Below are 72,089 nucleotides of genomic sequence, written 5' to 3' on the forward strand. Positions count from 1 at the left end.
TTAAATTCTGAAACAGGAGTAGCTGACACCTTGTCACTTTGATAACGCAAATTACGCTATAATTGGGCCTGACGAGTGCGCGGTTTGACCAGTGGACAGATATGATTGATGTTACCGTGTCTCAATAATTGATCTCGAGAGGCTCCGACTGTCGTCTCATTAACGATATTGTGCGCGTGAGATTGTGTTCCCGATAACTCAGAGGAAGTCGGCGCCGTAAGCTACGAAGGCAGGGCTCATCCAGCAGGACGCCCTAACTCAACTGTTCTGCTTCCCGTCAGTACCGCATCACTGTATGCGCTATATTACACTGCACAATACTAATTTAAATTATGATTTCTAACTGCGTCATAGGGCCCAAGATTTTAACGTTCTACACCATTACCCGTCGCTTTCGGAATGGCATTTCAAAGATTACAAAGATCAGAAAAAGTTTTTTCCGACCCAGCAACGTCGCAGAAATTAGATGATCGCATATAGTTCCAACGAAGGTTTTTTTTTTGGGGGGGTGGGGGTTGTACAGTGCGTGAACAATAACTCGGAAACACTCTCAGGCATTAATACATTGTGAACCAAGTCCGAGGCCATTGACAAGCATACGTACAGGGTGTTTCAAAAATGACCGGTATATTTGAAACGGCAATACAAACTAAACGAGCAGCGATAGAAATACACCGTTTGTTGCAATATGCTTGGGACAACAGTACATTTTCAGGCAGACAAACTTTCGAAATTACAGTAGTTACAATTGTCAACAACAGATGGCGCTGCGGTCTGGGAAACTCTATAGTACGATATTTTCCACATATCCACCATGCGTAGCAATAATATGGCGTAGTCTCTGAATGAAATTACCCGAAACCTTTGACAACATGTCTGGCGGAATGGCTTCAAATGCAGATGAGATGTACTGCTTCAGCTGTTCAATTGTTTCTGGATTCTGGCGGTACACCTGGTCTTTCACGTGTCCCCACAGAAAGAAGTCACAGGGGTTCATGTCTGGCGAATAGGGAGGCCAATCCACGCCGCCTCCTGTATGTTTCGGATAGCCCAAAGCAATCACACGATCATCGAAATATTCATTCAGGAAATTAAAGACGTCGGCCGTGCGATGTGGCCGGGCACCATCTCGCATAAACCACGAGGTGTTCGCAGTGTCGTCTAAGGCAGTTTGTACCGCCACAAATTCACGAAGAATGTCCAGATAGCGAGATGCAGTAATCGTTTCGGATCTGAAAAATGGGCCAATGATTCCTTTGGAAGAAATGGCGGCCCAGACCAGTACTTTTTGAGGATGCAAGGACGATGGGACTGCAACATGGGGCTTTTCGGTTCCCCATATGCGCCAGTTCTGTTTATTGACGAAGCCATCCAGGTAAAAATAAGCTTCGTCAGTAAACCAAATGGTGCCCACATGCATATCGCCGTCATCAATCCTGTGCACTATATCGTTAGCGAATGTCTCTCGTGCAGCAATGGTAGCGGCGCTGAGGGGTTGCCGCGTTTGAATTTTGTACGGATAGAGGTGTAAACTCTGGTGCATGAGACGATACGTGGACGTTGGCGTCATTTGGACCGCAGCTGCAACACGGCAAACGGAAACCCGAGGCCGCTGTCGGATCACCTGCTGCACTAGCTGCGCGTTGCCCTCTGCGGTTGCCGTACGCGGTCGCCCTACCTTTCCAGCACGTTCGTCCGTCACGTTCCCAGTCCGTTGAAATTTTTCAAACAGATCCTTTATTGTATCGCTTTTCGGTCCTTTGGTTACATTAAACCTCCGTTGAAAACTTCGTCTTGTTGCAACAACACTGTGTTCTAGGCGGTGGAATTCCAACACCAGAAAAATCCTCTGTTCTAAGGAATAAACCATGTTGTCCACAGCACACTTGCACGTTGTGAACGGGTACACGCTTACAGCAGAAAGACGACGTACAGAATGGTGCACCCACAGACTGCGTTGTCTTCTATATCTTTCACATCACTTGCAGCGACATCTGTTGTTGAAAATTGTAACTACTGTAATTTCGAAAGTTTGTCCGCCTGAAAATGTAGTGTTGTCCCAAGCATATTGCAACAAACGGTGTATTTCTATCGCTGCTCGTTTAGTTTTTATTGCCGTTTCAAATAAACCGGTCATTTTTGAAACACCTTGTAGGTACCTCAGGTATCCAATGTGGAACTGCCATTGAACAGAACGACCTGCTTCACTGGAACTGCATCGTGACTCAGTACCGTTCTAAGAGTTAGTTTACGTTTCATTATGGCCAGTCGAGTCATTTAACCAGCTGATGCTCTATGTCTGAAGGCTGTCACTGCTCTCACGGTTGGTCAACCACAAGTAAATACGTACTCTGCAAATCACTGTCCAGCGCTTGCCGACGGTAATTAGCGTTGTAGCGTATGTAGTTATAGTGTAACAACGCTTGCCTGTTGCAGACTTGGAATATTTTGCGTTAATGACATGGGCCTTGTGACTAGATTTTTGTGAGTGGACCAAATTCTTATGTTTGTTCTGTTGCAAACATATGGATTGCACATGTCCTTTCCTACCACAAGCGTGACACTAAGCTTGTCAGGAGGGCAGTCTTGGCATTTGTGTTGTGAATAAAACCAAGGGCAAGACTTCATTCTCTTCGCCTGTGTAGCGAACTGCTTACTCGGTGTAGAAGGTTGTTTACTCGGTGTGGCAAGCTGCTGCTACCATCGAATGGGCCAAGCGCAACTAAGGGACTCAACCTGACAAAAACTGGCCACTCAGATTTATGAGCTGACAAGGCACTTGAATTGTACTGATGTAGTATTTGCTCTACCTGCTGAAATGATGGATCGGACTGTTGCAAAATGTGTTCCCTGAGTTTGATATCAGGTACATTTTACATGATCGCATCACGCAACATAAAATTTGAATGTAAAGCACCGCAAACACATTTGAATTTGAATTTCCTTGTTGTACCCTGCAAATCTGTTACCCACACCCACGATAAGTTTGTTCTGACCATTTTTTGCAATTAAAGAATTGACACCTGGCTGCTACCACATTCACTTGTTGGTAATAATAGTTAGTCACCAAAGAGACAACTTTATTATACATAAGTTCACTTGGTGTGACGTTTGGGAAGAGTTTTTGCATGAGGCGGAACACTGCACTTCCTACCACGGATATTACATATGGAAGTTTCACAGTACCTGGTACATTGTGAACGATGACGTGACCTTCAAACTGGGACAACCACTTGAGCCATTCCTCATCTTGTTTACAAAACTGTTGAAAAGGCGGTTTAGCAGGAGGTGTTGCTGTAGGTGGTGCTTGTTCTGTCGGGCATGCAGCGTTGGCCAGTAGCTGCTGCACCATGTTGAGTAACGTAGAAATTTGTTGCTTCTGGAACTGAAACATCTGCATTAGCTGTGTGGCATCTAACACTTGCAGCTGTGGCGCCTGAGCAGGGGGCTGGAGAGATGCGGTGGACATGTTGAAAACACAAATGCAACAAACAGACAAGGCAAGCAAGTAAAGAAATTTTCTGCGACGCCCATCTGTTTTAACATGTTAACAGGGGGCATAGCTCCAAAGCCTGAAAGGGCAGAAAACATTCACAAAGGGCTGATACCACAGACATACAAAGATCTATAGTGCTTCCTTGTGAAGAATAATTATTACAGAAGGCACCTAATGAAAACAGCAGAACTACAGGCACCCCTCAGAGAGTTGTTGAAAAGCAAATATACAGCTGACAGGAGGAAAGTTAAGTGGAGTCAAGAACAACTGATGGAATTCAACTCAATTAAGAAACATGCAGCTCAGCTCGTTGCACACTCACAGTATAACCCACTCATGGGCTTAATGATGGGTGGAGTTCCATAGTGGTTGGAGTTGCCTTTCAGCAACTAATACATGAAGTGTGGCAGGCCCTAGTATTTTTCTTGCACACCATTATGACAGCACTGCAAAAATGGAGCATAACAGACAGCGAGTTGTATGCTATATATGCTGCAAATTTAATAAATTTTTAAATTTATTATTTGGTTTCCAAAAGTTTTATTCTTGCTTATTTATTCACTTTTTCTTTGTATTATATGTAAGTTTTGTTAAACTAAATGTTCTATTTTGCAGTAATTTGATTTAATTATCAAGTGATTTTGGATTTAGCAATTGATTTAGTATCGGCATAATTCGTGCCAGCAGCCGTGGTTATACGATTGATACAAGTGAATATTATTGGTTAAAACAGTTGTTTATATTTTTAGGGTTAAAATATAAATTTGTAAGGTGAAATGTTAAAATTTATTTATAGCTCTTTTTATGAATCTGTGAAATTTAAATAATAAACTAGGATTAGATACCCTATTATTTTAAATGTTAATTATATTTACCAGGGTACTATTAGTTAAGGTCTTTAAACCCAAAGAATTTGGTGGTATCTCATTCCATTCAGAGGAACCTAACCCTTGATTGATAATACACGATTTACTCTACTTAATTTATTTGTTTGTATATCTCCATTATCAGAGAATCTTTTTAGAGTTATAATTCTCAAGATTTATAATTATAAAATATTTCAGGTCAAGGTGCAGCTTATAGTTAAGAGGAGGTGGGTTACAATAGATTTTTGTTTATAATGGATTTGATGGTGAAATACTGTTAATGAAGGTGGATTTGATAGTAATTTAATTTATTTAATTTAACTGATATTGGCTCTGAGGTGTGTACACATTCCCATCGCTCTCATTATTGATTATTCTATTTTATTATTTTAATTTAGCTTCAATTTAGATGAGATAAGTCGTAACATATTAGATGTACTGGAAGGTGTATCTAGGAAGGGTTTCAAGATATATCTTATTAGTAAAGTGTTTCATTTACACTGAAAATTTTTCTGTGCAAATCAGGATATCTTGATTATTTATTTTATTATATTTATTTTTTGTTTATTTAATTATTTAATAAAAATAATTTTGTCGAATTTTGTCTTAGTATATTTTGTAGAATTGATTTTTTAGATTATAGTTTATTGGTAATGTAATTGTTTTATGAAATATTTTATTTTAAATTTTTAAAATTAGATTTTATTTATTGTACCTTTTGTATCAGGGTTTATCAAAATTTTAGTATTTACTTTACTTGTCTCGATTTGGGTTGATTTATAAATAATTTATATTTAATGTATCATAATTCTTATTAAATTATTTATAGAAATGAGATGTTAATCGTTTCCCAAGATATCTAGTTTCTTAAGAAAAAATTTAATTTTTTGAAGTTAATTGTTTTTATTTAATTTTTTAAGTATAAATATTAACTTATTTATTCCTTAAGGGATAAGCTTTGAAGTTAATAACCTATAATTTGTTTTATAAAATATAATAGTAAGCTTTAAACCAGCTATCTCTAAGATTACGTTTTAGTTCATTATTTTTTATTTTGATTTTATAAGTATTTTAGGATTTTTATTAAGATTATTTATTTAATTTTAAAATTTTTGTAATAATGATAGAATTAGTATATTTATTTGTATATAATTTTTACCTTGTTAATTTATTATAAGGAACTAGGCAAAATTGATTTCCGCCTGTTTATCAAAAACATGTCCTCTTGAAAATACTTTGAGGTCTGGCCTGCTCACTGAGCAGATTTTTAAAGAGCCGCGGTATTTTGACCGTGCAAAGGTAGCATAATCATTAGTCTCTTAATTAGTGGCTGGAATGAATGGCTTGACGAGAAATCAACTGTCTCTTAATAAATTTTTGAATTTAACTTTTGAGTCAAAAGGCTTAAATTTTTCTTTAGGACGAGAAGATCCTATAGAGCTTAACATTTTATTTTTATATAGTTTTTTGTTTATCTTTCTATATTTAATGATGATGTTTTGTTGGGGTGACATGAAGAATAAATAAACTCTTCATTATTATATCATTTATTTATGTTTGTTGTTTTGATCCATAATTTATGATCATAAGATTAAGTTACCTTAGGGATAACAGCGTAATTGTTTTTGAGAGCTCATATCGAAAAAGCAGATTGCGACCTCGATGTTGGATTAAGAAAAATTTTGGGTGCAGAAGCCCAGTAATTAGGTCTGTTCGACCTTTAAATTCTTACATGATCTGAGTTCAGACCGGCGTGAGCCAGGTCGGTTTCTATCCTAAGATTATTAATTCATATTAGTACGAAAGGACCATATGGTTGAAATATTTTTTATTTTATTGATTAATACTAATTAAATTACTATTTTGACAGATTAATGTGTTGAATTTAGAGTTCATTTATGTAGATTTTTTCTACAAATAGTATTGATACTTTATGATTTATTTATGTTTATTTTGAATTTTCTTTTATTAGTTATTTGTGTTTTAATTAGTGTTGCTTTTTTAACTTTATTAGAGTGTAAGGTTTTAGGTTACATCCAAATTCGAAAGGGTCCAAATAAAGTAGTTTTTGTAGGAATTCCTCAACCCTTTAGTGATGCTATTAAGTTAATTTGTAAGGAAAAGCCAATTCCTATTATATCTAATTATTTACTTTATTATTTTTCTCCTGTTTTTAATTTAATAATTTCCTTGGCTGTTTGAGTGATTTTTCCCTTACTTAACTTATATATGTTCTTTTTCTTATGGATTTTTGTTTTTTTTATGTTGTACTAGATTAGGTGTTTATACTGTTATAATTGCTGGCTGGTCTTCTAATTCAAATTATTCTTTACTAGGTTCTCTTCGTTCTGTTGCTCAAACAATTTCATATGAAGTTAGTTTGGCTTTAATTTTATTATCTTTAATTATTTTAATTGGTCGTTTTAACATGTTTGATTTTATAAATTATCAGCTTTATTGTTGATTTATTATTATTTCTTTTCCTTTAGCTTTAGCTTGTTTTGCTTCTTGTTTAGCTGAAACTAACCGTACTCCTTTTGACTTTGCCAAAGGTGAATCTGAGTTAGTTTCAGGTTTTAATATTGAATATGGTGCAGGCAGGTTTCCTTTAATTTTTTTAGCTGAGTATACTAGAATTGTTTTTATAAGAATATTATTAGCTTTAATTTTTTTAGGTGATGATTTTTATTCTTTTATATTTTTTATTAAGCTTGCTGTTATGTCCTTTGATTTTATTTGAGTTCGGGGGACATTACCACGTTTTCGTTATGATAAGTTAATGTACTTAGCTTGAAAAAGTTTTTTGCCTTTATCTTTAAATTTTTTTATTTTCTTTGTTGGTTTAAAGATTTTATTTATTTCATTTATTTAGTGAAATTTTTTAAGAAAAGTTAATAGAAGAGTTAAACTTCTAGTTTTATGTTTTCAAAACATATGCTTTTCCTAAGCTAATTAACTTATTATTCCTTAATTAGTTTATCTCATGCGATTGCAACATGTACATTAATTAAGAAGTATGTAAAGTAGATAATTGTTAAGATTTGTCCTGTTATAATGTAAGGTTCTTCAACAGGTCGTTTACCAATTCATGTTAATAAGCATACTACAACTACTATAATTCAGAATAAAATCTGATTAATAAGATAGAATTGAATACCTCGGAATGGTGTTTTATTATAAAATGGTAAAATTATTAAGATTCTAATTGATAAGAATAATGCAATAACACCTCCTAGCTTATTAGGGATTGATCGTAAAATTGCATATGCAAATAAGAAATATCATTCTGGTTGAATATGGATGGGGATTACTAATGGGTTAGCAGGTACAAAATTATCTGGATCCCCTAGGAGGTAAGGATTAATCAAGCACAATATAATTAATAATGATGTTATTAATACAAATGTAATAGAGTCCTTGAAAGTAAAGTATAGGTGAAATGGGATTTTTTCAATATCTCCATTTAGGCCTAGGGGGTTATTAGACCCTGTTTGGTGGAGGAAGAATAAATGAATTGCTGCCATTGCAGCAATAATAAATGGTAGTACAAAATGGAATGTAAAGAATCGATTTAATGTTGCATTATCAACAGCAAACCCTCCTAATACTCATTGAACTAAATCTGTTCCTAAATACAGAATTGCTGATAATAAATTAGTAATTACTGTCGCACCTCAGAATGATATTTGACCTCAAGGTAAAACGTATCCTATAAATGCAGTTGCTATAACTAAGAATAGGATTACTGTACCAATTATTCAGGTGTGTATGTATATGTAAGATCCGTAGTAAATTCCTCGTCCGACATGTAAATAAATAAAAAAAAAAACATAGAAGCTCCATTTGCATGTAAGGTTTGAATGATTCAACCATTATTTACGTCTCGGCATATGTGAACTACACTACTAAATGCTATTTCAATATTTGATGTATAATGTATAGCTAAAAATAGTCCAGTTACAATTTGAATTACCAAACATAATCCTAGTAGGGACCCAAAATTTCATCAAAATGAAATATTTGTTGGTGCAGGTAAATCAACTAAAGAGTTATTAATGACTTTAATTAAAGGATGTCTTAATCGTAAGGGTTTATTCATTAGTAAATTATCTTATTTTACGAATAGGCCCCTGGTTAATATTGGTGATTTTAACAACTGCTAATAGTGCTAAAAATAAATAAATTATTATTATTATTGTGATAATGAATGTTGGTCTATTATATAGTTTTTCTAAAGATATTGTTATTTCTTGATAATTGATTGAATTATCAATATTTATAGTTTCAGTATTTTTGAAAAAGTCTATAAATATTGTTATATGTAAAATAATTAATGTTGATATAAAAAATACTCATATTGTTAAGGTAATAATTATCGTAATTGATTTAGGTTGAAATATTTCGTTTGATGCAATTCTCGTAATATAGATAAATAGAACTAATATACCACCAAGAAACGTTAAAAATAAAATATATGATAATCAATATCTTTCCATTATTGTTCCTGTTATTAGTCCAACTAAAAAGGTTTGTAGGATAATGAAAAGCATTATTGATATTGGGTGTCTTAATTTAAAAAATTAATATTTATTACGTTTGATAGTGATATAATTATTATTTTGATCATTTCAGGGGTTAGTTTATTAAAAATATTGGTTTTGGGGGCCGATGATGGAAAGCTTTTCACCTCTGAAGTTTTAAAAGTGGGGGCTGGACTTATTTCCGGTTTACAAGACCGGCGTTTTTTTTAAACTATTAAAACTAATGTTTATATTTTCTGTCTTTACTTCTTTATTGATTTATTTTGCTGGTGTTTATGTTTTTTCTTCTAAACGTAAGCATTTATTAATGGTTCTTTTGAGATTTGAATATATTGTTCTTTCTTTATTTATATTAGTTATTGTTTTTCTTATTGAGTTTGATTATGATTATTTTTTCCTGTTATTTTTTTTGGTTTTTTCTGTTTGTGAAGGTGCTTTAGGTCTTTCTATTTTAGTCTCAATAATTCGTTCTCATGGGAATGATTTTTTTAATTCTTTTGGTTTATCTTTATGTTAAAGTATTTATTTATAACTATTTTTTTGATCTCTCTTTGTTTGGTTAATAGTTGATGGTTGGTTTATTCTTTAATGTTTCTGTCTAGTTTTGTTTTTATGATTTGTGTTTATTCATATGCAGATTTGAATATGATTAGATATTATTATGGTATTGATTATTTTTCTTTTAGTTTGATTTTGCTTAATTTTTGGAATTTGTTCTTTAATAATTACTGCTAGAGGTTCAGTTTATTTAAGTTCTTATCATTCTAATTTTTTTGTCTTTATAGTCTTAATTTTAATGATTATACTTCGTTTGCTAGATTGAGTCTTCTTTCTTTTTATATTTTTTTTAGGCTAGATTAGTTCCTACTTTACTTTTGATTTTGGGTTGAGGCTATCAACCTGAACGTTTACAGGCTGGTGTTTATTTAATTTTTTATACTCTGGTTGCTAGATTGCCTTTATTATTAGTGTTATTTAGGGTTCATGATTTTTCTAATACTTTATATTTTCCTTTATTGGTTGATTTTGGTTCTTATTATTTTATATTTTATGTGTTTATAATTCTTGCTTTTTTAGTTAAGATGCCAATATTTTTGGTTCATTTATGGCTTCCTAAGGCTCATGTTGAGGCCCCTATTTCAGGTAGAATGATTCTTGCTGGTGTTTTATTAAAGTTAGGTGGTTATGGTATTTTTCGTGTTATGAAGGTTATTTCTTATTTGGGTTTAAAGTTTAATTATTTTTGATTGTCTTTAGGTTTATCTGGTGGGGTTATTGTTAGATTTATTTGTTTTCGTCAGGTTGATTTAAAGTCTTTATTGCATATTCTTCTGTTGCTCATATAAGAATGGTTATTGGAGGATTGATGACTATGAATTGATGAGGTTGTATAGGTTCTCTTTCTTTAATGGTTGGTCATGGTTTGTGTTCTGGTTTATTTTGTTTATCTAATATTATTTATGAGCGTTTAGGTAGACGAAGATTATTAATTAACAAGGATATAATTAATTTGATACCAAGAATGGCTTTGTGATGATTCCTTTTGAGATCATCTAATATAGCTGCTCCTCCTTCTTTAAATTTGGTAGGTGAACTTAGATTATTAAATAGAATTATGTCTTGATCTTCTTTTAGATTTTTTGCTTTAATTTTTTTGTCTTTTTTTTAGAGCTGTTTATACTTTATATATGTATTCTTATTCTCAGCATGGTAATTATTATTCTGGTGTTTATACTTGTTCTCTTGGTTATTTTCGTGAATATCATCTTTTACTTTTACATTGATTGCCTTTAAATATTCTTTGTTTAAAGGGAGAGTATTTTTTTGTTTAGGTTGCTTAAGTATTTTAATTAAAAATGTTGTTTTGTGGAATCAATGATATGAATTTTTCATCTTAGGCCGTGAATTTGTTTTCTATTTGTTCTTTGAGTTTTTTTTCTTTATTTTTTTCTACAACTATAATTTTTATTTTAGGTATTTATTATTTAATAATTGATTATAGAGTTTTTGTTGAATGAGAACTTTTTAATTTAAATGGTTCTATGGTTGTTATGACTTTAATTTTGGATTGAATGTCTCTTATTTTTATGTCTTTTGTTATGTATATTTCTTCTTCGGTTATTTATTATATTTTATATTATTATATTTTATAAAGTCTCTGCACATGGCTGTCTGAGGCAATGTATACAAGCCAAATGCATTTCTCAGTTCACCACAGAATAAAACATATCAGCGGGTGCAGAAATGTGGTTGCTAATTTTTCCCTCACACTGTTGTGCAAGTGTGAAGCCATTCTGTTGGATAGCATTATGGAACAACAAAAGAATGACTGTGACCTGTTTTATGCTCAAGCAGCAGCAGCATCAGCAGCAGCAGCAGTCCAGCCTCTAGTCACAGAGTCCTGTGTCCACACTGCAAGCTTCATTGTGGTGTTACATCACGTGATCTATGTGTGCTTTTATTCCCACAAAATTATTCCCCCACATTTTTCAGGTCTCTGCAGTTTAGCATATCTGAATGAGAGCTATGGTCATGTTGACAAAGAAAGTGGTTTGGCCAGGCATCAAAAAATATTGCTGAAAACGGGCTCAAGCATACACCAGAAGCCAAAGCGCAGGATTGGAAGATGCATATCAGCATCACTTGGCATCATAATCACCCCTAAGGTGCACCTGATTCACATTCAAATTGTATTGATCTGGTGGGGCCTTTGCTATGTACAGGACAGTGTAGTTATTTATTAACGGTGGTTGACACACTTACAAGCTGGCCTGAGGCCTTTCTTATCCAATGGTATGGCCACAGAAACAGTGGCCAGAACTTCTGGAAACAGCTTGATTGCAAGATTTAGGGTACTTCAGACAATGACAGCAGACTGTGGTAAGCTCTTTCCACAAGCTCCTAGGGATATGTGGCTGCTCACATATCAGAACAACCGGCTACCATACTGCTAGCAACATGATGGTAGAGAGGTTCCATAGGACCTTGACTGCAGCCATTATGTGCAGGGAAGAGTAGTGGACCTATGTGTTATCCCTGATGCTTCTGGGCTTACAGACAACAGTGCAGGAAGACCTGGGCTAATTTTCAGTTCAATTGGATGCAGAGAGCACCTGAGACTTCTGAGGAAGCCACAACAGAATTTGGACAGCTTCTCCAAAAAAGCATGGCCCAAATTCAATCTTCAGTACCAAAAACTCATGATACTAAACCTATTTTGTCCACGAATACCTACAAGAAACCTCACATATTTGGTTGTGGAATTATGTCTTATGACCATCTTTGAGGCCTCCTTACACAGGGCTTATAAAGTCATCCATCATCGAGCAAGTAAGTTCAAGATTGCATGGAATGATAGAAAAGAAATGGTCTCCATCGAATAACTGAAGCCATCATACATGGAGAATGGCTTGACAGATCAGAGGCCTTGAGTCACACCTGCTACACCATCAGGTTCTAACTTCAGCCAGTCTCCTCCAGTGAAATGACAGGGGCCTTGGACAATGTTGCGGAAGACTCATTGGTGCACAAGTGTCACCAGCTACAAACACCTTGACCACTGTGACCAACAGTGGTAACAACAGTGGGAAGAGCAGTAAAACACCACTTACCTGACAAACCCTGTGCTCAGGAATTTAAAAAAATGGGGGGGGGGGGGAGGGGGGGCATGCTGGTCTAGTGATCTCAGGATCAACCAATCAGCCACGAACAAACAAAAGACAATCTGTGTGTGATATTTTTCTATGTTTTGCTCTTTGTGCCTTCTTGCTTATCATAAGCTTTTGCTTGTTGTAAAATTTTTTCATGTGGTGTAAGATTCCACTTAACTCTTGTTTAAAGCCTTATAAATTATAAGCATAGTACTGGTGTTGCCTCAAAGTTATACAGATATTTCACCATAACAAAATTATATTCACCTTCACATAGTTACCTTTGTATACCTCCTTTTACCTGTACTCGATTTAAGAACTTTACCTAATAAACCTTGTTAACTGTAGCAGCACATGTGCAAAAACAAACTACCACAATGATAGGTTTCTATCCATTGCCACACTCCATGGTACTATTCCATTACTAATGTCTTTATTACTTCGTTGCTCAATTACTATTCCATTACATCTCATTACTTCATTACTTCCTTGCAGTACCTTCTCTCCATCACAAAATTCTCCTGCTATGTAATTCCTAATTCCTGGAACCCATAACTCACATTGAACTCTTGCCCTGCAGGAACTTCAGCAACATGCACAATGCCATCTCAAAAAGCTCTCCATCCTTCTCACTTCCTACTCCTGCCTCAGAGTGCCATTGTCCATCACTTCAACAACAACCTCCAAATCTCCCCCATGCCTCCTCATAGCTGACAGACTCTGTCTCGCAGACTTACTACACTTACCCCACCCTCCAAAGCTCCCTCCCACCACCACACAGAACCCAGAACCTAAACAGACCCTCAACACAGTTATGAACCTTTCCTCCAGAGGCCTTAGTCCCACAGAAATATCAGCCCTTTCCTAAGGCCTCACCTTTTGTCCCACTCCCAAATTCAACCATGCTGGACTAGTTAAAGACCTTCTCTCCTTCTCCCGGTTCCTAGAGTGGAAACAGTTTTTCGCCACCAACTCGACCAAACAGACTCAACCAAAGACCAATATTGAACCTTGCCTCCATCCAACTGTGACCCACCCCCACTGTCTCCAGACCACCCCCTGTTGACTTTCCAGAATTTCTCAACCTCGAACCTTGCCTCATCATCATTCCCCAAATACCTCAACATGCAAGCTAACCTTACATCTGCAGAAAGAACTGCAGTCCACCATCTAAAAACTGATACTGACCTTATATTCCTATCCGCAGACAAAGGCTCCACCACTGTTGTTTTGAGCTGCAAGGGTTACATAGCAGAAGAACTCTGTCAGCTGTCAGATACTTCCACCTACAAACCATGCCACAGTGATCCCATTCCAGTAATCCAGCAGGAGCTCCAGTCACTACTCAAATCCTTAGGCCCATCCCAGAACCTCTCCCCAGAATCAACCTCTCTACTTACTCCTGACACTCCCGCACTCCCACCTTCTACATCAGGCTGTTCTAGCTCGTCGGCTCCGTTGTGAGCCACGGAGCGCTCCCTGCTCCAGGGAGCCGCGTCGCTCGCTGCGACCATTCAAGTGGGCCGGCACGCTGGCACGTGGCACGGCTGGCTGAGGCAGGCGGCAAGGCAAGCGTTTTGATGTGCCAGCTGCGTCTTACAAGATCGACAACCTCATAATCTTAGCTGCTAAGACGTGGTTACATGCTACACCAGGAAATACGATCATCAGGAAATAAATAAAAACAACTGTTTTACAAGAAATTGCATACTAAATTTATTGGGCCTCTGTAGCTTGACATTTTATTTTCATTACAAGATCGGAAATATCAGGCATCAAAGTGTCCGCAGCGTTAATGCGGAGGATGGCCTTCATTGTTCATTCCTGAAGAAACGATCGTTCCTTACTTTTTACTTTTTTCGTTGCTGAGAAAAGCTGCTCACAGCAATACGTAGATCAAAACATGCACATGATCCGAGTGGCATTGTTGTGAAGCTTGGGAAATGTTTTTTGCTGTAATGAACGATATCATCGTGACAAATCCAACGTGTTGTAGTATCTCTCTTTCAACAAAGTTGAATTTTGCAAATCAATAATCTCCAATTGAAGTGACGATGACAAGTCATCTGGGGAAAAGGAGTGCTGAACACCTTAAGTTCCATTTCCAAACTAGTGAGGCCGCGGAATCGTGTTTCAAACGACGTGATGAGCTGCTTTAACTTTGCTTGGTAATCGCCAAAAGCAGTACCTTCAGGTAGTTTTAAAGAAGCAAGACGATTGAAGAGCGGTAAATGTCCATTACTCATCTGTCTCTCAAATAAACCTAACTTTTCCTAGAACGCTTTGATCTGGCCGTGCATGTCAACGATTAGCTGCCCTTTGCCCTGCAATGACAGATTTAAATTATTCAGATGCATAGGTATGTCAGCTAGGAACGCCAGGTCTGATATCCATTTTATATCTTTCAGACAACGCATTTCTTCCCGTTTCGTTTCGAGCAAAAGGGATATTTCCTCACGAATGGCAAAAAAAAAAAAAAAACATTAAGAACTTTTCCCCGACTCATCCAACGAACTATACTGTGGTAAGGTATATCCCCATACCCCGCTTCCATATCTTTCAGGAATCCTTTGAATTAACGATGATTCATACCGTGACGCCGCACAAAATTCACACACTTCACGACATCTTTCATTACGCCACGTAGCTCTACTGTTTCAGCACACAGTGCCTCTTGGTGAATAAAACAATGACGAGTCAAAATGTCTTTCCCGAATTCGTACCTTAGTTTATTTTTCAAACGAGAACCAAAACCTTTGTGACTCCCGATCATTTGTGATGCACCGTCTGTCGCTACAGAATGGAACTTATCCCACTGCAAATTCATATTGTCCACTGATTCACAAACAGCTTTAAAAATGTCACGTACCGTTGCTGTGTAATCGAGTGGTACCACATCCGAGAGTTCTTCAGTTACCTGCAGCTCCATGTCGACACCACGCACAAAGACTGCAAGCTGAGCACAGCCCGATATGTCGGTGCTTTCGTCAGGCGCTAGTGAAAATGCAACAAAGCTCTCCACCTTTTTCCTGAGCTGTGTCTCTAAATCCGCTGCCATGTCCAGGATTCGACGAGACATTGTTTGCTTCGACAGGCAAACCCCTTCAATTCCCTGCACCTTCCTTGGAAACAAACATTCTGCAACTGCTACCATGCACGATTTTACGAGTGGTCCCACCAAAAACCGCTTGCCACTCGTTGCAATGATGTGAGCGACCCTGTAGCTTGCTCGAATTGCAGATTCAGTAGTGTTTTCTCCGCTCCCATGCACCTGAAAATTATAAACGCATTACAGAACACGAACTATGTTGCATGTTTTGATACCCTCCATATTACGAAACCGCTTTTAAAATTACGTCTCCTGGTATGTCGTTCTTGAGCCTGGCTACCAGTTCTCTGCGTGCAACACCTTCTACCTGATCGTAGTGTGCTGCGTGAAGACGTGTATAATGTCGTCGTATATTATACCTCTTCGCAGAATTAAATACTTTGTGACATACAAGAAGACACGGAGGACGACCATCCCTCTCGATGAATAGAAAGGTATCCTCCAATAGAGAGAGGTACAGGGCTCCCGCGGCTAGTCATAGCTGTCATTGAACACGGATTATTGCGACAGTTGCGGCTGCATGCGGCCAGGGGGCAGTGAGTTCGCTTTCCCCCTCCACGCGGGCTCCGAGCTGCCTCAGTGAGCGCTCCGGAGCGCTCCGGCTCCCTGGAGCTCGGTTGGAACAGCCTGTTCTACATGCTTCCTAAAGTCCATAAACCCAACCACCCAGGACGCCCCATTGTAGACGGTTACTGTACCCCCCACTAAGAGAATCTCTGCTCTCATAGACCAACACCTTCAATCTATTACCCAGAACCTATCCTCCTATATAAAAGATACCAACTATTTCCTCGACCAACTCTCCACAGTTCCTGTCCCTTTACCACATGGTGCCCTGCTCAACACTATTGATGCCACCTCCCTGTACACTAACATTCCTAATGCTCATGGGCTTACTGCTATAGAACATTACCTTTCCAGATGTCCTATGGATTCCAAACCAACAACCTCCTTCCTAGTCTCCTTGACCAACTATATCCTCACCTACAATTACTTCTCCTCTGAAGGAATTACCTATGGCTGTGGAGACCCGCATGGCACTATCCTATGCTAATCTATTCATGGGCCATCTAGAGGAATCCTTCCTAAAAACCCAGAATCCTAAACCCCTCACATGGTTCAGATTCATTGATGACATCTTTGCTATCTGGATTGAAGGTTTGGACACCTTATTCGCATTCCTCCAGAACCTCAACAACCTCTCCCCAATTTGCTTCACCTGGTACTACTCAACCCAAGAAGCCACCTTCCTAGATGTTGACCTCCACCTCAGAGATGGCTACATCAGTACCTCCGTTCATATCAAACCTGCTAACCACCAGCAATATCTCCACTTCGACAGCTACCACCCATTCCATATGAAGAAGTCTCTTTCACACAGCCTAGCCACCCATGGTCATCGCATCTGCAGTGACAAGCAATCCCTCTCTAAATATACTGAGGGTCTCACTGAAGCCTTCACTGACCATAACTATCCTCACATCCTTGTACAAAAACTAATCTCTCATGCCTTATCTTTCCAGTCTCCCACCACCTCCCAAAGTCCCACAGTCCCACAGTCCAGCCACAGATGAGCCTTCCCCTCATAACTCAGTACCATCTGGGACAGGAGCAACTGAATTACATTCTCTGCCAGGGTTTTGATTACCTCTCGTCGTGCCCTGAAATGGAAAATATCCTACCCACTATCCTTGCCCCCTACTGTGGTATTCCGCCATACACCAAACCTACACAATATACTCATCCATCCTTGCACAACCCCTGCTCCCAATCCCTTACCTTGTGGATATCATACCCCTGTAATAGACCTAAATGCAAGACCTGTCCCATACATCCTCCTACGCCTACTCCAGTCCGGTCACTAACATCACCTATCTCATCAAAGGCAGGGCTACCTGTGAAACCAGTCATGTGATTTACAAGCTACAACCACTGTGCTGCATTCTATGTAGAAATGACAACCAACAAGCTGTCTGTACTCATGAATGGCTACCGAAAAACTGTGGCCAAAAAACAAGTGGACCAACTTGTTGCTGAACACGCTGCTGAACATGATATCCCTCATCTCAATGACTGCTTCACAGCCTGTGCCATATGGATCCTTCCCACCAACATCAGCTTTTCAAAATTGCGCAGGTGGGAACTTTCTCTGCAATACATCCTATGTTCCCATAACCCTCCTGGTCCAACCTTTGTTAGTCACTGTCCTCACCCATCCAGCCCCCTCCCTGTTCCCATTGCAGCACTACACAGCCGTCATTTCACCTCCACACCCAGTCTTTTAATTTCTTCTTTTTGTTTCTCTTCTTTTTATTTCTTTGCTTTCCACTACTTACCCCCTCCCCCCTCTGTACCTTCTGCAACACTTCACTCACCGCCACTCCCACCATACTATCCCACTCCTCACCAGACCAGCCTCCTCCTTACCCCCACCCAGTCGCCACTCCAATCATGCAGTGGTGCTGCTGTTCGCAGTGTGGTTTCAGCTCTCTGAGACTGCAGATGTATGTGCAAGTGAGTGTGTGTGTGCGTGTATGTATGTTTGTCTACTGCTGACAAAGGCGCAAAGGCCTTAATGGCCAAAAGCTATAATTGTGTGAATCTTTTTGTTGTGCCTACCGTGACTCAGCATCTCTACTATATGGTGAGTAGCAACTTCTCTGGTATTATTACTTCATTAAATACTTATTAATTGTAATATCATTAAACATTCATCCATGCTTTGTTCTCTTTTACAAAACTTAGGTAAATAACACTGTGGAGCAACAAACCAATTTTCATTTAACAAAACTTTAATCTTTATTGCATAGAAGACAAAAGATCATTCTTTATCTTCTAGTTCACTATGTGAGGATATTACTTTATTTCAAAAATATTTATTCTGTTCTTAAGTTGCCTGGCTTCATGGCAAATGCTCTGTTTTCATAGCCAGTACTGCGAAAAATATTGTTTCTTTGATCCCATACTTATTCAGTTCAGCATGGAGGGCAAGATGTTAACACATTCTTATGAATAATGGCCCATTACATGGACACAATAATTTTATTTCTCCTGTGAATTGGGCAAAACAATGGTAAACCTGTCACTATTGCTTGTACCTTATTGGTTGATTGCATTCTCAAAAATGTACATTAAGCTGGAAAGGAATTTTAAATTAACTACACAAATTTTTCAACAGTATTAGGCATATGCTATTATCCTCTGAAATGCTATTAGCATTTGTGGACCCACATTAAAATAATGAACTTTTATACACATGAGAATTGAATAACATAGAAAAAATTGCACTTCCTTATAATTTTCAGGTAGAATAATTATAGTCTCAAGTGCTCTATGAGAGGAAGAATAGAATTGTACAATTTATAAGAAGTCAATTCTAGTAACTGCAATGTAGTCTTTATTCAATTGTACACTCCTGGAAATTCAAATAAGAACACCGTGAATTCATTGTCCCAGGAAAGGGAAACTTTATTGACACATTCCTGGGGTCACATACATCACATGATCACACTGACAGAACCACAGGCACATAGACACAGGCAACAGAGCATGCACAATGTTGGCACTAGTACAGTGTATATCCACCTTTCGCAGCAATGCAGGCTGCTATTCTCCCATGGAGACGATCGTAGAGATGCTGGATGTAGTCCTGTGGAATGGCTTGCCATGCCATTTCCACCTGGCGCCTCAGTTGGACCAGCGTTCGTGCTGGACGTGCAGACCGCGTGAGACGACGCTTCATCCAGTCCCAAACATGCTCAATGAGGGACAGATCTGGAGATCTTGCTGGCCAGGGTAGTTGACTTACACCTTCTAGAGCACATTGGGTGGCACGTGATACATACGGACGTGCATTATCCTGTTGGAACAGCAAGTTCCCTTGCCGGTCTAGGAGTGGTAGAACGATGGGTTCGATGACGGTTTGGATGTACCGTGCACTATTCAGTGTCCCCTCGACGATCACCAGTGGTGTACGGCCAGTGTAGGAGATCGCTCCCCACACCATGATGCCGGGTGTTGGCCCTGTGTGCCTCGGTCGTATGCAGTCCTGATTGTGGCGCTCACCTGCACGGCGCCAAACACGCATACGACCATCATTGGCACCAAGGCAGAAGCGACTCTCATCGCTGAAGACAACACGTCTCCATTCGTCCCTCCATTCACGCCTGTCGCGACACCACAGGAGGTGGGCTGCACGATGTTGGGGCGTGAGCGGAAGACGGCCTAACGGTGTGCGGGACCGTAGCCCAGCTTCATGGAGACGGTTGCGAATGGTCCTCGCCGATACCCCAGGAGCAACAGTGTCCCTAATTTGCTGGGAAGTGGCGGTGCGGTCCCCTACGGCACTGCGTAGGATCCTACGGTCTTGGCGTGCATCCGTGCGTCGCTGTGGTCCGGTCCCAGGTCGACGGGCACGTGCACCTTCCGCCGACCACTGGCGACAACATCGATGTACTGTGGAGACCTCATGCCCCACGTGTTGAGCAATTCGGCAGTACGTCCACCCGGCCTCCCGCATGCCCACTATACGCCCTCGCTCAAAGTCCGTCAACTGCACATACGGTTCACGTCCACGCTGTCGCGGCATGCTACCAGTGTTAAAGACTGCGATGGAGCTCCGTATGCCACGGCAAACTGGCTGAAACTGACGGCGGCGGTGCACAAATGCTGCGCAGCTAGCGCCATTCGACGGCCAACACCGCGGTTCCTGGTGTGTCCGCTGTGCCGTGCGTGTGATCATTGCTTGTACAGCCCTCTCGCAGTGTCCGGAGCAAGTATGGTGGGTCTGACACACCGGTGTCAATGTGTTCTTTTTTCCATTTCCAGGAGTGTATTTAGAGATTTCTGCACAATGAGCTTCCCTGTTCCAGCTTAAAAGGCCATTTTCAAGTGCACCTACATGTGTCGTGAATAGTGAATCTTTCTTACATCTTACTTATGATCAATTGCATCTTTTTTTGTAAATAACATTTTTGCAGGCATCTGGATGTAGTTGATGACCATGTGGCATACAGGGCCAACTGTGAACTGTCTGTTATGAAATAGTATTATTATAATCACATAGTCTTTATAATATGAACTTATTCATGATAATCATTTGACAGCTGGTATCCTTAGACACTGTATGTTCACAGATTTTTCGATTTTAAGAGCCTGTTATGGTGTGTGTGTTGCATAGATATCACTGGGTTAAAAATACTTGCATGGAGGTAAAAATAAGGGGAGTTGTCACAATTTCAAAATCTTGAAGCCAATGTCCACCATCTTAGTTCCCCCAAAACATTACCTTCAGCTCTTGTTGTAAAAGTTGTTTGATTAAAAATGCCATCTTGCATTGTTTATGGATGTAATACTCATTTGCAATGTTGAACTGAAAACCTCATGAACTATCAGTAGCAGCAGTAGAGAAGCTGCAAGAGAGTTGTGCTATCAGTTTTTCCTGGGTTTCCTCCTCACTTACAAAATGTATGTAAATTTAGAACATTTATTTTGTATTTGACCATTTTAAAATTATGATATAATAGGTTTGTGCCAAGATAACAGTCACTATTTCTGTTGCTGTATTCGTTAATGAAGAACTGCTGTTTGATTACATACCAGTTCTCTTTTGTAAATTGCATAAAAGTGTACCATTGTCTGTTAAAAGGTTTTCACACTTGCAAGTATTTGTGGAAGTTTATACTGGCAGGTCATGTCCTAGTGAAAAGAATGTCAAGACACATAAGTGACTTTAAACTGTGTCACTTCCTTGGTCTTTTTCTCCACCCAGATAATTGGAGCTTCCTCCCCACATGTGTTGCTTGTATTGACATCTTACTATGAAGAAATGTGACATTAATGCATATAAACAAGTTCAATTAAATATTTATAAATACTACAAATATTTGACTTCTTGTGAAAGAATAAGAATAGTTAATAGTAAGCTGTAGATTTTAACGCAGCACATTTCAATTATGTTGTTTAAAGTGATGTTTTCTTTTCATTCTCTTTAAAGGCATAAGGCTGCAGTGAGTATTGTGGATCTATGTACTACCAGTGTAACTAATTGTGCACTTGCTTGTCTTGCTGCTCATAGCACTTCATGGTGTTTAACTGGGAAATAAGATGAAGCATTAGCTGAAACAAGAAGCTGCAAGAGGAAAGTGGGTTTTTTGATATAAAAAATTCAAGATTCAAAGAAAAAATAAAAGTTCCTTTACAGTCAAAGCATTGATTAAGACAGAAATTACATCTGTGACCAAAGTAATTGGCATACTTAGGAGAAAACATCTTTATTTGTGAAAGTGGCCTTAGTGTACTTGAGAGTAACCGGGAAAGAACAAGGATTTGTTGCAATGACAAGCTGCAGTGGCTAATTGTCACAATATGCACAGAAAACAAAAACCTGAGCTACATTCATTTGCCCTTGCACTATATTTTTACTCATGAAGAGCATTTAAGTATGTTAGCTGTTGCTTTAATACTTGCCTGAAACACTTGATAGCATTAGAAAGGTGGCACCAGTGTCTGGGTGGGGCACATGGGTTTATGTACCAGGCTTTTAGTATAATTTGGGCAAATGCTTCTGCGTTATGGATCAAGTAATGGGTTCTTTGCAGCCTGTTAGTTGATGAGGTTGCAATGAGGTGACACAGTGTGATTAACAGTTCCTACTATTATGATTATAATAGAGGGAAACATTCCACGTGGGAAAAATATATCTAAAAACAAAGATGATGAGACTTACCAAACAAAAGAGCTGGCACATCGATAGACACACAAACAAACACAAACATACATACAAAATTCAAGCTTTCGCAACAAACGGTTGCTTCATCAGGAAAGAGGGAAGGAGAGGGAGAGACGAAAGGATGTGGGTTTTAAGGGAGAGGGTAAGGAGTCATTCCAATCCTGGGAGCAGAAAGACTTACCTTAGGGGGAAAAAAGGACAGGTATACACTCGCGCGCGGATGGATATGTATGTGTGTGCGCGCGAGTGTATACCTGTCCTTTTTTCCCCCTAAGGTACGTCTTTCCGCTCCCGGGATTGGAATGACTCCTTACCCTCCCTTAAAACCCACATCCTTTCATCTTTCCCTCTCATTCACTTTTTCCTAATGAAGCAACCGTTTGTTGCGAAAGCTTGAATTTTGTGTGTATGTTTGTGTTTGTTTGTTTGTGTGTCTGTCGACCTGCCAGCGCTTTTGTTTGGTAAGTCTCATCATCTTTGTTTTTAGATTTAATATTATGATTATGTTGATATGGGGTCCTCCATTGCCATGGATAGTTTATCTGTAGCTAAAGAGTCATTTGTACTCATGCTGTTTGCTTTTAATGACTCTTGAAAGTTTCCATTGGGATACTTTTTGACTCCTGGGATTCAACAACGCATCACCCTTGCCAGCGACAGTGGCAGTAGCATTCTGGTGATGTCTCTGTCCTGTGATGGTTGTGCCACAAATTTGTCCATGGCCAAATCCTGAGGGTGCAATCTTGACCTTCATGAGCTAAAGACTACATTTTTTGCTGTTGAAGGTATCAGTTATGAAGTGGCATTTCTGATAGTTCTTCCTCACATGTTGAAACTCGTTAGAAACACTTTAGAAGAAAAGAAATGTATCGGGATGAGCATGGTGATGTCATCTCATTGTATCTCTTTGAATTACTTAATAAATTATGGATATAAGAAAGGCTCCACACAGGAAATAGCATTACAAGCAACCACACAAATTTTCTCAATAATAAAATGTAAGTGAGATTAGCAGACTAGCCGATCAGCAACTATGTTACAGATGCAATGCAGTGTTGCTGCAGCAAGAAGATATCTGGCTTCGAAGATGCATCTGTAAAATAAAATTTATTTGCATTTCAGCTGATTTTATGATATGCTGAATTCCAGGTGCATAAAATGGAGACTGCATTATGCAGGGAAGATAATCTGCGGTGGTATTCCGTTGCCTTCCGAAGTTCTGTAGGCCGCCCCTAACATGGGATACAGAAGCCTTTTGCAGCCACCCGCTCCGGGTCAGACGCTGCATGAGAAGTATAGGTTGGAAAATGAAAGACCCCTAGCCCTCGAAACCTAATAGCGTCAGGGTTGGAAAAGAACAAGAGCTGGCCGAGGGTAGCCAGATAGGAAAGATAAAAGTGAGAAGCCTGGCATAAGTAAGTGGAAGCAATGCTAGGACTCAGCTCGGGGCCCCGTGGTCGCCAGCCATGTATCACTGTGCACAAAAAATGGCTTCCTCTCATGTTAAATCAGTGTCCGGAGGTAAAATAGTCCCCCATTTGGATCTCCAGGGGGGACAACTTGAAAGGAGGCAAAAAATCAAAATGAGAATTGGTACCTGGAATGTCAGAACTCTACTACAAGCAGGAAAACTAGAAAACCTTAAAAGAGAGATGGAAAAGAATCATATGGACCTCGTAGGAGTTGCTGAGGTAAGATGGAATGGACATGGAGTGTTGCAGTCAGATGAATATGTATTCTACTAGTCAGGAGGAGAAGTAAAAGGAATTAATGGAGTAGGAATGATTATGACAAAGGAATTGGCTAAATGTGTGGAATATGTAGACTATGCAAATGACCAGGTTATTGGTGTAAGGCTGAAAGGAGCACAAAAAGATTTACTGATTGTCCAGGTGTATATGCCAACTTCAGAACATGAGGACCAAATTGTAGAGGAAACGTACAATGTAATAGAGAGAATAATGGACGAAAATAAAAAATGCTGCAAAATAGTAATGGGGGACTGGAACGCCATTGTGGGAGAAGGGAAAGAGGGAAACATAGTAGGCAGTCATGGTCTTGGAAAGAGAAATGACAGAGGTGAATGGTTAATTGACTTCTGCAGGGAAAGGCAGCTGATAGCGGCAAACACATGGTTCAAGAACCATAAGAGGAGGCTCTACACTTGGAAATCACCAGGGGATAAATACAGAAACCAAATCGATTTTATACTGGTAGAAGAAAGATACAGGAATGGAATCAAGAAGGTGCACACATTACCAGGTGCAGATATTAATAGTGACCACAACTTACTTATGGCAGAAATAGAAATAAGAATGAAAAAACTGAAAAAGGCGACAATGGTGAAGAAGTGGGATCTAGAGAAGATAAGGTCCAACAAAGAACAAATTACAGAAATGCTGTCTCGGGACTTTCTAAACACATTATGAGACAAAGAAGCACCTGATAATGCCAACGAGTACTGGAATATGCTGAAAGAAGGAATCATTAAAGCAGGACAGCAAAATATAGGATATGTAAAAGGGAAAAGGTAAAAAAAACCATGGGTCACACAAGAAATGATTTCCAAGATGGAGGAGAGAAGAAAATTGAAAAACAAGAACACTGAAGATGCAAGAAAGATATACCGAAGGTTAAATAATGAACTGCGTAGAGAAACAGAGCAGGCTAGGAAAAAATGGCTAAAATAGGAATGTGATGAAATTGAAGAACTGGACAGGAAGGGAATATACGACTTACTATACAACAGAGTAAAGACTCTGACATGGGAACAAAACAGAGCAGGAAGTGCCTACTATGGAAATTTTGAGTAAAGGTGAAGAGGTAGTGTACAAAGATCGTGACAATGTCCTCCAGAGATGGGAAGAATATATAAAAGAGCTGTATGACACAAATAGCAAACGAGAAACTCTCGAACTTGAATCACACTACAGTGTAAGTGATGAAGAGAAAGGACCGACCATCATAATGGAAGAAGTAAAGTCTGCCATTGCTGCAATGAAATATGGTAAAGCAGTAGGTACAGATACAATACCGGGAGAAATACTAAAATGCTTGAACCACAATGGGATAAGAGAAATATTGAGGTTATGTAATAAAATATATGACAGTGGTGAATGGCCTGAGGACTTTTTGTCAACAGTAATGATTCCATTACCGAAAAAACAAGGAACCAAGAAATGCAGTGAGCACAGGACAATCAGCCTCATTTCACATGCAGCCAAAGTGATGTTAAGAATAATTAATAAAAGACTTGAAAAAGTAATAGAGGAGAATCTCGGAGAGGAGCAGTTTGGCTTTAGACGGAATACGGGCACCAGAGATGCAATAGTGCTCCTACGAATCTTGGGAGAAATTTTTATTGAAAAAGGAAGAGACCTATATTTGAGCTTCATCGATTTAGAAAAGGCATTTGACAATGTGGTTTGGGACAAGCTGGCGACTATTATGAGGGAAAAGAGAGTGGACTGGAAAACCAGAAGACTTATAAACTCATTATACCTTAATCAAAAAGTTTCAGTTAAAGTGAGAGGAGAAAGTACAAACTGGATCAGACTAGGGAAAGGAGTAAGACAAGGATGCTGTTTATCACCTACTCTTTTCAACCTGTACTTGGAAAATATGATTGACCAATGCTCATTAGATGACAAAGGAGTAGAAATTGGAGGAAGAAGAGTAGGGTGCTTGAGATTTGCTGATGACATGGACCTTCTAGCCACAGGGGAAAAATAATTACAGGATTTGGTGGACACCATTGCAACTAACGGAAAAAATATGGAATGAAAATTAACACAAATAAAACAAAAGTATTGGCAATAGGAGGAAATAAGGAAATAAAAATTGTGCTGAATGGAGAAACACTAGAACAGGTGTAAAATTTTAAGTATCTTGGAAGCAGGATAGACACTGACTGGAAGTGCACCACAGAAATTAAAACAAGGGTAGCAATGGTAAAAGAGGCGTTTTATAAGAAAAGGAGAATCTTCTGCAGCAGTCTGGACAGAGAACTCAGAAAGAGACTCATAAAATGTCTTGTATGGAGTGTTCTTCTATATGGCGCTGAAACATGGACTATGAGGAAAAAAGACAGAGAAAGGCTGGAGGCTTTTGAGATTTGGACATGGCGGAAGATGGAAAGAATAAGTTGGATGGACAGAGTAAAAAATGAAGAGGTACTGAGAAGAGTGGGAGATAAAAGACAGTTACTAGATGTAATAAAGAGAAGAAAAAGAAATTGGATTGGGCATATATTAAGAAAGAATGATGGACTGATAAACAGTTTTAGAAGGTTATGTAGAAGGGAAAAGGAAGCGAGGAAGGAAGAGATTCCAGATACTGGATGACATGATGGACGGTACAACATACAGCAGCCTTAAGAAGGAAGCAATGGATCGCAGAAAATGGAGCGGCAAAGGACCTGCTAATATAGCAGATAACTGATGATGATGATGAATTCCAGGTGCCTTATCCAGAAACAGTGGAAGCAGCCTTTGACAGTTTAGAAGTTCAGAGCTGTGGAGCAATTTTTTTTGGATGCACAGAAGTACATCAAAGCTCTGACAGTGTCTCCAGTACCTTATTGTATAACAGTTGTGGACTCTTAACAGGAAGACAGGATTTGTTGGCTTTCTTATATGTATTTCTAGTGTCTTACATCTTTATGAAAAATTAGCTGAGTCTCAATCTTTTGCACTATTACTAAAATTCCTTTCCACTTACAAATGCTCCCAGGATCACTTATAAATATTTTACAGTGCCATTTGTAGTCATTGTGGATGGGCCAACAGCCAAACTGCATACCAGTTTATGTCTGTTGTGTTTATGACTATTAGTATACAATGATTTCCTGAGTCTGAGAAAGGTAACTGTGTAGGTCTGGAGGACATCACTGTATGACAAGTGGACTGTTGGACAGAGCATAGAACAAAATATTAATATCACCTGATATCATTTATATTTAGTTGATACAGGAAGTCATTTGTTGACTCATGGTCATGAATCTGTTGAAGGTGGTGTGTTTCTCTCAGAAGTGGTGGCCCATGGTGTGTAAATGGCAAGATTTGTCTTTCACCAGTTAGAAAGGTAACTTGCAGTGTGAATCATGCTTATCAGTGTTGCAAGAGGATGGCAGTCGTACTGTTTATTCTCTCAAGCACTAGAGGAATAGAGGTGGTTTCGTTGAGTTTGTGGGCATTTGTCTGTCAGCAGAAAAGACATTCAGGAGGTGCAGTGGTGGAGGTTTAAAAGGACCAGAAAAATATCTTTTTTTTTAAAAGTGTGTGTCAGAGGAACTTGACACTTTTCTGTTCCAACCATGACTTGAGTGAGCTCGTGAAGAATCAGCATACATTAGACCAGGACTGGCCAGAAACTCAACACAGGGGTGACACTTGGCACATGTGTCCCTCTGTCTCATCTCTGTGCATGTTTCACCCACCATCATGCTATGCTGTCTGAGTGGGAACTACAGAAACACTGCTTAGATGGCAGAGTAGTCACACACAGAACATAGAGTGGCTTGTATGCAGCTTGGTTTCACATTATGCTGTATAAGAAATTTGGAAAACTCAAGGCACCAAATCTAACAGTTCTTCTGTCATGTGCAAATTGCTGTCAACTCCATGAATGTAAATCAGAAGTTGTGCTATGTCTGAAATGTCAATCAATTTGAGCGAAGCAACTGAGAATGCAATGAAGTTGCTAGTGTTGTCAGTTAACTGGCTGTAGACATCCACTGCCATGACAGCTATGTGGAAAGTTAATGTCTGTCATAACAAACTAATTTTTGAAAGCTTTTGTACTTCAATGTTGCTGCAAGTTCCTCTGCTTCGACAATGCACTCTTTAATGAACTTGCCATCACAGAAAAGTTTATCAAATCTGGCTACTCTTTACACTATTTTGTAGCTTGCTTTCAAAATGGGCTGCTACAGTTGGTCACCAGCTGAAAATGAGAAGCAAGAGAATGGATTTAAAAACATTGTATTTCTACAAGCATACACATACAAATACAAACAGCACAAACACAATGATTTTCATGGTTTACTCATACTGAGATCAGCTTGCTCTACAACACTACACCTTTTTATGTCTGCCAATTTGTTTACACTTCCATTGCCAACTAAATCTTGAAATTTCTTGTGCATTTTGGTGTGATGACACACTTTAACATATCTGTAATGCCAGGTGATTACGTGACTGCATGATGGGCACTGACAATTTTCATTCTTCAATTCAAAAAAGGTAATGTAATTCCCTTTCATTTTTAAATGATCATGGCACTGCAGCACTACACTGCCTATTTTGGAATGTATGCCTTCCTTTACACTTGCTTTAAACCACAAACAAATAGCAAGAAATACAGGTGCTGGTACTTAAAAAATACTGCACCTATGCTGGAAGAGAGAGTGCCACATCACACTACTACACAGAATGTCATGCCATACCATGTAGTTCCAAGAAGGACTGACCAAATGTAAGTGACAAGCTGGGCCTTGGCAAGCTCAGTCCAGAAAATGTTGCATATGTGTAGTTTACAGATGCATTACATGCAAAAACAATTGACATCAGAAAACATCAAACCTGTACTTTTTAATGACCAAGGAATAAGAAAGTTCTTTGCATTGTGTGTGTGTGTGTGTGTGTGTGTGTGTGTGTGTGTGTGTGTGTGTGTGTGTCTTTTTAATGATCTTAATGATCAATGAATAAGAAAGTTCTTTGCAGAGAGAGAGAGAGAGAGAGAGAGAGAGAGAGAGAGAGAGAGAGAGAGAGAGAGAGAGTGTTTTCTCCAGCCATTCCAGTTTCGAATGAATATTGACATGTTTTCTGTTAAAAAGGAGCTCATTTTTCATATACTGTGGTATATATGATTAATTTCTCTCTCCTTATTTACAGTTATTTGGAATTTCTGAATTCAGTAAGAGTAGTTATTTGATTTCAGTTCTGCAGAGTAACTAACATTGCCTGCAGTCTGAATTGCATTTATTCTTACAGAATAATCATAAAGCACAAATAATTTCAAATTGTCAAAACAAACATGTACACCACCTTCTTCCTCCACATTTGCAGTTTGGCATCAGAGTTTTATTAGTACCTCTCCATGGTATGGCGAGTTTCTTTTTCATTTGTTATACAAGTTGGAAAATATAATAATTTGTGCATTAGTTAAGCCTAGTAGACAGTAATAGTGCAACTGGTATTTTGCCTTAAGCATAGTTTCAAGAGTTTGCAGTGCAGTTTTTTTTTTCTTTTCTTGCTATGATCATGAGTGCCCATTCTGTGGCTTAGTGAAGGGTAAGGAGAGGAATTTATTTTTATTTATTTATTTAGCCATCCGTGAGCATTTTAAAATGTATGGATGTTGTCAGTTGCATACATTCATATATTTATACAGTTTGTTGTTACATGTAGTTAAACATTGTGACATATAAGTTATTTACAATCATTTTTGCTCCTTATCAAAATATTGTGAAACAAAAGCTATTTACAATCATTTTGTACTAAGGAATTCACTTATAGTGTGAAAGCAGTCTTCCTGCAAAAACAATTTAAGATTTTTCCTAAAGCATTACATGTTATCTGCTTCTTTTATTTTCTGCGGCAGTTTATTATACAGTTTTACACATTCATACAAGAAGCTATTTTGAGTCTTATGTTTATTCTTCCTGTCTAGATGAAGACAGTGACTTGTTCTTGTACTATAGTTATGAAAACTGCTATTTATGCTATAATTTTCTATATTTTTTGATGTACACTACGGTTTGGAATATAAATTCACAAGGAACAGTTAGAATTTCTAACGTTTTGAAAAGTTCTCTGCAGTGGGCCACTTACTGCTTTTTTTTTTTTTATAACTCTTACTACTCTCTTTTGCGTTATAAATACTGTTTAAAAATTATGAGCACTGTTTCCCCAGAAAATAATACCATAACTGATTACTGAATGAACATAACTAAAGTATACAGTTCCCAAAAATTCACTACTGCATGTGGATACAAGGACTCCAAGTGCATAACATGTTGTGAATATCTTTTTCAAGAGTTTCATAGCATGTTCATTCCACTTCATTTGGCTGTCAATGTGCAACTGTAAGAATTTTGTTGTAGATAAATCATCTATGGAGATGTTATCTAGCTTTAAATCTAAGGGACTCTGTTTTCTGTTCATTCTAAAGCATATTGTATTTGTTTTCTTTACATTGAGAGTTACTTTGTTGTCCTGAGACCATTTGTGAACATCCCTCAGCACTTCAGTAGAACTTTCCAACATTTGTGCTGGTGTCTCACTGGTGACTACTATGTTGCTGTCATCTGCAAACAATATCTTCTCTCCACGGCTGATGCGTTGTGGCAAATCATTTATATACACTAGAAATAATACAGGGCCTATTACACTTCCTTGAGGGACCCAAATATTGATATATTGTGGATCAGATATATATTTCTCAATGTACCTTGATCCACTGGAGACATGTGTGATCTCTACTCACTGTACTCTATTTTCTAGATATGAATGAAAGCATTTGAGAACCACTCCCCTTACTCCTAGTGCCTCTAATTTATGCGACAGCTTCTGGTGGTCAACTGTATCAAATTCCTTAGACAGGTCTAGGAAAAGACCAGTTTCATAGCTGTTCTCATCTAGTGCTTCTAAAACTGTTTTTGTAAATTGTGCTATTGCAGATTCTGTACCTCTACCAGGCCTGAAACCATGCTGGTCATTGCACAGGAGGTTGAATTACTTAGATAGCTCAAAAGCCAGTTTTTCATTATTGTTTATATCACTTTAGAAAAGCATGACAATAGGGCTACTAGTCTGTAGTTCTCAACGTTTTCTATGTCACCTTTCTTGTGAAAAGGTAAAATTTTGGCATGCTTCAAATAGTCAGGGAAGCAACCAGTTTTGAAGGATGCATTTATGATTTCTGTTAGTGGAGCTTTGATACCATTTATGCATTTTTTCAGCACACACACTGGGATTTCATCTAAACCTGCCGAGTTTTTGTTCTTTAATTGCCTTACAACTTTGCATACTTCCTCCTCAGTAGTTGGAAGCAATACCATTGAGTTTGCTACATGTTTCTGTATTGGTTGATTAGCACCTTTTGGAAAAAATTTCTGTAAGTTCGTTGCAATGCTGCTAAAGTAGGTATTCACATAATTTTCTAACTCTTTCAGGTTACTTTCTAAGTCTTCCTTGTTCCTCATTCGCGTGTTTGTACCTCTCTGCTTCACAGTTCCTGTTTCTTGTTTCACTACAGCCCATGTAGCTTTACTTTTATTATTGGCTAAATTTAAGAATCTATCATTGGCTGATATTTTTTTGCAGTGTTGATTACCTTCCTGTAGATCCTTTTGTAGTTTTTGTAGTAGTGCAAAAAAACTGGATCACTGTTGTCCTTTCTAATGGAGCTTAGGTATTTACAAGTTTGAGCACTTTTTCTAATTCCTTGAGTAATCCATTTATTGTTGGTGGGTGTTGCAATGGGAATTAATGCTTTGGGGAATGTTTCTTCAAATTTTAATTTAAACTCAGACATAAAATTGGAGATCTTGCTTCCCAACTTTCATGTGCTAACTTTAAGGAAAAGCCTTGCAAAGCTGATGCATGCACTTTTGATTCTTTTTCTACACAAGCTTTTACTTTTATAATCTGACATAGATGGTCAGACAGTCCCAGATTTTTGACAAGTACATCACAGTTTTCTCTGCCTACATCTGTAGCTACATGGTCAATGGTAGATGATGAATGTGTGGCAATTCTTGTTGCACAGTTGACTAGTGATGATAGACCAAAACTATGTAGGATATTCATAAATGTGTTACTGGAATCATCTGTTTTAGTTGCATTTATGTTAAAGTCCCCACACAAAAGGATATTGTGTTTCAGAGTCAATTATAGTTCTAGGCTTTGTATAAGTTTTGAAAATAATCTCTCTAAATTGCCACTGGGAGAACGATATACACATAATATAGTTAGTTTCTTGGGCATATTTATAGCAACTGTCTCTATTGCTGACACTTCAATGACTTTGCCTACACTTAGCATGATAATATCATTTCTGACTTGAAATACAATGCCGTTCTTAACATAAATACATGATCCTCCACATTTCATTGTGTTTCTGCAATAAGAACGTGCTTGGACATATGAGGGTAAATTAATATATAAGATTTCAATTTCTTTACATATTTCACTTTCTTTACATCAGTGTTCTGTAATACAAATAACAGTGCTGTCTAAGATGACTTCCAGCTGTTGCACTTTGTTTTTTTACACACTGAATATTTTGGTGGAGTACTGTTAGACATTTAATGTTACTTATCTTGGTGACTTCTTTTTTGTCATATCTGCAATTAAAAAATCCTTCAGATGGGAAGGAGGCATCCTTTTCCGTCAACTTGCTGCCCCATGGATGGTTGTTTCCATGTCTGCTGCTGCTCCTGCGATTGCTGGGATTTCTGCTGTTACTGCTGTCTGTGATGCTGCTGTTGATCGTGATGCTGTTGTTGGCATTTCTGTTCTGATTATTGTTTGTACTGCTGCTCCAGCTATTGCTGGGATTTCTGTTGTTACTGCTGTCTGTGATGCTGCTGTTGATGGTGATGCTGTTGTTGGCACTTCTGCTTCGATTATTGTTTGTACTGTTGCGTTTTGTGTTACTGCTATTGGTTGTGTTTGTTCTGCTGCTTTTTTTGTTGCTGCTATCATCTGTGATGAGATAGCTTCTCCATTTTGAGTTGATACAATAATAGGCATGATGTTGTTTTTTGCGTACATCATCTCAGCTGTCTCATTTATTCTAGAACCTATGAACTTTTTCCCATGAATATTTAAATGCATACCATGCCTGGTGAAGTGTTTCCTTTCCAGGAATTTCATGTATAGGAAGTTTGTGTTTAAATCAGGAGCAATGGGAGTGAAACTAAAGAAGGAGAGAAATTAAAAATAGAAGGAAATCTTAGAAAAGTGCTATTGAAGTGGGGCTGTTTTCCCCAAAAAGAGCTTTGAATGACCAGTGTCACCTCATTAACATTTATAAACTAAAGGACATAATTGGTTGACCACACATCATCCGCTAAAAGGAAAGACATATCAGGTGACAGCTGTAAACGAGCATGTAGCCAGATTAAAATAAGGGCGCTGAGGTAAAAGGTGTCTCACTGTCCACGATTGAGAACAGTGGGGACAAAGCGGGAGAGGATTTTCACTTAAAAGTTGTTGATGGCTAGAAAGCCAGTGCCCAAACCAGAGTCTAGTTAAAATCACCTCCTCCCAATGATGAGGCTGGGAGGAAAATGTCCAAGCACAGGGAAGAGGTTTTATGCCCTATAATTTATTATCCTGAAGTGCAGACCAATGTGTGTACCATTAAAGAGCAACACAACAACCCAAAATACTCTGAAGATTGGCTAAGGGAACCATGCAAACAGCATGGGTGGAGGCGATTGAGACATTCTTGAAGATGTCGTTCAAGGTGGCTGGAACGTTGAGAGCTGTAGTAGATGGCAAAGTCATTGACAAAGAGGCAACCCGAGACATTGGGAAGGAGGCAATCCATAATTGGATTTACTGCAATGGGAAATAGTACAACACTTAGCATGGAACCCTGGGGCAACCCGTTTTCTTGGGAGAAAGTACAAGATACAGTAGTGTTCACATGCACCTCATGCACCTTAAATGTGCACTCTGTCATATATTCATGGAGGAAAAGGGGTAGTCGACCTCAAAAGCCCCAAGAGAACAGTGTATGGAGGATGCCTGTCTTCCAGTTGCAGATCACAAAATATAGCTACTGATCAACGTTTCCTGATAAAATGGTTCATAATATAAGTGGAGAGAGCAACAAGATGGTCAACCGCAGAAGAATGCTTTCTGGAAACCACATGGGGCAGTTGTTAAAAGGTTTTGGGATTCCAGCCACCAACCTAAATGGCAATTTACCGTATGCTCCAAAACCCTACAAACACTACTCGTGAGAAAGATTGCACGGTAGCTGGAGGGGAGATGTTTGTCCTTTCCAGGTTTGGGAACAGGAATGACGATAGCTTCCCGCCATCTTCTGGGAAAGGTACTCTTGACACAAATTCGATTATAAAGACAAAGGAGGTAATGCAGACTAGGGTATGATAGATGCAGCAACATCTGGATGTGGATACCATCTGGTCCAGGAGCAGAAGAGCAAGAGGAGTAGAGTGCATGGTTGAGTTCCCGCATTGAAAACATGGCTTCATCGTTTTCACGATTTTGAGAGTAAAAAGCAAGAGGTTGCTCTACTGCTACCAATTTCTTTGGCAGAAAGGCTGGAGGGTAATTAGAAGAGCTCAAAATCTCAGCAAAGTGGCGACCAGTGAGTTAAAGATTGCAACTGGGTCGACTAAGGTACCCTGTGTGACAATTAGCACAGAGGTCAGGGAAAAAAGCTGGACTTGCTGGATATCTATTGGATTTGACTCCAAACAACTGATGAGGGAGTGAAGGTATTAAAGCAGCTGGTAAATAAATACCAACTTGCCCTCTTGCTATTGCATATGATGCGATGGCATTGTGCATGTAACTGCTTATAGTGGGTACATTTGGCCACTGAAGGACAATGTTGGAAAACATGAAGAACACTTCACTGCTCGCGTATTATGTCACAGCATGCCTCATTCTACCAAGGAATTGGCGGGGCGCTGGGGCAAAGGAGAGGTACAAGGTATTGAAAATTCTGCAGCTGCAAGAATAACTTATGTAACATGAGTGACCTGATCGTTGATGCTAGGAATTTGCCACTCATCAAATGTTGCTAGAGAGGAGAAAAGTGTCCAATCAGCTTGGGAAAACTTTGGGTGTCTTGGGTGTGTAGATGGCAGTTGTGGCTGCAATAGAAGGACACATGGAAAATGATCACTAGAGTATTTATCAGCAAGAGGAAACCATTCAAATGGCCGAGCTAGCCGAATAGTACCAACCGAAAGGTCCAAATGAGAATAGGTCAGACAAAAATGTAAGTTTCCCAGTGATAAGGCAAACAAGATCCATTTGGTGGAAGAAGTCAATCAATAGAGAGTCTCTTGGACAAGCACACAAAGATCCCCAAAGCGGGTAGTGGGCATTGAAGTCCCCAACCAGCAAACAGGGGGATGAGAGCTGATGAAGGAGATCGGCTCTTGCCATTGGTGTGGACAATGGAATGTATATGGTACAAAGAGAGAAGGTGAATCTAGAAAGGGAAAGATGTACAGTGACAGCTTGGAAGGAATTGTGTAAATAGACTGGGTGATAATGGATAGTATAATGGAGAAGAATCATAAGACCTCCATGTGCTGGAATGCCAGCAACAGAGGAGAGAGCAAACTGGACTTATTAGAAATGAGGGGAGACAAAGCAATCATGGGGATGTAGCTTTGTTTCCTGAACACAGAAAATGACCAAGGAGTATGATCATAAGAGGATTGACAGTTCATTCTGGTTGGAGTGAATTATGTGGATATTCGAATGGATAACTGACATAGGGTGGACGAAAAAAGGAAAAAATCTCACCACAATTTTCATCGAGTCAGTGACCACTGAGAATCGGTGACCGATGGTGTGGAACGGCATTCAGCCAGACGCAGAAGATCCTGATCCATAGGTTGTTCAGGGGTAGCTCCTGCCGTCAGTGATAGGTGGGTTGATCAGCTGCCAGCTGTGCATCTCAGAAGACAGCCGACGGTGGCTACTGCTGGGTGGTGCTGTAGAAGAGACACGCTGTGACAGGGAAGGAGAGGAACTGTTTTTCTTATGAGCCTTCTTGGAAGCAGGATGTTGAGATGAAGGAGATTATGATTGTGAGGTCTGGGTACATAAGAAATCTTCATGATTAGGCTCTCTTTTGGAAATCTGGGCTTCCAATTTTAGGGCCCATGATTTAGCAGGAGCTGGTGAAGGTTGAACCTTAGAGGGAGCAAGTGAGAATGTGGAGGTAGAATGAGTGATTTCGGGACTGGGCAATCTTGGGACTGGCTGATCTGACATCCATGTCGATAAAGGTGAGATCACAAGTCCACATGTCTACCTCCTTAGTAGGTTGAGGAGAGGCAAGGACACTGCTATATTTACCCGCTGGGAGCACAGTGGGCTTTCTACTGGTGAATAACTTATGAGCAGCAAAGGTAGACACCTTTTTCTTCAATCATATTTTGTGAATAATTTGTTCATCTTTAAAAATAGGGCAATCTTTAGAGGAAGCAGTGTGGTTGCCCATACAGTTGATGCAAGGGGATGGAGGTTGACAATCACCCTCATGGGCATCCCTGCCACAGGTATCACATTTGGCCATATTGGAGCATGACTGGCTGGTATGACTAAACCTCTGACACCAGTAGCATCATGTGGGGTTGGGGATGTAAGGGTGAACTGATATTATCTCATATCATGCTTTAATGTTTTATGGAAGTTGAACTCTGTCAAACGTCAAGAAAAGAGTGCGGGTCGGAACCAATTTCTTTTCAACCCTTTTTATTACTCAATGTACAGCCATTACTCCCTGATCAGACAGGTAATTTTGAATGTCCTCATTTGGTAATCCTTCAAGTGACCTTGTATAAACTGCCCTGCATGATGAGTTTAAAGTACAGTGCACATCCACCCAGTCATGGAAGCAGTGTAGTTCATAGTAATTTTTGTGCCTGGAGGGCACTGTCTGTTCCTAACAAGTCACCATTTTGTAACTGGGAACAAGATGTTACAGGAGCTGCAATGGCGTTGACACCTTTCCAAATAATGAAAAGGTTTACCATTGAGAAGTCTTGACCTTTGTCAGACTGAGAAAAAACTAGGAACTTTAGCACTGATGGAAGAATTGTCCATGGCTGAGACTCATCTACCTTTCTTTTGTGGGCAGAAATTGTAGAAGTAGAAAAAAACCATTGCAAAAGTATCCCCCATGATTATCAGCATCTCCGATGGCAGGCTCCTTCCTAGTGGGGGCCCTTTCTGAGGGCACTCCCCCCTTAGGTGATTGTCCACACCTCAGGTCTCACCTCCCAACAAATGGACGGAGGGACCAGTCGGTATGTTTGGAAGGTACCAGCTTGGGTGATAACCCCTCCCTGGGCCTGGCCTGTACTAGGGGGTACGTACTTGTCTACCCAGAGTGGGGAAATATGTATTACACCATCGCCAGCTAAGAATGGCATGGGTCGGCCTCCAGACATGCAGAGGGAGGAAAGGAGAAAAGAAAGAAGGAAAGAAAGAAAGAAAGAAAGAAAGAAAGAAAGAAAGAAAGAAAGAAAGAAAGAAAAAGGGAAGAACAAAGAAAAGGGAAGAAGAGAAGAATTCTTAAATGCTGCAGTGGAGAAGAGAAATAGGAGAGTCGAAGAAGGAGAAGGACAAAGCAAGGACAGAAACTTTACATCGTAAAGATAAAAGAAGAGAAACCATTTCATTCATTTACAAGCATCTGTCTCCTGACATATGTGCAAAACATACTCCCAAAGAGAGCGAGAAGGTGATGGGAAGGGGCAGGGGGGAGGGAGGGGGAGGGGAAGGGTTGGGGAAAGGAAGTGATGGGGAAAGGAAAGGCATGCAGCCTGGAAAGGAAAGAGAGCTGCATGAGCTCAGGGTCCTGTGCTCGCCACGCATGTACCCACAAAAGAGTTGTGGATCCCCTGGGGGGAGTGCAGTATGTTGTATAGTAGTGTACTATTGCTAATTTCACTGTTTGGTTGAATAGAATAACATCTTGGGAGAAACTGACTTCTTATATAACTGAAATTTAGGGAATGACCCATATAAATAGTGTCACAGTGTCCACCAAAACATGCTTTATACATTAAATTCCAGTCTGTTAATCAGTGTATAACAGTATAACAATGTACAATTCAGACTGTTGTAACTACAGATTAGATTATATGTACAACACAGTAAATTATAATGATAACAAAATCTACAAGTTAGAAGAGCGCAAACTCAGAAACAATTAGAAATTAGATGTTGCAACATGTTATCAGCATATGTCAAGGAATTGAAAGGTGAATTTAAAACACAAGTGAAAAATTACCTTTGAGAGATATTTAGTGTAATTAATTACCAGTTTGTCTCTTTGAGGAGATATCAACTAAACCAGATTCATGTATCTTGTAGATGTTGCTTTTTTGTTTGGGCTGTAAAATTAAATCCATATTGACTGAACAAAATCTTCATAGTTTTCAAGCCACGTCATTTCATATAAAAATCTCAAGATTTTATTCAGACATGCAGTTTTGAAACACTCCGAGGACACATGTCTTTCTTATTATCTGCTTATGAACATTTTGCCATGTCAGCATTTGTTGACTTAACATCTGAAGGGTACATTGGAACAATGATCAAGATCCATTCTTTAAAAGATTTTGGAAAACTGATTTTAAAGTTTAATCAGTCAGCACTCAGCTCTGAATATAATTAATAGAAATTAACTTTGAGATATATAATGAATATTGATTTCTTATTGATTAAACAATGCTATAGGTTATGTGTCAGCACAGCATGGAATTCAACCTTTTACACAATGACACAAGCTCAGCACAATAGGCTGTGGGGTGGTAGGACTGGACCAAGTGACACATCAGGCAATCACTATCAACAGTTACACTGAACATTTATTTGGCACATTTAAACAAGGCAAATAACAAATAAAACCCTCAACACATTTTTAAAATTACCTTTTAGGTGAGAACAAGTTACTTCAATATTTAAACATTTGTAAACCATGGCACTTATAGCCTATCACACATTTAGTGAAATGAGTTAAAAATATTTACTCAAAAACTATTATCAACCTAACAAAAAATTAACTAAAATTTAGTGGGAAAATGTAGTCTTTCATTACTGCAGTGATTGGTATTACCAAAATAATACAGCGTACAGGCAACAACAAATCAGATACCATGGCACATAACCACATTACTTAAATGGCAGGCACCCTACAATGTAGGATATAAAAAAAGCATCTTCGGGCCACGAGTGGCCTACCAGGAACCATCTGACCGCCGTGTCATCCTCAGTGGAGGATGCGAATAGGAGGAGCGTGAGGTCAGCACACTGCTCTCCTAGTTCTAAGATGGTATTCTTGACCGAAGCCACTACTATTTGGTCAAGTAGCTCCTCAATTGGCTTCATGAGGCTGAGTGTACCCCAAAAAATGGCAACAGCACATGGCGGCCTGGATGGTCACCCATCCAACAAGTGCCGAACACGTCCGACAGCGCTTAACTTCGGTGATCTCACGGGAACCTGTGTAGCCACTGCGGCAAGGCCATTGCCACAATGTAGGACATAAAATATAAAATTTCATGTGACCAAGCAACCTGGTGGGAATCAACAAACTACGCCCAGAAGCGGATGCCAGCTCACTCAGCTGTTTCCAATACAGGCTCGGCATAGACCCCGAAACGGGAGCAGCAACGGTCATGAACAGGCACAAAAAATCCCAGAACTAGTGGATATCTACAACAGACTGACATCTGCTTTAAGTAACTAGAAACACAATAATTCATTACAGCATTAATCAACCTACTAATGAACGTCAGCTAAGCAGTACAAATCTATTATGTTACATGCATAAGGCGAATTATACATTAAGCCATGAGCAAACTAGATATACAGCCAGCTAGCATTCCTGGGCAAAGGGGGTGGAAAATACACAACAGCACAAGCAGGACACAGCCCAGGACCCTGCACCTGCTATCAAGACAAACAGCAGCAGTCCCAATAAAATGAAATCAAAATGCAAGTAACTAGTGTGCAAGGCTAAAGTATATTGGGTCCCCCTCCCCCCTCCCCCCCCCCCTCCAACACAAAACACAAAGTGACTTACAGCAAATACCCACACCTAAATTTTGATTAAGTCAGAATTAATTACAATATCCACATACTGTCATTGAAGAAGTTTTTGTACTTTAATAGAATCAGTTTTATACTATTTAAACACACAATAACACATGGCCTCTCAGTAACTTGTAAGAATTTATGAACCTACTCATTTAGAATTAGAAACATGTCTCTCAGACACACTATTATATCAGATAGAGTCTACTATGTAGGAATCAACATGGATTCCGGAAACAGCGATCGTGTGAGACCCAACTCGCTTTATTTGTTCATGAGACCAAGAAAATATTAGATACAGGCTCCCAGGTAGATGCTATTTTTCTTGACTTCCGGAAGGTGTTCAATACAGTTCCGCACTGTCGCCTGATAAACAAAGTAAGAGCCTACGGAATATCAGACCAGCTGTGTTGCTGGATTGAAGAGTTTTTAGCAAACAGAACACAGCATGTTGTTATCAATGGAGAGACATCTACAGATGTTAAAGTAACCTCTGGCATGCCACAGGGGAGTGTTATGGGACCATTGCTTTTCACAATGTATATAAATGACCTAGTAGATAGTGTCGGAAGTTCCATGCAGCTTTTCGCGGATGATGCTGTAGTATACAGAGAAGTTGCAGCATTAGAAAATTGTAGCGAAATGCAGGAAGATCTGCAGCGGATAGGCACTTGGTGCAGGGAGTGGCAACTGACCCTTAACATAGACAAATGTAATGTATTGCGAATACATAGAAAGAAGGATCCTTTATTGTATGATTATATGATAGCGGAACAAACACTGGTACAGTTACTTCTGTAAAATATCTGGGAATATGCGTGCGGAACGATTTGAAGTGGAATGATCATATAAAATTAATTGTTGGTAAGGCAGGTACCAGGTTGAGATTCATTGGGAGAGTCCTTAGAAAATGTAGTCCATCAACAAAGGAGGTGGCTTACAAAACACTCGTTCGACCTATACTTGAGTATTGCTCATGAGTGTGGGATCCGTACCAGATCGGGTTGACGGAGGAGATAGAGAAGATCCAAAGAAGGTTATTTGGTAACCGTGATAGTGTTACGGAGATGTTTAAAAAACTCAAGTGGCAGACTCTGCAAGAGAGGTGCTCTGCATCACGGTGTAGCTTGCTCGCCAGGTTTCGAGAGGGTGCGTTTCTGGATGAGGTATCGAATATATTGCTTCCCCCTACTTATACCTCCCGAGGAGATCACGAATGTAAAATTAGAGAGATTAGAGCACGCACGGAGGCTTTCAGACAGTCATTCTTCCCGTGAACCATACGCGACTGGAACAGGAAAGGGAGGTAATGACAGTGGCACATAAAGTGCCCTCCGCCACACACCGTTGGGTGGCTTGCAGAGTATAAATGTAGATGTAGATGTAGATGTAGAAGAGTAATGTTATTGCAATTCATGGCACAATATACCCAGGGATAATTTTATCCATTTATATCTATAGCAATTGGCCAGCTAAACTCTGCCATGTGATATAAATACAATGACCAGGCAGCACTTAGGCAAGGAGCAATCCAACTATTTTCAATGATGGTTAAACACTGACAGTAGCAACCTACAAACAGAATGTATCAGCACTCCAGGCCCTAGTAAACGTTAATAATCACATCACATGCAGCTCTCACTAGTACATTGTGTAGTTAGCAAGTTGAAATTAAACATTCGAGGACAGACTCAGTAGAAGCAGCAATGGCCGGCGTAGAAAATGAAGTCAACAGCACAGAACCCAGTAGTCAATTCTGTCTACAATTTACAGCACAGCAGGGCCCTTACCCTCTTGCTTATTCAACAAAGCCAGCCACCACAGATCCCGGTGCCAGGAGACACATAGCAAGCAAAATACACCAACGGCTTCCCAGTAATGTGACTGCATCCATGCCGGTGATACTTCCTACAGTGGCGTCCCCCGGGTAAACAGCCCCTTTTAGATGTTCTCTTCCTGATGCCTCGTATGGCACCTCTACTGTCCACCAGACATGGAAAACAAGGTTACTGCTAGGCATCCCAAAGCAAAATTCCATGCTACTTGCTAGAGCTTAACATTCGCTCGCCGATCGGCCCAGTAGGTGGTGCCACCATGCGCTCTACACACACCACTGGAAAGATGACCCATACCGGTGGCAGGAATATCACTGATCAAGCACACAGCTCGTCCTCTCCCTCAGAAAACCAGAAACTGTCCCCCATTTGTCCACGACAAGAGACGAGAGTTAGCTCCCTCCCTTGATCTGAGAGATGTGGACCTGTGAAGTTTTCCCGGCTCAACTATTCTGAACCAGCAAACTGACTGGGTTCAAGACCCATAACACGTGGCAGGGTCCCACAAAATGTGGTGCTAACTTGCTCAATATTTTGTCTTTCCCTTGCCCCCCTGGCACAAAATTACAAATGAAAACTGTAGTTCCTGGCTGGAATGGACGGTACCCGTCATTGTAGCGCTGTGCTAGTTTCCGGAGTGCGAGCTCAATATTTTCCCTGGCACATCTCACATCTGCTGAATGAGTTCGCTGGTAACCTCCTTGGGCAATAAATCATTGATGGACCACAAACTGGTGACTGAGGAGTTCACAGGATAACTAAGCATCAGAGAGAGGGGCAGGCTTACTGAATTCGTGGCAGGTGTAGTTGAAGGCTAAGTTCAACCAAAGGATCGTCTTGTCCCATCTTCGCTGCAACTTCTAGTGGAAGACTATGAGAGTGGCCTTAAGATTGCAATTCACTCCTTCCACAAATAAAGGTTGTGGGTAGCAGGGAATAGTAGTGACATGATGTATAGCACTTATGAAACAAAATCTCTTAGACTGCTGCAAAACAAAACCAGGGGCGTGCATCCTACCTGGTAGATTGCAGCAACCCTCTCCTCACATTAGAGTTGGTCTTGGACTCCTTACAAACATGGCATTGCACTACTAATCTACGAATGTCCTTATACAATTTTGCCCAGGTTAGATACTCCCAAATCTTAGCAGTAGTCTTGGTGACTCCCAAGTGGCCTCCCACCACAGAATTACGGAAATAATGGAAAATTGCAGGGACTAGTTCACTCAGCAGACAAATCTTAACCCTTCCGTTGCTCTTAGTTTTGTAGCATACGATGCCCTTGTCTATACTACAGCTGGGCACCAGTTCCCCTTCTAGGATCTGCTGTTTTATGGGACTCAAGGTAGGATCCATGCCCTGATTTTCTCTCAAACTGGCAAACAACTCCATAACTTCAGTTAGAACACCCATAACCAAACTTACATTCCCTACACCAGTAGTATACTGGTCCCCTTCCTGTCCCTCCTCAAACATCCTACTCAGTGCATCCGCTATAGAATTTTCTGTTCCCCTTATATGCTTAATGCTGTATCTGAAGGCTGATATGTGGACTGCCCACCGGGCAATACATCCAGTTTTCCTGGGTTGTACCCAGCTTAAGGCCTGGTTGTTGGTATCCAAGTTGAAATGTCTATGTTCTAGGTAGAATTGAAACATTTCTAAAGTGAAGAGTACTACCAATGCTTCCCGTTCATACACAAAATATTTAAACTTGGCAAGCAAGAGTGTCCTGGATGCATATGCTATCAGACAACATTCACCTTCATCATCCTGGAGCAGCACAGCTGCCACCCCTGAATTAGACCCATCCGTCTGAACAATAAAATGCTTACCAAAATCTGGTACAGCCAACACGTGTGGATTGGCTAAGGCCTCCTTAATAGCTTCAAATGCAGGTTTCTTGGATTCGCCCCACTGAAAATCCAAGTTCTTGTTCTGAAGTTGGTTTAGTGGAGCAGCTAATTGCACAAAATGGGGTACAAATTTACGGAAGTAATTACCCATCCCCATAAAAGAAATCATTCAGGTCGTGAAGGGAGACGAAAATTTAATAGTCATGGGTGACGAATTCGATTGTAGGAAAAGGAAGAGAAGGAAATGTAGTAGGTGAATATGGATTGGGGGGAAGAAATGAAAGAGGAAGCCACCTGGTAGAATTTTGCACGGAGCATAACTTAATCATAGCTAACACTTGGTTCAAGAATCATAAAAGAAGGTTGTATACATGGAAGAATCCCGGAGATACTAGAAGGTATCAGGTAGATTATATAATGGTAAGACAGAGATTTAGGAACCAGGTTTTAAATTGTAAGACATTTCCAGGGGCAGATATGGACTCTGACCACAATCTATTGGTTATGAACTGTAGATTAAAACTGAAGAAACTGCATAAAAGTGGGAATTTAAGGAGATGGGACCTGGATAAACTGAAAGAACCAGAGGTTGTACAGAGTTTCAAGGAGAGCATAATGAAACAACTGACAGGAATGGGGGAAAGAAATACAGTAGAACAAGAATGGGTAGCTCTGAGGGATGAAGTAGTGAAGACAGCAGAGGATCAAGTAGGTAAAAAGATGAGGGCTATTAGAAATCCTTGGGTAACAGAAGAAATATTAAATTTAATTGATGAAAGGAGAAAACATAAAAATGCAGTAAATGAAGCAGGCAAAAAGGAATACAAACGTCTCAAAAATGAGATCGACAGGAAGTGCAAAATGGCTAAGTGGAGATGACTAGAGGACAAATGTAAGGCTGTAGAGGCACAAATCACTAGGGGTAAGATAGATACTGCCTACAGGAAAATCAAAGAGATCTTTGGAGAAAAGATTAGTATGAATATCAAGAGCTCAGATGGAAACCCAGTTCCAAGCAAAGAAGGAAAGCAGAAAGGTGGAAGGAGTATATAGAGTGTCTATACAAGGGTGATGTTTTTTCGGACAATATTATGGAAATGGAAGAGAATGTAGATGAAGATGAAATGGGAGATACGATACTGTGTGAAGAGTTTGACAGAGCACTGAAAGACCTGAGTCGACACAAGGCACTGGGAGTAGACAACATTCCATTAGAACTACTGACAGCCTTGGGAGAGCCAGTCCTGATGAAACTCTACCATGTGGTGAGCAAGATGTATGAGACAGGCGAAATACCCTCAGACTTCAAGAAGAATATAATAATACCAATCCCCAAAAAAGCAGGTATTGACAGTTATTAAAATTACCACACTATCAGTTTAATAAGTCACAGCTGCAAAATAACAACACAAATTCTTTACAGACGAATGGAAAAAATGGTAGAAGCCGACCTTGGGGAAGATCAGTTTGGATTCTGTAGAAATGTTGGAACACAACTTATCTTAGAAGAAAGATTAAAGAAAGGCAAACCTACATTTCTAGTATTTGTAGACTTAGAGAAAGCTTTTGACAATGTTGACTGGAATACTCTCTTTCAAATTCTGAAGGTGGCAGTGGTAAAATACAGGGAGCAAAAGGCTATTTACAATTTGTACAGGAACTAGATGGCAGTTATAAGAGTCAAGGTGCATGAAAGGGAAGCAGTGGTTGGGAAGGGAGTGAGACTGGGTTGTAGCCTCTCCCCAATGTTATTCAGTCTATATATTGAGCAAGCAGTAAAGGAAACGAAAGAAAAATTCGGAGTAGGTATTAAAATGCATGGAAAAGAAATAAAAACTTTGAGGTTCGATGATGACATTGTAATTCTGTCAGAGACAGCAAAGGACCTGGAAGAGCAGTTGAACGGAATGGACAGTGTCTTGAAAGGAGGATATAAGACAAACATCAACAAAGGCAAAACGAGGATAATGGAATGTAGTTGAATTAAGTTGGGTGATGCTGAGGGAATTAGATTAGGAAATGAGACACTTAAAGTAGTAAAGGAGTTTTGATATTTGGGGAGCAAAATAACTGATGATGGTCGAAGAAGAGAGGATATATAATGTAGAGAAGATATAAAATGTAGGCTGGCAATGGCAAGGAAAACGTGTTTAAAGAAGAGAAATTTGTTAACATTGAGTATAGATTTAAGCATCAGGAAGTCGTTTTTTAAAGTATTTGTATGGAGTGTCACCAAGTATGGAAGTGAAACATAGACGATGAATAGTTTAGACAAGAGGAGAATAGAAGCTTTTGAAATGTGGTGCTACAGAAGAATGCTGAAGATTAGATGGGTAGATCATATAACTAATAAGGAGGTACTGAATAGAATTGGGGAGAGGAGGAGTTTGTGCCACAACTTGACAAGAAGAAGTGAGCAGTTAAACTTGTAAAGGTTCCAGTCTGTGCTAAATGCAGTGACTCGTTTAGACTCTTTGGATAACAGAATCTGGTAGTAAGCCAGGTTGAGGTCCAGGATGGTAAAGACCTTTGCTCCCACAAACCAGGTAAAACAATGGTGCAAGTCGGGCAACAGGAGCAAATCCAAAACAACCTTCTGGTTTAATTGTCTATGGTCCACTACCAGGCTATACCCAGCTTCTGCCTTAGGCACTTAAAACATCAGAGAAGCATAAGGAGAGGTTGACTTCCTGATTACTCCTTCCTTCAACATCTTATCAACTAACTGGTGCAATGCTTCCATCTTCTGCAGTGACAGTCTGTATGGTGGTTGTCAAACTGGCACATCATCGGTTTAGCGGATATGGTAATGAATTTTATCCATCGCACCAAGATTATTAATCAGCACATCAGGAAAATGACTCAGAAGCACCAATAATTCCTCTGCCTGGCTACCTGGCAAATGACTGAACCCAAGTTCAGAATCCTGAACAGATATATTGTTTACCTCAATCTGCTCCTGGCATGAACACAAACTAAACTTCCTCCCAAGTGCAAACCGAAAATGAAGCACCCTACTGGCGTAATCTAACACCAAACCCCTCTTTTGTATCAAATTGCAGTCCAATAACAAATTAACATACAGATTTTCCACCACTAACAAATGAACTGGCCACGAAAACCCCTGTATTGATACACTTCCCAGGCAACAGCCCATGAGGGGCAATCTTTGCCCATTAACTACACAACATCCCCCTGAGGTTGGTTGCAAGGGAGGTAGCTTACATACTGAATGATACTTCCGATACCATTGATGGTCAAACAAGGACACACTACTGCCAGAATCCACTAACACACAGACTGGTTCATGGTTCAAGGTGCTACACGCAAATGGCAGCAACTAGCTACCAACTGTTATGTGATTACATTGCTTCATCGTATGCTCCTCACCAAAGGTGTCCCTGTTCCTTAACCATCAGCTACTCGGGCACAGTTTCTGTCTCTCTGGACAAGCACACACCAAATGCTCGAAACTCCCACAACGAACACAGCTCCTATTTCCAACATCATTTATCTTTTCTTCACTATGATCAGCTTGCACCAAGGTAGTTATAGGATCTGCCTCTTGCACCCTGGCTCTCTTGCTATCAGCAAAATAGAGCCCCTTGATCTGATAAACTAAAGTCTTGAGTTCACTGAAGGTAGTTGGCTTAGTGGCAAACGTAACCCGCAACCAGTCCTACAGACTGATGCCCTGCAATAGACTCTCTACAGCATTCCTCTCAGTTATATTTAAGTCCAGCACTGTAATGGCAACACAGATTTCATCAATATACAGTTCAAGGGTCTCGGTTTGATACTGGACATGATAAAAACATTGGCCTCCCAAATCATGCTTAATGCATGGAGTGAATATATGTTCAATGACCTTCCACCACATATTGGAAAGTCTATCCTCAACTCTCAATACTTCACTAATAATAATTCTCAATGACCCCTTCGCCAAAGGATAAATCAGTTGAAGAGTAACTCGGTGATCAACACCTAGTGCATCAGCATGCATTTCCAAATGTACTGACAACCACAGAACCTCGGCAACACATGACAACTCATCTACCATCAGAAAGCTCAATCCCTGAATTAAAGAAAGTGTAGGATTGGGTAACTTAGCAAATGGCTTGAACAATGGCTGCCCACCTTTTGTTAATTTCCCTGTCAGCATTGATTCATTAACTGAGTCTTGTACCAATGTACCTCCTCCTACGCTCTCTTCCCCCTGCAACCCTACTGCATTAAGATCAAACTGCAGTACCGTAGCTCTCTGACACAATTTGCTAATGTTGGCCTTCTGTTCAGGGGTAACCTTCAACTGTTCTAAATCTCCCACTCTATTAACCCAATGAATGAGCTGGGATTGAACCCAGCTAATCTGTGTATGGGAAGGGTTACTATCACTCATAAACTTGAGATTCTCCTGCACATTGGAAAGTGATGCAGCACATTGACAACACTGAACCTACCTCATCAGTGCCTTCCCCAGTGAGGAGGCATACCTGCCGGTCCAAAAGTCTCCTCAAACACGTGCTCAGATCTGTCACCGTACCGTCAGTCAGTGCCCCAAGTATCTTAAGCTCATAAACTAGCTGCTCTCTACTCAACTGGCTTTGTGCCAGACACCTCTGGGGCTGTGAGCGACTGGCTTCATCATCCTGTAACATAATAAAGCCAACAGAGGAAAAAATTACATGTTAAGATAAATAACCTAATTTATCACCAGATACAACAATTGATGGTGATGCGTGACCTAGGGACCCAGAAACACAACCATGCTCTGTTACCAATGATGTGTCAATACAGCATGGAATTCAACCTTTTACACAATGACACAAGCTCAGCACAATAGACTGTGGGTTGGTAGGACTGGACCAAGTGACACATCAGGCAATCACCATCAAAAGTTGCACTGACCATTTATTAGGCACATTTAAACATGACAAATAACAAATAAAATCCTCAACACATTTTTAAAATTACCTTTTAGGTGAGAGAAAGTTACTTCAAAATTTAAACATTCATAAATCACGGTACTTAATGTCTACTAAACATTTAGTGAAATGAGTTAAAAATATTTACTCACAAACTATTATCAACCTAAAGAACAATTTACTAAAATTTAATGGGGAAATGTAGTCTTTCATTACTGCAGTGATTGGTATTACCAAAATTATTCAGAGTACAGGCAACAACAAATCAGACACCATGGCACACAACCATGTTACTTAAATGGCATGCACCCTACAATGTTGGATATAAAATATAAAAATACATGTGACCAAGCAACCCCTGGGATTCAACAAACTATGCCCAGAAGTGGATGCTCACTTACTCAGCTGTTTCCAACACAGACTCGGTATAGACCCCCAAACGGAAGTAGCAACGGTCACAAATAGGCATGAAAAATCCCAGTACTAGTGGGTATCTACAACAGACTGATGTCTGCCTTAAGTAACTAGAAACATGATAATTCATTACATCACATCATCTGTAGAATTAATCAACCTATTAATGAGCATCAGCTAAGCAGTACAAATCTATTATGTGCACAAGGCAAATTATTCATTAAGTCACGAGTGGACTGGATACGTGGTCAGCTGTCACACGTAGGCAAATGGGGTGGAAAATACACAACAGCACAAGCAAGACACAACCCAGGACACCGCACCCACTAAAAAGACAAACAGCAGAAGTCTCACTAAAATGAAATCAAAATGCAAGTAACTAGCATGCAGGCTAATGGTATATCAAGTTCCCCCTCCTTCACCCCCCCCCCTCCTCCAATTGCAAAGCACAAAGCAACTTACAGCAAGTAGCCACACTTAAATCTGTGATTAAATCAAAATTAATTACAATATCTACATACTGTCATTGAAGAAATCCTTGTGCTTTCATTAATAGAATCACTTTCAAACTATTTAAACACACAATAATAACTGGCCTCTCAGTAACTTGTAAGAATTTATGAAACTACTCATTTAGAGCTTGACATGTGTCTCTCAGACACACTATTACTTCAGATAGAAACATAACAGTAATGTTATTGCAATCCACGGCAAAATATATCCAGGGAAAATTTTATCCATGTATGTCTATAGCAACAGGCCAGCTTAATTCCATCATGTGATATAAATACAATCACCAGGTGGCACTTAGAAAAGGGCCAGCCAAACTGTTACAAGATGACGAAGACAGTCATCCACAGCCCCGGGGGTGTCTGGGACTGAGCCAGTTGAGGAGAGAGCAGCTAGTTTGTGAGCTTAAGATGCATGGGGCACTGATTGATCGTATGGTGACGGATCTGAGAGTGCATTTGCGGGGAGTTTTGGACCGTCCGGTATGCCTCGCTGGGGAAGGCACTGGTGAGGTAGGTTCAGTGTTGTCCATGTGTGCTGTGATGCAGTGTGCAGGAGAATCTCAAGTTTATGAGTGATAGTAACCCTTCCCATCCACAGATTAGCCTGGTTCAATCCCAGCTCATTCATTGGGTTAATAGAGTGGGAGATTTAGAACAGTTGAAGGTTACCCCTGAACAGAAGGCCAACGTTAGCAAGTTGCGTCAGAGAGCTATGGCACTGCAGTTTGATCTTAATGCAGTAGGGTTGCAGGGGGAAGAGAGCGTAGGAGGAGGTACATTGGTACAAGACCCAGTTAATGAATCAGTGTTGACAGCGAAAGTTGGGCAGGTATTGTTCGAGCCATTTGCTAAGTTACCCAATCATATACTTCCTTTAACTCAAGGAGTAAGCTTTCTGATGGCGGATGATTTGTCATGTGGTGTTGGGGTTCTGTGGTTATTGGTACATTTGGAAACGCACACGGATGCACTAGGTGTTGATCACTGAGTTATTGTTCAACTGTTTTTAAACACTGGCAGTCGCAACCTACAAACAGAGTGTATCAATATGCTTTAAAAGGTAGACAGTAACAATGGAAAATGTAATACAATGAAACAATGTGTATACATTCAAAATAAGAATGATCAAAGTCCATATGAATACCAGCTTGAACAGGCTATATAATTTTCATTGTAATGCAACATCACTTCAACTCAAATAGTTAATTGTTTTATGATCACCTGATGTATATTTGTAAAATATAGTCTCAGCACTAATAATTCTTTAATAACACTTCATCTGAACACTGCTATTTACTCATTGTCACTAAATTTTTCATTTCCTTCCACCAGTAGTGAGGCAAAATATTAGTGGGCTGCAGGACTGGAGAACTGTTTCATAATTTGCAGGTCACTGAATTTTGCCCTGCTGATGTATAATGGCATATTATGCCTGCTGCACTGTTTGCTTTTAGATTTCTTTTGAGTAACCTACAACAGATTAAAACAATGATGACAAATTACTATACAAGACTCCAAAAATTTATCAGATAAGCAAAGATATTTTGCTAAATAAAGTCATAAACTCACCATGTATATTTCATAGTGTCCACTGCTTGATTACCTCAGGAACATCAGTTTAGAATTATTATTGATGTGGTATATTGCAATGGACCTCTGTGGAAAACAGCTTTTCTTTGCCTAATAGGTATTCAGAAATTCTCCCCATCTACAAAATACTACCTTCTCACAGTTAATTACAATGAATGGTTTAGGTTTCTTCCTAATGGCACCATCAAGTGCTGTCTGTGTAAGAAACACATCTCACCATCAAGGAGGAAGAGGAGGACAGATGCCGAAAGGGTGATAAATCTCTGGAAAAAAGTCAGCAGTTAGTACCACAGAAAGGAGCATGCAACACAGACTGAAGTAGTGCAACGTGTACCAATGAAAAAGCAGGAAAGAAGTTTTTGGTGAAAATTCAAAACTATGTGGTATAACAGAGATGCATGGTTACAGGCAGATGTAGGAGTGATGTATGATACAGGTGATCAGCATCTGGTTACACAAACTAGGCATTTGCATGTAGAATGTGGAGCACACAACATGAGGAAAATACTGCTCTGCCCACAAAAGTAAATCAAGATTTCTCAATGCAGGATATGAATCTGCAATGAAAACCATAAAAGACTCAGAGCTAGTTCATAAAGGAAAAAACCATCTACACATAAAAATACCAAAAAAAAAAAAAAAACCAGAACAGATCAATAACCAGTTTATGAAAACATAGAGAATGTGATGCAGCTCACTATTCTGGCAGAGGTGATGATGCTTACAACAGCATTAAGACATCAGGTAAGGAATATGCATCCAGAAGTGGAGTATATTACTTTTCCTGTAGCTGATTTCACAGACAGTCTCCATCCCAAAGTGAACAATATGCCAACAGGAGTGGAAAGACTGGAGAAGTTATTGAAACAAGGTTCTTCCAAAAGAAATGAATCATTGTCCTTAGACACATTTTACAAGCACTTTGTGATGACATGTTGTCATATAGCATGAGATTGCAAATGTGAAGGGAAAGATTGTTGAATATATACCTGTCATCCTTAATGAAGATAAAAACAGGACAGGATAATGTAATGAGAATTGTCAACATATTGCATGAGGCTAGAAGAGTGGCAGCAGAGTTGCAGTTAAATGTATTGTACCTCCAAGAACCATGTGCTACACCAGAAATTTATCCAGTATACCAGTAATAGCCCAGATATTAACCCAAGGGCAATATCCTATGGCAGAAATAGTAATATTTAACAAGGCTGTAACAGTGACAAAGATATCACAGTATTTCTCGGAACACATAATCTGTGTCCAGCATTAACCAGAAGGGAGAGTTGCATCCCGGTTTCCATGTACTTTCAGTTTAGTAATGAAACTGATGAGTATCAGCTAAAACTGAAGGGTATTAGTCACCAAGGTTGAATTAAGCCTCTTGTGTATCCCACTGATGGAAATGTGAAGTCGGTGTTGTGGCATAGCCACGTGACTGATGAAGTCATTATGGAACTCAGCCTATAGGTACTGAATGCACTTTGGAATCCACCAACCTACAAAGAAATGGTTGGAGCAAACTCAAATATTTATGTCACTTTAGCAAATTTGGCAGCAGCATGCAGTGTGAAAGGATGGAAGATTGAGAGTGGAATGGTGCTGAGTGATCACAATATCATACACAGTTCCATCACTAGAAGGGAAAATCAAGATGCCACATAAAACATGTGCATTAGGCCCAAATACAACATCAAGGAGGCTAACTGGAAAGAACTACGAAGGGTGTTTCATTGTACTGGAAGTCCATTGCTGGGTGACAATATAGATGTTGAAATATAAGAACTGACATTGATTGTACATAGAGGAATTGGGGCATTATTCCAGAGAAGCAACTTGCATCTGGACTGACTTGCTACAGAAATTAAGATCTTCAAGAAGAAGACCCAGGAAGCTATACCAGAGCAGCATGACCCAAGAAGAAAAAGTCTGAAGGTTTCATAGATATAGGAATGTCAAACAACATTTTAAGGAAGATTTATGGGAAACAATGGAACAATGTAAGAAATTTGTGGAGGACATCTTAGAAACTGATCCCAAGGGTATACCATACAAAACAGCTCATAGACAATATGATCACCAATAGTCTTATCTATGCTCAGAAGGTGTGATGGGACAGTAACAGAGAGTTAGGAACTGTCAGCTGCCCTGCTAATGGATGAACAACTTCCTGATGACTGGGAAGAAGGTGAGACAGCAGGCAGATTATGAAAAATAATATGGAGGACTATACAAACAATAAACTTATGTACCCCTTCACACAAGAAGAAATTAAGCAAATAATGGTAAGACAGAGAAAGAAAAATCTCCAGGATCGGGTGAGATCCCTGCTGAAGTAACAGGAGCCCTATGGTGTTCCCCAAGGTTCCATACTAGGTCCACTACTGTTTCTTGTGTATATTAATGACCTGTCAACTGTTACATTACCAGATACCAAGTTTGTCTTATTTGCAGATGATACAAACATTGCAATAAATAGTAAATCAAATACAAATTTAGAAAGGGCAGCTAATCAAATTTTTACTGACTTTAATAAGTGGTTCATAACCAATTCACTGTCATTAAGCTTTGAAAAGACCCACTATATGCAGTTCAGAACTTCCAAGAGATTTCCTTCTGGCGTGTGTATAAAATATGACGACATGGAAATAGGAAAAGTTGAGAGTGAAATTCTTGGTATTACAACTTGATAATAAATTCAGTAGGGAGCAACATACTAACGAACTGCTATAGTGCCTAAACAAGTCTGCGTTTGCAATGCGAATGATGTCAGACATAGGAGATATAAATATACAAAACTGGCTTATTTTGTTTATTTTCACTCCATTATGTCATATGGTATCATATTTTGGGGTAACTCCACAAACAGAGAAAAAATTTTTAGAGTACAGAAGCGTATAATAAGAGTAATGAGTAGTGTAAATACAAGAACATCATGTTGAAACCTATTCGAAGAATTGGACATATTAACCACAGCTTCTCAGTACATTTATTCCTTAATGAAGTTTGTTGTAAATAATACATCTCTTTTTCCAGCTAACTGTTTAGTACACAGTATCAATACTAGGAATAAGCACAATATACATAAAGATTTGAAATCACTTACTCTTGCCCAGAAAGGAGTCCAGTATTCAGAAATGCATATTTTCAATAAGTTACCAACAACCATTAGGAGTTTAGTTTCAGACAATGCACAATTTAAACATAATTTAAAAGAATTTTTGGTGGCCAACTCGTTCTATTCCATCCATGAATTTCTAAACAAGTGCAGTAGACCATTTTAATGAAAATTTATTATACTTTAATTTTTGACAATACTTGGTTGTAACAGCCAAGTAACTACCTACTGTGTGAATGATGGATGTATGGAAAGCATATGTAAGTCTTAAGTCTGTAAATAGTGGAAGTTTAATTTTAAATCTTGTAAATAATCTGACTGTTCTTAACTGAGGATCACTGAAATGAATAATTTACTTTAATTTTTGACAATACTTGGTTGTAATAGCCAAGAAACTAGCAAATTTCTAAATGATGGATTTAATGAAAGTAGATGTAAATATTAAACCTGTAAATATTAGAAGTTTAAATTTAATTCATGTACATAATTTTACTGTTTATTGACTGAGGATAATTAAAATTAATGAAACTCAAGTTTTTCTAATTACATTTTTGTAATGTGTTTATCTGACATGTTCCACACCCAGGAGGATTCCCTCTTTTATGTGTCTATGGAATGAATAATTAATCTAATGTATGTGACCCATTAGATAGTTATTTGCATGAACTGTGTTACAGATGTGTCTTGCAAGTAAGGTTCCCTGCACCGTGGAAGAATGCTGAAGTGGCATTAATTATACATAGATACCCAAATCCTACAGATGAACTTGTCTTTTGAATATTCTCAGTAAGATATTTGAAAAACTCTTATGGAAGCAGTTACAAGATTATAGACTGTTACATGGAATGAGCGACGAGCCCTCACCAGCACAGGTTTAGAAGAGGCAAGTCAACTGAAGATGCAGTTAGTATGTCAGTTTGGCTAGCACCAGATACACATTATATGTACACTCTAGTGATGATGATTGATAATGCTGGCCCTTTTGATAATCTAAGGTGAATGTCTTTCTTTGGTCATCTTGGGGCATAGGTGTGTTTAGAGGTGCTGTACAATTGCCCAAAAAATTATAGCCACAGGAGACAAGCCTATTTAATATGCTCAGGTTCTCCACATGGGTCTGAGTGTGGTTCAGTGTTTTGGGATGTAGCACTAGAGCCTATACTACACAAGTTACATTACAGCAGCAACATAAGTGATCTGTCAGCATTTGCAGATGATGTGCTGTTCATTGTAGGTAGTGCCCCCTGAAGAATTATAGACAAATGTAATGGGATGCTCGATGAACTTGAGGGCTGGTGTCAAAGTGTTAAATTGTCACTAGCACCTCACAAACCAATGCAACCTCCACCGAAAGGGAACCTAGCAGGAAACCTTAAGATTAAATTAAATTATGTAACTATTAGAAGAAGCACAGTGAAGAGACCTCTAGGGATATTTATGGATTAACGTCTTAACTTTGCACATCACAGTAGAGGAAGCAGGAAGAAAAGGTACAAACAGGATGAATACAACTACAATCACTACAAATACACAATTTCAGCTTCTCCTGAAAACAGAGCATACCATCAATTGATGTTATCATCAGTTGCAGGATATGGTGTGAGTGTTTGGGCTTATAGATCACAACTAGTCAAGCTAGCCTAATTAGTGAGATGAGTTCAATGATGAGTGCTACTAAGATTAATGGGTGCCTTCTGTTCTAACCCAAATGATACTTTTTTAGTAATTCTAGGAATATGCCCACTGGACTTGTAAATTAGGTAAAGGGGAGTCCTTTGCTGGTTAAGGAAAGGAAATCTAATGGATGTGTGAAGGATGTTCAGAATGAGGCCAGTACTAAAAAATTAATAAAAGATCACATATTACAACTGTGGCAAAATGAAAGGTGTACTTCAGGCACAGGTAGAATTTCTCCCTAACATTAGGGAGAGACTAAAAATGTGATTTCTTAACCCATCAAATGGACTGAAAAATTACCTGAATGGCCACAGCCCATATGCTATGTATCTATACAAAATCAAAAAGAGATGAATGATAGCTGCATCTGCAGCAGTGTGGACACTCAAGAATGCAAGTTGTGGGACTGCATACTGTACAAAGATGTGGTGGGTAACAAGGAAGTTGGATCCCAAAGTACCACTAAGGAATGAATCAACCTAGTGCACCTTGGACTGTACTGCAGCCACATCATCCAGGAAGATCAAGAAACACTTCACAAGGCACTGAAGCACACATCAGCATGCTCCTATCCTGGATAAACACTGTACTCTGCAGATCAAGAGATGACAACTACAGCCAGTGACCACTGAACGGAATAGTTTCTCAAGAATTGATATTGTGTTGCTGCAAGTACTCCTGGAAGTGTGGACTTCAAGACGTAACAGTGGTTGCTGGAATTGTTTGTTATGGTGGAAATGTTGCTGACATACTGTCCACTGCCCAAGGAATCCAGCAGAGGATATCTGTTGACCAGGGTGGTGTGTAGATCCAGCAGTGGAAACAGCCATGAACAGATTAAATGCACCAAAATAAATGGAAAAAAGGACAGATACTAGTGCTAAAAGTAGTGCAGAAGTTGGGCAATTGATTAACAGTTTTGTTGTAGTTTTGCAATAGAAGAAGCTGGTGTAGTATTGAGAAAGTTAAGCATCAGAAATAAATAGTTAATATGCAAATTTATTATTATAAAAGAAAATGTGATTTATATGGTGTATTTTAGCTTTTCAGATAATAGACTGCAGCTGTGAATAATAAATAAACTTCTTCCTAGCATTAGCAATTTCTTACCTCCAGTTATCTGTCAGCTCACACCTTGCCTTTTGGTTTATAATGTATGCATTCTTATTGCACTCAAGAAAAAATATCCTTTTGCTGGAAATGTCACCCATAGATGATAAAATCTCTTCTCATGAGCAGTAAAATACACCAAAATCAGAGCACAGTAAAGTTTTTATTCTGTCCAGAACTGGGATTGCATAATACACTGACAACCCATACAAAATCAGGTAAAATTTCCAAACTGAAATGTCATAACATTATATACACTTCATTGGATCCTTTCATAGGAAGTGTTTTGCCTTATATACAAAATATAGATCTCCCAGGAGAAAGCAAAAGCATACTGAATGAATAAAATTGTAACTGATTGAAGTAATGTGCTACAATGGTTGAAACATTAGGGAGTGGAAGGTGCTTCTGATAACCCATACAGATTGCTTTCTTAATAACAGATTTTATTAACTTCAAATGTTTAATCCCATGAAAATTGTCTGCATTTCTCTTATGTAGTTTATTTTAAGTTATTTCTGCTTTCAAAGTTCATACCTGAGTTGTATTTTTTCATTGTGTATCTGTAAATCAAGTTTAGTTCTCTAAATATGTCACACTCTAAGCATGTGTCAGTTCTGGAGTACCCAAAACTTATGTTGTAGTTAGTCACAAAAATTTGTCAATGTCATTTGTATGACATAGGGTTTGGAGACTTTTTCTCTGAATATTATAAGTGTAATTTTCAAATATTAAATTCTCCTGGTAAATATAATCATTTGCTAGAATGAATACTATAATGTGATCTACATCCTCTCAGTGACAACATATGTTGATGAACTTTAGATATAGTTTCTCCTTTAAGTTTGTTTGGTTTGGTGTTAGGTTTTCCACTGGTTGCCAAATGTGATTTCCCTGTAGTAGCCAATTTCTCTCTAAGAGTAATGAGACATCTGTTGGTGATGCCATACAAGGCCAAGAATCCTGGTTGATATACCTCAACAATTTATATTTGTCCATATCTATTAGTTCTCACCTTATAGACATAGGAAACATCACATGTAGCTAGTTTCATCTAATCTCTTCTTTGGTCTTCTTTGAATACAGGATTTACACTGGTAAGTCCAGCCAGGTGAATTTTGTGTATCATAGGAAGCAATGTGATTTAATTCCTTCATTGTTCTATTCCTTTCCATAAATGGAACATTCTGGAAACAGGTCAACCACAATCTCTTACAGCTATCAGCTATAAGATGATTCATGGCCCATAATACTTCTGAATAAACAGAAATACACCCTTCCACTTTGCTTTTCCTTGTATTTGTACTCTCATTTTAGTTACTTACCGTCCTGTATACATTATGGAATAGTTTTCTAGGATAAAATTAATAGCTATGGCAATTAAATTAAATTATGATATCACAGTTCCTGTGGTGTTAAGAAGAATGATGCAATGTTCCTTCAGATATCCATGCATATCTGAAGGAACAGGCACTTTGCTGACTACAGTCATTATGGAATATTTGAAATGTATTCGCAGTTTCTAGTACATGACAGAATGTATGACATTCTTATTTTACAGGAAAGGGCTGTTTGAATCTTCACTATTAAAGAGAGTGATTTTCTAGCAGAAGGAGGTTCTTACTCATTGGTCTGAAGATGACCACAGTAGTGGTCGAAACCAGTCACCATAGTAAATAAATTTTGATCAAGACTGTTTTTAATAGTAAATATTTGTAACACATTGATCACTGTCACTCTCACAATGTATTCTAAATGTTTGAATCTTGTCACATAGCTCTGATTGGGCTCACTCCAGGCTCTTATTTAAAAAGTTGTGTTTGCATTTACATATACAAATGTGTACCAATGACAAGAACGAGACTTGGTGAATAGCAAACTGGTTACCACAGTTATTATACTCACAACTGGGAGCCACTCCACATAGAACAAGTTAGTACAACCCTTAAGCAATGACATGTGAGTGACTTTATTGCCATTGTTTATTATACACTGCCAACTCACATAAAGAGTTTGTAGACAGGAACAACTTTTAGAGCAGACTTAAAATCATTTATTATTGACAAGTGTTTCTATAATGTAGATGAAACAATGGACACCCCAGGTTGCAATATAAACAATATAAGGATTTATTGAGCCTGTCTACAACTCAATCCATCTTATTTACGATGAGCAGCAATGTATCACTTACAGCATTACTAGTACCTCATTTATTGTTGAGTTTCTTTGATTCTCTTATCTGCTGTACACTCTATGCTGTGTTTGTTTTTGCAAAGAATGTTTCTGTTGTTGGTTTTCTGTTTCTTCTGTTGTAGATGCAGCATTCTCAAAAATAATAGAAGCAATTATGAAAGACAAATTAATGAATTACCTGAATAAATACAATCTTTTGAGCGAATCACAGTTTGGTTTCTGAAGTGGCAGAATAGAAATCACAAAAGTTGTACTTGATGCTCTTGATAAAGATGAGTGTGTCACAGGCATATTTTTTGGATCTTTCTAAGGCGTTTGATACAGTCAACTATGTGATTCTATTAAATAAATTAGAAGCATTAGCAATAAGAGGGGTAGCTAATGACTGGTTTGGATCATACCTAACAGATAGGGTACAAAGAGTAGAGATAACACATACTTAAAATAGATCCAAACATTTAGTAAAACACTTATCAGAACCAAAATACATTAATTTAGGGGTTCCACAAGGTAGCATATTAGGATCAATACTGTTCCTGATGTACATCAACGACTTTCCCAGTAGTGTTACTCATGGTGAAAAAATCCTCTTTGCTGATGACAGCAATATTCTAGTCACTGAGAAAACAAGAGAACTCCTTGCTGAGAAAGCAAATGAAACTTTAAAGGAAGTTTATGATGGTCAACAAGTAATAAAGTGACATTGAACATAAAGAAAACGAATGCCATGAATTTCATTTTGAAGGGGAAAAATGACAATGTTAAATTAAATGTAGATGGTACCTCTATAGATTGTGTAACAAATGCAAAATTTCTAGGAATGAATATTGATTCTCAGTTGAAGTGGTGTGAACACACAAAGGTACTTGCAAACAGAACGTAATCAGCATGTTATGCCCTTAGAATCCTATCATCAATGTGTAACATGCAGTGTCTTTTAGTTACGTATTATTCATATGTACACTCAGTTCTTAGCTATGGCATACTTTTTTTGGGAACAAATGCACAAAATATGAACACAATATTAAAAGTCCAGAAAAGAGCCATAAGAATAATAACCAAAAATACTAGTTGAGCTCATTGTAAAGATCTGTTCAGAACACTGGGGATTTTAACTGCTCCATGTTAATACATTTACCAGTCAGTTGTACACACCAAAAATAACATTGGTAATTACTGCACAAACAGCTCTGTCCATGACCATGAAACAAGAGGTAGACTCAACTTACTTTTACCAAGAAAAAATAAACATAAAACTCAAAACAGCATTTTCTACCAAGGAATAAAACTGTACAATAAATTACCAAAAGGGATTAAAGAAATGGCAAAAATACACTTATTTAAAAAGGCAGCTAAAAAGTACCTGTTATGCAATACATTTTATACATTGAAGGATTACTTAGCTAAAACAGGGTAGGGGTTTGATAAAAAATGTTATACAAATAAATAATAATGATTATAAAATATCCAACATTCCACATAACACCTAGACTTTATGTTTTTTTCCTTCTTTTTTTCCTATCTAGAAATACTTACCCCCAAAGCTATGCATGGCACAATACTAACACCTCTTCCTCTTTTTGAGCTCAACATCTCATTCATTATGGAGGGATGCCAACTCAGTTTTTCAGGATAGCAAATGGGTAGTTGTGGTACAGAAAATGGCCCAGAGATCACCAGTGTGTGTGTGTGTGTGTGTGTGTGTGTGTGTGTGTGTGTGTGTGTGTGTGTGTGTTGTGAGTGAAGTGTTATGAAACATTGTGTGTATAGTGTGTGCAGTGACTGATAGTGAGATATGAGTGAACAATGTGGTATTACATTATTTAATAAGTTATTTGTAAAAAATTGTACTGTATACCAGGAGTAAATCTAACGATTGTCTCTAACTAGAAGTCTGTAAATATATGTGTATACAAATTAACTTATTTTAAATTTCTCTAAATTTGTAAATACTTTGACATGTCCTATATCCTTGTAAAAAGAGATCTACGGATTAATAAAGCTACTACTACTACTATTACTACTACTACTACTACTACTACACAACAAACCTCCTCTGTGATGGGATCTGGTGTAACTTAATTACAGTAGGTGTAGTGTCAACTGGTTTTCATGTGACTGTGCATTCTACTTTTCAGTAGTGCTGTATAATGTGTTCAAGTGTTTTTGGTTTTACAGGCGTGTTTGTATCAAAGTTTCATGATTTATCTACATCACTGATTTATTTATCGTGCATATTGATCTTTTTGGCAGTGTTATGTGATCTGTTCAGGCATTTTCACTTTTTCAGCAGTGTTCTTATTCCATAAATCTCTTGTTTATTGATTTACTTCTTGTGCATAATGTAGATTATGTATTTGTGGTTTCCCTTCCAATCATGTACCAAGCAAGGTCACCATACCAGTCTTAACTTACCAACATTAAGGAAGACTGGGGTTTATTCCCCATCTGGAGATCTTGACTTGGGTTTTCCATGGCTGCTAAAGTGAATGCTGAGATGAATCCTTTGATTAGGACGTGGCCAACTTCCTGCCCTATACTCACCTTATCCTGTTATATTTTGCTAACATTTTATAAATGTATTTATTACTTTGTCATGTATCTGATATTTCTGATACAGTTGTACTGAATGCTCTACATATGTATAAATAAACAAATTTTACACTAGATGTTCATTTGTATTTTGAACATTTCCAATGCCTTCATTTCACTTAAGAAATAACTTAATGCATAACCTTGGTAACACTAACATGAGTTTAAAATTGTTTGGAAAGTTGTTCTAGGAAAAAAACACTCTATTAATATTAAACTTATTTAATAAACATAGCCATGACTGCATTTAACTTGCTGACTTTTATTTTTTAGATGAATAATTTTGATCTTCTAAGAGATCATCATGACATCTACATTTCTTGATGACAATAGGAATCACTGGTGGGGATCAGTGTTCTCAATGTCCGCATGGATGGACCTGCTCAATGCCAACAATTCCCAGTCATGAAGAAATGTAGATCTGATGATGATCTCTTAGAAGATCAAAACCAGTTGCCTAAAACTAAAAGTTAATCAATTTAATCCAGTCACGAGTGTCTTTATTCAGTAAGTAACATGAGCATTTCTGCTCAACTTACCAAGAGAAACTCCTTTCCCATCCTACTTTGGATGCACAATGTGGTGCAATTTTATATTGGTCTTTGATAATTACTAAATTATATAATGGTTGGAACATTTTTACAGTGTGTGACTGGCAATCATAATTGGAATTTTTTGACAAGAAAGAGAGCAGGATTCCATGCAGAATATATGCAAAAACTTCCATCTCTATCTATAAGATTATTTGATAATTTAATCTCAGCCGCTTCCTTAGTAATGATATCCCAACAGCAGGAAGTGCATACAAGAATCTCCAAATTTTTATATTCCATAGGATGACTGGTGACAAGACAATGTTCTGCAACAGCAGATTTGCTTGACTGTTGTAACTGTGTGTGATGATTATGTTCAGTACACTGACCCTCCACAATCCTGATAGTCTGAACAATATATGACATGAAACTTCCTGGCAGATTAAACTGTGTGCCAGACCGAGACTCACCTTGGGACCTTTGCCTGAAGTTTGGGAGGTGGGAGACGAGGTACTGGCAGAATTAAAGCTGTGAGGATGGGTCATGAGTCATGCTTGGATAGCTCAGTTGGTAGGGCACTTGCCTGCAGAAGGCAAAGGTCCCGAGTTTGAGTCTCGGTCCGGCACACAGTTTTAATATGCCAGGAAGTTTTATATTTTCTCTTCATAGCACAAGCCGTGGCCATAGGCTGGTTTTTTAAATGCACCTAACACTGAAGCGAGTATGTTTTGTGAATAGATGTCCATCAACTGTCTATATATCGGTTTTTAGATTTCATTTCTGATACGTAGATTTATTGGAAATGAAATCTAAAATCTAATTTGTCTGTTTTTTGGTTTTTAGAGTTCATTTCAGTCTCAAATTTACAATCTTATCTTACTCTATTCCGCTATCAGTTTTCGGATAAGTATCAAAAGTAAAACCTGAAAGCCAAAAAACTAACAGTCAATGGAATTTTGTTCGAAAATATAATCTTATATTATCTCTATGTGTTACATTAATGAGTTATGGATTCGTTAAAAATGAAACAGTGGTTCATTTCTTGCATTCTATCACTATACTCCTCACACAAGGTGTCCCACAAACGCCTGCAGCCTTTAAATTTCTCCAGGAACTCTGTCATCAAAATTTCCTCCCCTTCACACTCTGCCCCGTTTGCCAGTTTGGATAGTGTTTAATCCTGCGCACAGAATACGAACTTCTGTCAGGCGACTGGCATGACAGTGCTGGTAATGGCACAGTTTCTCGCATGAAGGGGTGGTGTGCAGGGAGTGGAAGGGGGGGGGGGGGACTGTCATGTAGTCATATCCAACTGTTCTTGGTTGACAAAATGCCTATACACGTCCAGTTTGTCGGTCGGACGATTGATGCGTGTGTAGAGCCCTTAAGGCCCGTATCATATTATGTCTTTGCCAAATATCCTTTACAAAAGACACACTCCGCGGCAGAGTGAAATCTCATTCTGGGAATATATGACATGCCACAACTGCAAGGAATAAAGTAGACACACACCTTATGCAAATCCAGATCATCCTTCATGGAACCTAAAAGGACCCTAAGCTTATTTGGTGGTCAAAGAACACATTGCACATCACATTTACACAAAATATGACCAGTCCTCTTGGAAACACTCTCTGCATTAGGAATAAGGCCTTAGACCTTGGAGCCTACTGAGAATTATCATTATTCACCTGGTGCATAATTGATCATATACATTGCATGTCTGATCTGTCTTTCACTATAACAATTCTAATGTGTAAGTGACCACAAGATGGGTTTACTCAGCAGACAAATTCTCAGGATCCAAGATGATATGGAACTGTGAACCAAGGTATGAAGCATGCCTTCACACTGAGCTGAGTGGTGACCAGCCTGTAGATACAAGTCAGTGTGAGTAGACTTCCTATATATGGCATGTCCCATTGTACCATCAGCCTTCCTCCTGACCAACACATCAAGGAGGTGGCAGCCATCCATTTCCACCCACATTGTGAAACAAAAATATTCAAGTGAATTGAATCCAGATGTTCTAAAATTCATTCAGGTCCTCACTGCCATGAGGCCAAACAACAAAAGTATGATCTACATATCTTAAAAGACATGCTGGTTTCAAAGCCACTGACTCCAATGAATATTCTTCAAAGTCTTCCAGAAACAAGTTGGCAATAACAGCTGACAACAGGCTTCACAATTCCATTTGCCTGCTCATAGTACCGATCATTGAAAGAAGTAAGAGGAAGTCAACACATGTTGAAAGAGATTCATTAATTTATCACCAAACCTAACCTCAATTAATGAGGAATGTGAGAGAAGAGAGAGACCACATCAAAACTTACCAAAACAACAGATTCATTCAAACACATTCCCTCTGATTGACATAAAAAATGTACTGAATTCTTAATGTGATGCTCACACTGACCAATATTACAATCAGCCTAAGAGAAACCCCTTTCTTGTGGATCTTCAGGAGACCTGCTCTCACCCTTGTCAAAAACAGAGGGGTAGAGTTAATGCTACCTCCCCCATCAGTTGTTAATTTTCACTATAAGTAACTTCTAATGTCAGCTATCTTTAGTTGGACGATGGAATTTTTTATAGTGTGTAAGGGCATTACCATTCTAGGCTTGCTCTGCAAACTAAGTTTTTAAATTTCCTTACATAGCACTCGCTGAAGTTTTAGCTTGAAAATGGCAGGGTGTTCACCCGTCAAAATATTGGCTTATGTTGACAACATCATACAGCTGCATTCCTGCAAGTTATTTGAACTTTGCATACACCAGGGGCAAATCAGTTCACAGTAAGTAAACTGTTTATTATATCAAAAGTAATCATAGCAGCTGTTAATACATTCACTCCACTGTGAGACAAGATAGTCAGTGCTTTCTTGGAAAAATATCTGTGGCTGCCTGTGGAACCATAACTAAACCCATGCATGCACCTCATTGTCCAAAGCAAATTGATGTCCAAGAACATGGAAATTTTATGGAGAGGTATTGGGAGTGTATGAAGAATATGTAAGGTCTTCCCAGTAAAACATCTGCAGTGTAGTCTGAACAACCTTGGGAACATGTAGCATAATGGAGTCTGCATTTGCAGTTGCCTGAAATTTTATTTCTTCTGTCTCATTCATATCTTACTGATCAGGTTGCTTTGATATTATTTGATCATACAGGTCAGATTAATCTTTTATAACTTCTCTCACATCTATTTCATTAAAAACTGTTGGTTACAGAAATATATTATCAATCACTGTACACTATGTTCTGTTTTTGTTAGGAGTGTTACTGTGGTGGGGAGGAGGGGGGATGTAAAACCGAATATGGAGTGCAATAGCTTTTTAGGTGCACTCATTCAGAAGCAACTGAGGTGAAATTTGTATTGAAATTACCATACGAAGTCGGTTATCAGCTATTTCTCTTATATCTTTTAGTGCTCCCCTATCCTGCCTTCCCTTCTGATAGCTTAATGAAGTTTAAAAAATATTTCCTATTTGATACCTACAGACTGTCAGAATCACTGTATTGTATTTTTCTAAAACAATAACTGAAATCACACTTAGTTCAAGAATCTTGAAAGAAGGTTGTACACATGAAAGAAGCCTGGAGATACTAGAAGGTATCGGATAGATTATATAATGGTAAGAAAAAGATTCAGGAACCAGGTTTTAAATTGTAAGTCATTTCCAGGGGCAGATGGGGACTATGACCACAATCTCTTGGTTATGAACTGTAGATTAAAACTGAAGAAACTGCAAAAAGGTGGGAATTTAAGGAGATGGGACCTGGATAAACTGACTAAACCAGAGGTTGTACAGAGTTTCAGGGAGAGCATAAGGGAACAATTGACAGGAATGGGGGAAAGAAATACAGTAGAAGAAGAATGAGTAGCTTTGAGGAATGAAATAGTGAAGGCAGCAGAGGATCAAATAGGTACGGAGATGAGGGCTAATAGAAATCCTTGGGTAACAGAAGAGATACTGAATTTATCTGATGAAAGGAGAAAATATAAAAATGCAGTAAATGAAGCAGGCAAAAATTACTACAAACATCTCAAAAATGAGATTTACAGGAAGTGCAAAATGGCTAAGCAGGGATGGCTAGAGGACAAATGTAAGGCTGTAGGAGCACAAACCACTAGGGGTAAGATAGATACTGCCTACAGGAAAATTAAAGAGACCTTTGGAGAAATGAGAGCCACTTGTATGAATATCAAGAGCTCAGATGGAAACCCAGTTCTAAGCAAAGAAGGGAAAGCAGAAAGCTGGAAGGAGTATACAGAGGGTCTATACAAGGGCGATGTTCTTGTGGACAATATTACAGAAATGGAAGAGAATGTAGATGAATATGTAATAGTAGATATGATACCACGTGAAGAGTTTGACAGAGCACTGAAAGACCTAAGTTGAAACAAGGCCCCGGAAGTAGACAACATTCCATTAGAACTACTGACAGCCTTGGGAGAGCCAGGCATAACAAAACTCTACCATCTGGTGAGCAAGATGTATGAGACACGCGAAATACCCTCAGACTTCAAGAAGAATATAATAATTCCAATCCCAAAGAAAGCAGGCATTGACAGATGTGAAAATTACTGAACTATCAGTTTAATAAGCCATGGCTGCAAAATACTTACACGAATTCTTTACAGACGAATGGAAAAAATGGTAGAAGCCAACCTCGGGGAAGATCAGTTTGGATTCTGCAGAAATGTTGGAACATGTGAGGCAATACTGACCCTACAACTTATCTTAGAAAATAGATTAAGGAAAGGTAAACCTACATTTCTAGCATTTGTAGACTTAGAGAAAGCTTTTGACAGTGTTGACTGGAATACTCTCTTTCAAATTCTGAAGGTGGCAGAGGTAAAATACAGGGAGCGAAAGGCTATTTACAATTTGTACAGAAACCAGATGGCAGTTATAAGAGTCGAGGGGCACAAAAGGGAGGCAGTGGTTGGGAAGGGAGTAAGACAGGGTTGTAGCCTCTCCCTGAAGTTATTCAATCTGTATATTGAGCAAGCAGTAAAGGAAACAAAAGAAAAATTTGGAGTAGGAATTAAAATACATGGAGAAGAAATAAAAACTTTGAGGTTCACCGATGACACTGTAATTCTATCAGAGACAGCAAAGGACCTGGAATAGCAGCTGAATGGAATGGACAGTGTCTTGAAAGTAGGATATAAGATGAACATCAACAAAAGCAAAATGATAATAATGGAATGTTGTTGAATTAAATCTGGTGATGCTGTGTGAATTAGATCAGGAAATGAGATGCTTAAAGTAGTAAATGAGTTTTGCTATTTGGGGAGCAAAATAACTGATGAGAGTCGAAGAAGAGAGGATATATAATGTAGACTGGAAATGGAAAGGAAAGTGTTTCTGAGGAAGAGAAATTTGTTAATATTGAGTGTAGATTTAAGTGTCATGAAGTCGTTTCTGAAAGCATTTGTATGGAGTGTAGCCATGTATGGAAGTGAAACATGGACGATAAATAGTTTAGACAAGAAGAGAATAGAAGCTTTCAAATTGTGGTGCTACAGAAGAATGCTGAAGATTAGATGGGTAGATCACATAACTAAAGAGGAGGTACTGAATAGAATTGGAGAGAAGAGAATTTTGTGGCACAACTTGACTAGAAGTAGGGATCACTTGGTAGGGCATATTCTGAGGCATCAAGGGATCAGCAGTTTAGTTTGGAGGCCAGCGTGGAGGGTAAAATCATAAAGGGAGACCAAGAGATGATTACACTAAATAGATTCAGAAGGATGTAGGTTGCAGTAGGTACTGGGAGGTGAAGAATCTTGCACAGGATAGAGTAGCATGGAGAGCTGCATCAAACCAGTCTCAGGACTGAAGACCACAACAACAACAACTGAAGTCATCATCTTCATATACTTAAATCAAGGTAAGTTGGGTGTTTATGAACAATTTTCCTCCATTTTGTTTTATCTTTATGTACTTCCTGTCATGATATTGTTTCCCAGTTTTCTCCTCTACTCTTCAGATCTTCCTTAACCTGATCCAACAACCTTCTTCTGGGTCATGCTATAGGATTTTCCCTTGCATATTTCTATCCAAGTATCATTTTGGCAGATGATTATCTTTCCTCCTCTTAACATGTTCAAATACTTGAGCCATGCAGTGTTCAGTCTCTCAGTCATTGACAAATCCGCTTCCGTCTCTCCTGTGACATCTTCATTCCTAATGTCATCTCTTCTAGTCTTCTACAAGGGTGATATCTGAAAATTCATTTTTCATGCTTATAGCTGGCTGAAATCTGCCTTCTTAAGTACACAGCACTCCAATCTGTATGTCATAATCAGCTGGAGATATATTTTAAACATAATCTGTTTGGCTCTCACAGGAACTCCCTTGATGACAAAAACTAGATCCTTTTCTCACCCTGTTTTGTACTTCTAGTTTGGTAGTTCTATTCGATACTGTACTTCACAGGCAATTGAAAGCTTCCACACATTCAATTTTCAATACATCTAGCATCATGTTGCCTCGGGCAGATGTCATGCTCATAATCATTGCTACAGTTTTGCTCTTGCTTACTGTCAGCTGGTATTCTTTAAACTTGGGGTGCTATCCATCTTATCTTCCCTGTGCTTCTAGTTCTTTTTCTCCCAAAATGGCTACGTCATCAGTAAAGATCAAAGCATTGAGATCACCATTTCCTATCTTCTTGATTTCATTTGTAACCAAATTCTTGAGTGCAATAAAAAGTAATGAGGAAAGTACAGCACTATGTTGCACATCTTCCTCTGTCCTGAACCATTCTGATCTGGAATTACCCCCAGGTATAAAACTTTTTAGTCTCTCACATAGCATTTGCACCTACCTTATTAGCGAGTTAGGAACATCAGTTTTTCTAAACACTAACCGGTATTACACCTTGGCACTCTGTCATATACTTTTTCCAAATCCAGGAACATGCATATGAGACGTTTACTATTTTTGAAATACTATGCATTAACTACACTGATAAATGGGTATTCACTGGACAAATATATTATACTAGAACTGACATGTGATTACATTTTCATGCAATATGGGTGCATAGATCCTGAGAAACCAGTACCCAGAACAACCACCTCTGGCCATAATAGCAGACTTGATATGCCTTAGTCAAACAGAGCTTGGATGGTGTGTACAGGTACAGCTGCCCATGCAGCTTCAACACGATACCACAGTTCAACAGTAGTGACTGGCATATTGTGACGAACCAGTTGCTCGGCCACCATTGGCCAGACGTTTTCAATTGGTGAGAGATCTGGAGAATGTGCTGGCCAGGGCAGCAGTCGAACATTTTCTGTACCCAGAAAGGGCCTGCAACATGCGGTCATGCATTATCCTGCTGAAATGTAGGGTTTCACAGGGATCAAATGAAGGGTAGAGCCACGGGTCGTAACACATCTGAAATGTAACATCCATTGTTCAAAGTGCCATCAATGCGAACAAGAGGTGACCAAGACGTGTAACCAATGGCACCCCATACCATCACGCCAGGTGATACGCCAGTATGGCGATGATGATTACATGCTTCCAATGTGCATTCGCCGTGATGTCGCCAAACACAGATGCAATCATCATGATGCTGCAAACAACCTGAATTCATCCATAAAAATGACGTTTTGCCATTTGTGCACCCAGGTTCATCATTGAGTACACCATCTCAGGCACTCCTCTCTGTGAAGCAGCATCAAGGGTAACCGCAGCCATGGTCTCCATCTGTTGACTCAGGGATCGAGACGTGGCTGCACGATCCATTACAGCCATGCGGATAAGATGCCTGTCATCTCAACTGCTAGTGATACAAGGGTATTGGGATCCAGCATGGTGTTCCGTATTACCCTCCTGAAGCCACCGATTCCATATTCTGCTAACAGTCATTGGATCTCGACCAACTCGAGCAGCAATGTCGCGATATGATAAACTGCAATCGCAATCAGCTACAATCCGACCTTTATCAAAGTCGGAAACGTGATGGTACGCATTTCTCCTCCTTACATGAGGCATCACAACAACGTTTCATCCAGCAATGCTGGTCAACTGCTGTTTGTGTATGAGAAATTGGTTGGAAACTTTCCTCATGTCAGCACATTGTAGGTATCGCCACCGGCGCCAACCTTGTGTGAATGCTCTGAAACGCTAATCATTTGCATATCACAGCAATTTCTTCCTGTCGGTTAAATTTCACGCCTGTAGCACATCATGTTCATGGTGTAGGAATTTTAATGGCCAGTAGTGTATGTCAGTGCAAATATGAGGCAGTTGTTCCTCTCCTGCTTCTGAAGCCATGTTGTTTCTCTTCAGAAGCTGTGTTCTTTCTTTTCTAGCAATGATATTACTCTTTTCTCAATAATAATTTCCAATATCTTAAGACAGCATGATAATAGGGTGATTATCTTCTATTAGAATGTGGTGACTCCTTCCCTCACCTCTATCTGTAGCAGCAGATGATGGGCTGCATAGACCAGAAGAAGGGAGAACTTGGACAGGCATGCTTTCCAGACACTAGGCATGCCAAACCATTGCTAAAGCAGTCTCTTGTGCTGCTCTGTTGAGGCAACATCCCAGCTGTGCTCTCGGCAGTTCACCTGCACAATGCCACGTGGACTGTGGCGTTGTCTGCTGCATTTCATGCATGCAGAATTCTTATCCCATGCTTGTTGTCATTGTCCTGACATGGGCCACTTAATAAAAGGAGTGCTACTGCATTTTTTTTCCACACCGCCTTCCTGAGATACATCTTTTTGAGGCAATTCTACTGACTACAGGGGTACAAAGCCTGATGCCAGATGCCAGATGCCAGATGCCTCCCGGCATCAGCAATTGGAGATAGTGTAGTGAAGCGCAGTGTGTACCAGGACTACGAGGCTGATTTATTACTATTCTGTCCCCGCCCATTTTGGCACTGGTCTGCCACCAAGCGCACCATTGATGCAGCTTTACCACATCACTGGATGACATCCATGGTCTTCCCAGTCTGGATTCTCCTTGATTAAGAGGTATTAGCTCATTTAGAATGCTACTGCAGTCATTAGCTGTTGTACTGCTGCTCATTTGCACCCCTTCAAATCACCTGTGATTTGCTTCCATCAAGGCAGTTTTTGCATGTTGCTCAATAACGAGTGACACAAAAAAATTCAGGATGGTTGTTGGTCACTTAAAACTGACCATTGCTGCTCAAGTCAGGGATGTTATTACACACCCACCCCCTCTAGCAGATACAGTAAACTGAAAAAATGCATCATCTTCAGCTTCACACCTTCTGAGCTGCAAAGGGCACATAATTTGTTGTCATCTGAAGGGTGTGATGAATGCACCCACCCCTGTTGCTGGATCAAATCCAAACACTTACCACACATCCTCCCTGAAGGTCTGCTCCTAAACTGTTCACTTGTGTGCCTTCCTGCCCCCATTCAGAATGCCTTAGCTTCGTGCACCCATTTATTGTTATGGGAAACGATGGTCTTGACTGATAAGCTGTTCAAAAACCTGAACTCCTTC

Source organism: Schistocerca cancellata, chromosome 1 (assembly GCF_023864275.1).
Source record: "Schistocerca cancellata isolate TAMUIC-IGC-003103 chromosome 1, iqSchCanc2.1, whole genome shotgun sequence".
Taxonomy (NCBI): domain Eukaryota; kingdom Metazoa; phylum Arthropoda; class Insecta; order Orthoptera; family Acrididae; genus Schistocerca; species Schistocerca cancellata.